The sequence below is a fragment of the Triticum aestivum genome, chromosome 5A (genome assembly GCF_018294505.1).
Source record: "Triticum aestivum cultivar Chinese Spring chromosome 5A, IWGSC CS RefSeq v2.1, whole genome shotgun sequence".
Lineage (NCBI taxonomy): Eukaryota > Viridiplantae > Streptophyta > Magnoliopsida > Poales > Poaceae > Triticum > Triticum aestivum.
In genome coordinates, this window is record NC_057806.1 from 570819161 (window position 1) to 570891249 (window position 72089).

General features: G+C 45.0%; 1 protein-coding gene and 2 non-coding genes across 3 annotated transcripts; all 3 read left to right on the forward strand.

Moving 5' to 3' along the window:
- Positions 1–18174: 18174 nt before the first annotated feature.
- On the forward strand, positions 18175–19205 carry LOC123107749 (acyl-coenzyme A thioesterase 13). Its single transcript, XM_044529674.1, has 3 exons — positions 18175–18462; positions 18566–18709; positions 18806–19205. Exons 1-3 carry the CDS (start codon positions 18289–18291, stop codon positions 18950–18952), a joined length of 465 nt encoding a protein of 154 aa, XP_044385609.1. The 5' UTR covers positions 18175–18288; the 3' UTR covers positions 18953–19205.
- Positions 19206–41180: 21975 nt separating this feature from the next.
- Positions 41181–41314, forward strand: LOC123109367 (small nucleolar RNA snoR80). Its single transcript, XR_006452601.1, has one exon. It is a non-coding gene; the product is annotated as a small nucleolar RNA snoR80 (small nucleolar RNA).
- Positions 41315–60120: 18806 nt separating this feature from the next.
- LOC123109370 (small nucleolar RNA snoR80) lies at positions 60121–60254 on the forward strand. Its single transcript, XR_006452604.1, has one exon. It is a non-coding gene; the product is annotated as a small nucleolar RNA snoR80 (small nucleolar RNA).
- The last annotated feature ends 11835 nt before the right edge of the window (positions 60255–72089 follow it).

The window sequence follows — 72089 nt, forward strand, 5'->3', positions numbered from 1 at the left end:
TCCCACTTTAGTCGGAACGGATTCGATGAAAAGGGTCCTTATGAAGGGTAAATAGCAATTGGCATATCACGTTGTGGTTTTGCGTAGGTAAGAAACGTTCTTGCTAGAAACCCATAGCAGCCACGTAAAACATGCAAACAACAATTAGAGGACGTCTAACTTGTTTTTGCAGGGTATGCTATGTGATGTGATATGGCCAAAAGGATGTGATGAATGATATATGTGATGTATGAGATTGATCATGTTCTTGTAATAGGATTCACGACTTGCATGTCGATGAGTATGACAACCGGCAGGAGCCATAGGAGTTGTCTTTATTTTTTGTATGACCTGCGTGTCATTGAAGAACGCCATGTAACTTACTTTACTTTATTGCTAAACGCGTTAGCCATAGAAGTAGAAGTAGTCGTTGGCGTGACAACTTCATGAAGACACGATGATGGAGATCATGATGATGGAGATCATGGTGTCATGCCGGTGACAAGATGATCATGGAGCCCCGAAGATGAAGATCAAAAGGAGCAAAATGATATTGGCCATATCATGTCACTACTCTATTGATTGCATGTGATGTTTATCATGTTTATGCATCTTGTTTACTTAGGACGACGGTAGTAAATAAGATGATCCCTTACAAAATTTCAAGAAGTGTTCTCCCCTAACTGTGCACCGTTGCTACAGTTCGTCGCTTCTAAGCACCACGTGATGATCGGGTGTGATGGATTCTTACGTTCACATACAACGGGTGTAAGACAGTTTTACACAGCGAAAACACTTAGGGTTAACTTGACGAGCCTAGCATGTGCAGACATGGCCTCGGAACACGGAGACCGAAAGGTCGAGCATGAGTCGTATAGTAGATACGATCAACATGAAGATGTTCACCGATGATGACTAGTCCGTCTCACGTGATGATCGGACACAGCCTAGTTGACTCGGATCATGTGATCACTTAGATGACCAGAGGGATGTCTATCTGAGTGGGAGTTCATAAGATGAACTTAATTATCCTGAACATAGTCAAAAGACCTTTTGCAAATTATGTCGTAGTTCACGCTATAGTTCTACTGTTTTAGATATGTTCCTAGAGAAAATATAGTTGAAAGTTGAAAGTAGCGATTATGCGAACGGTAGAAAGCTTATGTCCTTAATGCACTGCTCAGTGTGCTGAACCCCAAACGTCGTTTGTGGATGTTTCGAACATCGAACATACACGTTTTGATAACTACGTGATAGTTCAGTTAAACGGTTTAGAGTTGAGGCACCAAAGACGTTTTCGAAACATCGCGGAACATATGAGATGTTTCGAGGGCTGAAATTGGGATTTCAGGCTCGTGCCCACGTCAAGAGGTATAAGACCTCCGACGATTTTCTTAGCCTGCAAACTAAGGGAGAAAAGCTCAATCGTTGAGCTTGTGCTCAGATTGTCTGAGTGCAACAATCACTTGAATCGAGTGGGAGTTGATCTTCCAGATGAGATAGTGATGTTTCTCCAAAGTCATTGCCACCAAGCTGCTAGAGCTTCGTGATGAACTATAACATATCAGGGATAGATATGATGATCCTTGAGATATTCGCGATGTTTGACACCGCGAAAGTAGAAATCAAGAAGGAGCATCAATTGTTGATGGTTGGTGAAACCACTAGTTTCAAGAAGGGCAAGGGAAAGAAGGGATACTTCATGAAACGGCAATTCAGCTGCTGCTCTAGTGAAGAAACCCAAGGTTGAACCCAAACCCGAGACTAAGTGCTTCTGTAATAAGGGGAACAGCCACTGGAGCAGAATTACCCTAGATACTTGGTAGATGAGAAGGCTGGCAAGGTCGATAGAAGTATATTGGATATACATTGTGTTAATGTGTACTTTACTAGTACTCCTAGTAGCACCAGGGTATTAGATACCGGTTCGGTTGCTAAGTGTTAGTAACTCGAAATAAAAGCTACGGAATAAACGGAGACTAGCTAAAGGAGAGCTGACGATATGTGTTGGAAGTGTTTCCAAGTTTGATATAATCAAACATCGCACGCTCCCTCTACCATCAAGATTAGTATTAAACCTGAATGGTTTATTGAATCTCGATCGTAGTGATACACATTTTCATACCAAAAGATATAAGATAGTAATGATAGTACCACTTACTTGTGGCACTGCCATGTAAGTCATATTGGTATAAAACGCATGAAGAAGCTCCATGTTGATGGATCTTTGGACTCACTCATTTTTGAAAAGTTTGAGACATGCGAACCATGTCTATTGGTGTATACGCATGAAGAAACTCCATGCAAATGGACCGTTTGGACTCAATTGATTTTGAATCACTTGAGATATGCAAATCATACCACATAGGCAAGATGACTGAAAAGCCTCGGTTTCAATAAGATGGAACAAGATAGCAACTTGTTGGAAGTAACACATTTTGATGTGTGCAGTCCAATGAGTGCTGAGGCATGCAGTGAATATCGTTATGTTCTTACTTCACAGATGATTCGAGTAGATGTTGAGAATATTTACTTGATGAAACACAAGTCTGAATTATTGAATGGTTCAAGTAATTTCAGAGTGAAGTAGAAGATCATTGTGACAAGAGGATAAAATGTCTATGATATGATCATAGAGATGAATATCTGAGTTACGAGTTTTGGCACACAATTAAGACATTGTGGAAATTGTTTCACAATTAATACCGCCTGGAACACCATAGTGTGATGGTGTGTCCGAACATCATAGTTGCACCCTATTGGATATGGTGCGTACCATGATGTCTCTTATCGAATTACCACTATCGTTCATGGGTTAGGCATTAGAGACAACCACATTCACTTTAAATAGGGCACCACGTAATTCCGATGAGATGACACCGTATGAATTATGGTTTAGAGAAACCTAAGTTGTCGTTTCTTAAAAGTTTGGGGCTGCGACGCTTATATGAAAAAGTTTCAGGTTGATAAGCTCGAACCCAAAGCGGATAAAATGCATCTTCATAGGAAACCCAAAACAGTTGGGTATACCTCCTAATTCAGATCCGAAAGCAATATGGATTGTTTCTTGAATCGGGTCCTTTCTCGAGGAAAAGTTTCTCTCGAAAGAATTGAGTGGGAGGATGGTGGAAACTTGATGAGGTTATTGAACCGTCTCTTCAACTAGTGTGTGACAGGGCACAGGGAGTTGTTCCTGTGGCACCTACACCAATTGAAGTGGAAGCTTATGATATTGATCATGAAACTTCGGATCAAGTCACTACCAAACCTCGTGGGGTGACAAGGATACGTACTACTTCAGAGTGGTACGGTAATCCTGTCTTGAAAGTCATGTTGCTGGACAACAATGAACCTACGAGCTATGGAGAAGCGATGGTGGGCCCGGATTCCGATAAATGGCTCGAGGCCATAAAATCCGAGAACGGATCCATGGACTTTGGTGGACTTGCCCGATGGACGGCAAGCCATTGAGATAAATGGATCTTTAAGAAGAAGACGGACGTGGATGGTAATGTCACCATCTATGAAGCTCGACTTGTGGCGAAAAGTTTTTTCACAAGTTCAAGGAGTTGACTACGATGAGATTTTCTCATCCGTAGCGATGCTTAAGTCCGTCGGAATCATGTTAGCATTAGCTGCATTTATGAAATCTGGCAGACGGATGTCAAAACAAGTTTCCTTACCAGTTTTCGTAAGGAAAGGTTGTATGTAATACAATCAGAAAGTTTTTGTCGATCCTAAGGATGCTAAAAGGTATGCTAGCTCCAGCGATCCTTCTAAGGACTGGAGTGAGCATCTCGGAGTTGGAATGTATGCTTTGATGATGATCAAAGATTTTGGGTTTGTACAAAGTTTATGAGAAACTTGTATTTCCAAAGAAGTGAGTGGGAGCACTATAGAATTTCTGATGAGTATATGTTGTTGACATATTGTTGATCAGAAATGACGTAGAATTTCTGGAAAGCATATAGGGTTATTTTGAAAGTGTTTTTCAATGGAAAACCTGGATTAAGCTACTTGAACATTGAGCATCGAGATCTATAAGGATAGATCAAAATGCTTAATAATACTTTCAAATGAGCACATACCTTGACATGATCTTGAAGGTGTTCAAGATGGATCAGTCAAAGAAGAAGTTCTTGCCTGAGTTGTAAGGTACGAAGTTAAGACTTAAAGCTCGACCACGGCAGAATAGAGAGAAAGGACGAAGGTCGTCTCCTATGCTTAAGACATAGGCTCTACAGTATGCTATGCTATGTACCGCACCAGAAGTGTGCCTTGCCATGAGTCAGTCAAGGGGTACAAGAGTGATCCAAGAATGGATCACAGGACAGCGGTCAAAGTTATCCTTAGTAACTAGTGGACTAAGGAATTTTCTCGATTATGGAGGTGGTAAAAGAGTTCGTCGTAAAGGTTACGACGATGCAAGCTTGACACCTATCCGGATAGCTCTGAGTAGAGAGACCGGATACATATAATGGAGCAATAATTTAGAATAGCTCCAACTAGAACAGTTGTTTGGAATAGCTCCAAATAGAGCGTGGTAGCTGCATCTAGGAGATGACATAGAGATTTGTAAAGCACACACGGATCTGAAAGGTTCAGACCCGTTGACTAAAACCTCTCTCACAAGCAACATGATCAAACATAAAACTCATTGAGTGTTAATCACATAGTGATGTGAACTAGACTACTGACTCTAGTAAACTCTTGGGTATTAGTCACATGGCGATGTGACCTGTGAGTGTTAATCACATGGCGATGTGAACTAGATTATTGACTCTAGTGCAAGTGGGAGACTGTTGGAAATATGCCCTAGAGGCAATAATAAAAGTATTATTATTATATTTCCTTGTTCATGATAATTGTCTTTTATTCATGCTATAACTGTATTATCCGGAAATCGTAATACACGTGTGAATACATAGACCACAATATGTCCCTAGTGAGCCTCTAGTTGACTAGCTCGTTGTGATCAACAGATAGTCATGGTTTCCTGGCTATGGACATTGGATGTCGTTGATAACGGGATCACATCATTAGGAGAATGATGTGATGGACAAGACCCAATCCTAAGCATAGCACAAAGATCGTGTAGTTCGTTTGCTAGAGCTTTGCCAATGTCAAGTATCTCTTCCTTTGACCATGAGATCGTGTAACTCCTGGATACCGTAGGAGTGCTTTGGGTGTATCAAACGTCACAACGTAACTGGGTGACTATAAAGGTGCACTACAGGTATCTCCGAAAGTATCTATTGTTTTATGCGGATCGAGACTGGGATTTGTCACTCCGTGTAAACGGAGAGGTATCTCTGGGCCCACTCGGTAGGACATCATCATATGCGCAATGTGACCAAGGAGTTGATCACGGGATGATGTGTTACGGAACGAGTAAAGTGACTTGCCGGTAACGAGATTGAACAAGGTATCGGTATACCGACGATCGAATCTCGGGCAAGTAACATACCGATAGACAAAGGGAATTGAATACGGGATCGATTGAGTCCTTGACATCGTGGTTCATCCGATGAGATCATCGTGGAACATGTGGGAGCCAACATGGGTATCCAGATCCCGCTGTTGGTTATTGACTGGAGAACGTCTCGGTCATGTCTGCATGTCTCCCGAACCCGTAGGGTCTACACACTTAAGGTTCGATGACGCTAGGGTTATAAAGGAAGCTTGTATGTGGTTACCGAATGTTGTTCGGAGTCCCGGATGAGATCCCGGACGTCACGAGGAGTTCCGGAATGGTCCGGAGGTAAAGATTTATATATAGGAAGTCCTGTTTCGGCCATCGGGACAAGTTTCGGGGTCATCGGTATTGTACCGGGACCACCGGAAGGGTCCCGGGGGCCCACCGGGTGGGGCCACCTGCCCCGGGGGGCCACATGGGCTGTAGGGGGTGCGCCTTGGCCTACATGGGCCAAGGGCACCAGCCCCAAGAGGCCCATGCGCCTAGGGAACCCTAGAGGGAAGAGTCCTCAAGGGGAAGGCACCTCCGAGGTGCCTTGGGGAGGATGGACTCCTCCCTCCCCTCTTGGCCGCCGCACCAGATGCCATCTGGAGGCTGGCCGCCGCCCCTTGGGGTGGGAAACCCTAAAGGGGGCGCAGCCCTCCCCTTCCCCTATATATATGAGGCCTAGGGGCTGCCCATAACACGCGATTTGATCTCTCGTTGGTGCAGCCCTGCCCCTCTCCCTCCTCCTCTTCTCCCATGGTGCTTGGCGAAGCCCTGCGGGATTGCCACGCTCCTCCACCACCACCACACCGTTGTGCTGCTGTTGGATGGAGTCTTCCTCAACCTCTCCCTCTCTCCTTGCTGGATCAAGGCGTGGGAGACGTCACCGGGCTGTACGTGTGTTGAACGCGGAGGTGCCGTCCGTTCGGCACTTGATCATCGGTGATCTGAATCACGACGAGTACGACTCCATCAACCCCGTTCACTTGAACGCTTCCGCTTAGCGATCTACAAGGGTATGTAGATGCACTCCCCTTTCTACTCATTGCTGGTCTCTCCATAGATAGATCTTGGTGTTACGTAGGAAAATTTTTGAATTTCTGCTACGTTCCCCAACAAAGGAGGCATGCTTCTCGAACTGCTTGCTGAGACCAACGAGGAGGATGTTGATGAGCTGGCGATCGTCGATCGGATCACCAAGTTCGCGGAGTTCATCCGCGATTGCCTTGAGGCGTTGGCAGTAGACGCCGACTGGTGAATCACCTTGCACCGTATTCCGAAGCTCGGTGTGGAGATTGTTGGCGCGAGCATTGACGTTGTCCTGGAAGAGCTGACAAAGGGCTGCCCATAGATCGGCAGCGGAAGCACCGTCGCAGTGGACGAGATTGAAGATCTCTGTGGAGACTCGCATGTAGATCCATTGAATAATGGTGAGATCATCCTTGACGCATTGCGGATCATGAAGTTGAGGAAGAGAGTCGTCAGCAACGTGAGAGCAGAGATTGCATCGCCCAAGGTGGACGTCGAAGAGGTGACACCAATGGTAGTAGTTGTGAGCAGCGAGGTCTAGGGTTACGGGGATGTAGGGGCTAATATCGGAGATAGTGTCCGTTAAGGAGATGGAAGGGGGTATTGGTGGGGGTAGAGCTAGAGTGGAGTTAGAGGAGGCCATGGCCGCGGCGACCTTGACAGCGACGATGGCGGCGTGCCGCTCGAAGTAGCCGGGCGGTGGCGGGGTTGGCCGGTTAGCCATACCCTAGGATCGAAAGGCTGATTCCATGACTCCTCTGTTGTATTCTAACAGTTGCCATGCCACACCCGCAGTGGGGCGCGAAACCGTCCAAGTTCTGATGGCCAGCAACAAGTTTGCCGGAGTCTACGAGGATGAAGTCATCGCATTCTGCCGCGAGAGCATTGCCGTGCTTCGTGGTTCCCATGAAGGCGGTGGTCGTCGACGCCCCCCCTCCCCCTCCCCCCCAATAAATGCACTGAGAAAGGATGACAAGGTGAAGCTACGGGATGCAGTCCGGAGTCCCGTGTCCCCCACGACCAAGTCATGACTATAGGGTCATCACCCATCATAGTGATAAGAGGGTCAAAATATTGGTAAAAGTAAAGTGTATATGCATGCCAATGTTGCATAAGTAAGCATGGCATCGTTAAAGAAGGTTTGGACTATCTATTGACATTAAATGGGCGCATTACAGGGCACCCGATTCCATTGTTTTGTTTGTGAAATTGTTGCTATAAACTTACAATGCAAACATCTAGGAAAAGTGGATGGGAATGTGCAGTTGTTCACCTGTTTGCTGCCGATGCCCGATGGGTACAATTGCGATCAATGTGGATGCTGCACTTTTTCAGGCATATAGGTGAACGGTAATGGGAGTAGTAATCTAGAATCACAATGATGATTGGTTGCTGCGAGCGCATTGAGACTAGCACGCCAGAACTAGCCAGAACTAGCAGAAGCACTGGCTCTACGGTGTGCAGCCGCTCTCACTCGTCAAGAATGTTTCCAGAAGATCTAATTTATCTCAGATTGTCTTTCAATCATATAGAAAGTTAATTCTCCGACCATGGATCGATCAACCATTGGGCTGGTTGCTGACACTAAGAGCTTGGCGGAGAGCTTCTGGTTACGGCACATATTGTAGCCCCATCCCGTGAGTCTTCTAGTGATTCTATCGTTCATCATGTAACCCTGGATTGTATCCGTGAGCACTCAGCCTTATTCATCTAGATAGGTGGTCGGCATGAGGCTAGATGCTCAGATCTCGAGATCCGCCATCTAGTTCCGGCTGCGAGTTGGGAAGACATAGTTGCCGGTGAAAACCGAGCCGTTGGCGGTGTTCTGCGTCGTTATCTTGATAAAGGCATCGTCGTGTAATTACCGTCGACCCACTTGTGTTGCTCCGGGAAAAACCCTAGGATCTGGTCTTGCCATGCCTCACCCGCAGTGGGGGAGAAACCGTCCAAGTTCTCATGGCCAGCAACAAGGCTGCCGGAGTCTGCGAGGATGAAATCATCGCCTCCTGCTGCGAGAGTATTCCCGTGCTTCGTGGTTCCCATAAAGGCGGTGGTCGTCAACGCCTTCCTATTGAATGCACTGGGAAAGGTTGACAAGGTGAAGATACGGGATGCAGCCCAGGTCGTGGCCCTGGTGTCCAAGGTTCACGCGACCTCCCAACCCGCCGCCCAGTGATAGGCCACCGGCGCCTCGCCGTCCAGCGCCACTGGAGCCCTTCTGTCCGCGTCCTCATTGTGGAGAGGTGTGCGATCGACTAGGCTAGCTGAAGCCAACGTGAGGAGGGCCCCCTCCGCCTCGACGTGAACGAGTGCCTCCCACCCATCTAGGCCTGATTTACGCCCCGACATCACGCCTCCTGTCCCCAAGCTGCTTCGCCATTGGCGGGCCCGAGTTTGTCCTGCCGCCGGGCATATAGACTACTTCTGCCAAGACGCGCCCGAGTTCCTCTCCGCCACCGGCGCGGTTGAAGTCCACTCGGCGCGTCGGCTTCCGCCGGTTATGCTGCCACGGCCGATGCTGCCGAATCGTGGACTGACAATGACACGTGCATCACCACTGTTGTCGCCGACGTGGCCGTCCTCGTGGACCGCCGCTTCGGCGGTGACGAGCAGGTCATGCAAGGCATGTCCGTCGTGTTCCTCGATGGGTCGGACGACTGGGAGTCCCTCGAGCTTGCCGGGACAATGGCCAAGTACCCCAGCATGTAGGTCACACTCGATGGGAAGGCCAACAGCGAAGAGCACGGGTGCAGGCGTAGCCTTCCGCGTACATCCAGAAGAAGGGGAGGAGGAGCGAGGCCACGCCATGCGCAGAATGGCAGAAGGTCGCCCCGCGCCTTGAGGATGCACAGCCGGCTCGTGGCCGCAGGCCATGGCCAGGCCTTGCCGTTTCGCTGCCGCTGCCGTCGGCAGTCATGTGGCGGCTAGAAGTGCCCAAGCGCACTGCTTCAACTCCCGTTGGGGAGTGCAACATCGTTGCTGTCGGTCGCGTTTCATGCAGAGGAGACCAATGTAGACTGTGGCCCGTGGGGGTGCCTCTGTTGTGTCCATCGCACACTGGTTGTGTGCTGCGGGAGCACCGTTGAGGCCGGGGGTCGCCGTGCCTTTCGTGCCGTAGAACCTCGGCATCACGGCCGTGCTAGGCTGATGACCATGGACGCAGGTGTCGTCGATCTCTCCCCTTCTCTATTGGGATGGGTTGTGCTTCAGCGACCACACGGCTGAGGAGGACGGGGTGTGCTCCAGCAACTCTGTTCTGGAGGACGAGGGAGGAGTGACCCGTACGGTGGGAGGTAGGGGGTGTGGGATGCCGCGCAAGCCTCGTGGGGTGGTGCCGACGAGCTGCCACCGAGGATCGAGCAACGTTGGCCGGTGGATGGGTTCTGCCGCGGCCGCGCGCGGACAAACCAGTCAATCCAAAGGCCAAAAGCCAGCTTACTATAAGGTATGATAAATTCCGGAAGCACCATCTAAATGTTCTTCATTCTACACAGCCTTTCTGCTTGCAGCAATTAGTGCAGATATGTCACGTGAACTGTGATACTTATTTGAGAATGTAGGTGTGCCAACACTTCCACTTTCATCAACACAGGTCTAGAATCCTAATAAGGTCTGTCAACAGAGGTCTAGAATCCTAATAAGGTCTGTCAACCGTTGCATTTAAGTAGAGAGTCCACTTTGATGGAAAACATGTTTGTTCTTCAAGTGGACTAGCAGCCATGTGAATGCCTGATGCCTGTGAATGTTTGCACCTTATTCAATGTCAAACAATTAGTTTGTTCTTCTACCTTGCAGTGACATGTACTATAGACTGGACATGTGGGTTCTAGACATACAATGATGCAAGTAGGGGACCTCTCTCCCTCCCTTGGCATCTCTACAAACATATTTTGTCCCTCTCATGTAATATTTATATATAGTTTGAGTATAAATTGTACATGTTTCAGACAGATTTGTTTTTATGAAACTTGGCCTCTCATATCATAATCCATAACTGAAATGCTACTAATGTTGGCAGAATCTTTGTTAACATGCAATAGGAATAGCTCTGTATGTTAATATAGTGATGCATATTAACTAAGTAGAACTGTGCCGTTCTGTTAGAGATGGGATTTAGCTTGGGTTTTGTTTTTGGACTTTTGTTGCCTTTCCGAAGCACAAAACTTGCACAATTGTTTCTTCTTCTGTATTCAAAACTGTACCTAGCTGGCTTGGTTATTTTCATCCTTTCTGTCTCCCAGGTGATGAAATTTGAATAAATCAAGACTTCTGGTATGCATTACTATGATTTCCAATAGATAGCTTCACCATGATTTCCAGTTGTTTTACTAATTAATGATTCTATCTTAATTAGATATTTGCTTACTAGGAGGTTTATGGTATTTGGTAGTGACTTTTGGTTTGTTATGTTTGTTTGTTCCGATGACAATAAAATATAGAACAAGAATTGTCTAAGAAGGCAAAGATAGACATGTACATGTTTGAGCCAAATATTTAAAATTACACACAATGTACTATGTAGCTGTCATTGAAGTGTGTGTTTTTGTCGTTCTTCTTTTCTCTTGAAAGTTAAGATTTATTACTTTATATGCTTTGCAAAATTCACATGTCTTGATTATCTTTGCATGGCACTTGTTTGACTGTAACATTGCAGATCTACATGGAGGAATGTGTCATCAATGAGGCCGGTTGCCCATGTCATGAGAGGAAGACAAGATTACATGGCTGATAACTATCATTGTAGATAGAGCACACTTTGTGTTAAAATTAGTGATGCTCTATGTAATTTTTGATATCTTCATGGCGAGTCTCAAATTTAGATTGTATATGCTAATACTTGAGATATGTTTTTTCTAGACTTAATAATTGATGTTGAAATGGAGTACACATTTTCGATAAACATGGTGTTGAATTTTCAGAGATATTGATTCAGTTCATGGCCATCAAATTTGATATCCAGTTATTCACTTTCCTTTCCGAATGGTGTAAGCCTGGAATAAAACTAGAATGATGTAGACCAGAAATAAATATATCATGTTTAGTCTTATTAGAAAAGTGTAGATGTGTATTTTCTGTCATCGAAGATGCACCACACATGGTGACAACAAATGTGTGTTTTTCAGTTTGCTTCTATGCATTACTTCGGTTTTATGTGAATACAACCTTATCCATATAGTTCTGTTAATTTAATTTGAATGTTTTTACCTCTAGAAAAAGCAGTGTGGTGTTTTTCCTTTTGTTTGTTCGACAAGATGAGTAGATGATATGCATAAGCACCGCATCTTTTACTGGGGCTTCTCTCTCAGGCCTACAAAGATTTTCACTTGTAGCTACTCATTCAAATATACTTATGGTGCATGCACAGCGAAGATCCTATTATCACATATACAAGAGCAAAACCTCCCGTGGGACGTGCCCAAGAATGCAAAAGCTTTGTATCACTTTATTATGGGAACTAATCCTGCAGGAGGCTATACAAGAATGACCTAATTCAGGGAAAATCAGTTGCATGCAGTTTCTTATTCCAGTACGGTCATGTCACCGTATACAACCCACTGTGTAGGGTGGACTCTATATAGTCTTAATAAGTACCTTTTACCAGTTTTTATCATTCTATTTATCAGCATGTATCATGCATGGTTGTATAAATGTACTTCTTTGCCATCTTGAACTTTCATACTCCAGCAGAGTATATATTGATATGCTCTTCTTTACCTAATAATAAAAGATACACATAAAGATACAGTGTATATTCTATTGAACTCATAATTGTTTATAGTTATATCATTTAACTACGGTCTACATAGTTGTGATTTACCCATATGCGCGGCGTGCCGCCGCGCGGGTAAAGCTAGTAATTCCTAACACACAATCATATACGGTGTCACATGTTATCACACACGTATTTACATAAAAAACAGTATGCGTAACTTTCAAATCATCACACAAGCACACGCTTTTTTGACAGTGCACCGTGCATGCTTGTTATTACATTGTGTGCATGTTAGAGCACACAATTCCAAGCACACAATTGTATGTGGTTTCACGTGTTTGCATAAAAACGGTATATATGTGTAACTTTCAAATTATCACATGAGTACTCGCACCACACATTGTATGCGATGCTCCTAGCTGTTGCAAACAATTCTTCTGAGTGACCTGTATATTGTCTACCACAGATATCTGGATTTGGGTAGCCGTTTGCATTATTTTTTCTTATCACAAACACTTTGTATGGATCAACTATATGCCACATATCGCACATGTAACTCTTTTCTTAATCGTATTTGATGGATCAGCCAACATACACGGTTCATTTTATTGGTGACGGTTTTTACCATACTGTTTGTGATTCATGCATCGCACACAGTTCGGTCGAATGGTCTTCTATACATGTGTCGTCTTAGGACATTTCCAAATTGCATTATAACTATATCAGTGAATCTGATAGTTGTTCCTGAACAATATTGTGTGTAAATGATTTAATATACCATTAAAAATTAATGAACGTCGATGTACAACAATAAATGGTCGGCTTTACCTGAAAAGATAATTGGCAGTAGCCCTTAGAGGAAAGGACAACACAAAAGGACACATAGTGGACCTCCTTTTATTGATGGTTCTACCAGTAGGGGCACATGGTCGTATTTAACAACAATCGGTAGAGTTGATGTGCTAGCTGGCAGCAACCCACAAAAAAATTATTTTTTGGAAAAGAACAAGGTTTAGGCTTGAATGAAGCGTTTGTATTGGGTTTTTTTTAAGTTTTATTAAACCGGGACCGCTGTAACGACTTCAATTTTTATGTTATTCCATAACAACGGTAAGCTTTTCGTTTGGAATTATTTTTTCTTCAATACTAGCAGCCTACCCATGCCATTCTAAGGAACAATAACAACAGAGAAAATGGGTTGCATCACAGCATGGTCATGTCATACAATTGAGAAATGGTTATTTCTCAATCATATGAGCTCTAACCCTTAACTTTAAATATATATATATATATATACCTTACAAACGTTGCAATACTAATTATTCAGGTGCTAGCATTTTCAAGCTATACACTATTGGTAACGTCATTTCAAGAAATACAGCACTCCCACCGTCTCATAATATAAAAACGTTTTTGACACTACGCTAGTGTCAAAAACGCTCTTATATTATGGGACGGAGAGAGTAATTGTTGTGGAACAATAACAGCGACTGAGAGGCATTGCTCAAATAGGATTTCAGCATGAATTTTAGACTTTTAGTAACTGCAGAATTTGAAGCCACTGTGGCCCTCAAAATTATAGATGTGAATGGATCAGAAGATTCAGCATGATTTTTTCTTAAATTTGATATCTGGAGGGGAAAAATAAATGCAAAATCTATTTAGCAACCCTGATCACTATTGTCTTAGCCTGCAGTGCAGGTTTGAGTGTCCTATCTACGAAATGTTCATGGGGCCAGCAAAATAAGTGGTGCAGGGGAGAAGAATCTAACAGTAGGCTGAATAGTGTTTGCGACGTTGACTATGCACCATACATTTCGTCTGCATTGTCTGCGACGTTGACTATGCACCGTACATTTCGTCTGCATTGTCGCTAGAACAGCTTCTATTAGGCTAGTCATAATGAGGAGTAACTTAAAATAGTAACATACATAAGTTACTAGTCTATGTTACTATCTCTATAGTGGAAGTGTCAGGTGTAGTAACATACATATATACATTTATTGCTTTATAGACTCATTTATATTGGAAAGCGCTATGTGATGTCTATTTGCCTCTCTCCTCTTTAATTATATGACGCATCATATTTTTTGCTTATGTGACATGTATGTTACTACTTAGGTTACTCCTATTATGACTAGCTTTATGAAAATTTCTATAGCATTTATTTACCATAAAATTTTTCAAAATAATACTTTTCACGTGTGAATAATACCAACATATTTTCATATCAATTATTTATACATTTGCAAGACAACGTTTAAATATATTTTATAGTAGTTGCACTACAACCTTGTACATTAAGAGGCGGTCATCAATTGTTCTTTCGAACAACTAGTATTTTTTGGTAATCGTGGCACACCATGGATGCACAAAGAGACCCATAATGATTTTTTTAATTTGAGTTCCACGGAAAAATAATAATTAGTTAACCATACCGGTGAATCTTGGAGCAGTTTCTAAACACTCTAGCCCTAAACACTGATAACTATACCTGTGAATCTTGGAGCAGTTTCTAAACAATATTAGTTCTATATTTTTAATACTTCCTCCGTCCGGAAATACATCTCTTTTTATCCATTTTGATAACAAGTATTTCCAGACGAAGGCAATATATCATTAGACAATAACGTACATCATGGTACCACTAAAATATGCCGACTTCAGTTGACACGGTAGTGCGCAGTGGCCCATGGAAGAAAAGACGTTACATATGGACAGATAGCAGGTTGTCTTTTCTTGATCATAGTACCAACAAGGAGACCATAATTTCGTTAAACAACAATCGAGTAGAGTTCATACGCTAGTACATCACAGTCGCCCACAGAAAAGGATATCGGGAATGCACATGATGTGGAGGAAAGGAAGCTAACAATAGGCTGAAAAGTCTTTGCTACACTACACGGACTGTGCAACATGCATGTCGTTTGCACTATCGTTCTCCAGCCACTCCCTCTAAATATATAGTTTACAAATATTGCACTACTACCTTATACATTATGGCGTTAGTACTTCAAAGTTATATATTATTGGTAACAATATTTCGAGAAATACAGTAATTGTTTGGAAAAAAAATTCTGCTAGTCATTTCTAAATAACATGGTGACTCCATCGGTGAATGTTGGAGCTGTTTCTAAACAATATTGATTGTATAATTTTTTGATATGTCATTAGACAATTATAGGCATTACGGTGACACTAAAAATGGTTGGCTTGAGTTGAGATGAGTACACAACAACCCACGTGAAAAAAGACAACACAAATGGACACAATATGGGGTTTTCTTTATCATAGTACCATTAGGGACACCATAGTACCAAGTATCTCCCAAGGTGACTTGGGAAAGCCTTCCTCCCCTCGATCTCTGTCGGCGAGCCCGTCGATTTGCCTCCCCTCCGCCCGCTGCTCTGCCGGCCGGTGGCGGGAAGGAGAATCCTGATGTCTCGACTCCCGCTAGTAGATAGGTAGGGTTTTAGTCCTCGCATGTGAGGTGTTTGGACGGATGGTTGCGCTCCTTCTTCGAGTCAGTGTTCTGGGCTCCAATCCGCCTCAAGTTTGTCCGCTGGGACGGATTAGACAGAGCTCCGACGTAGATTCCTGCCATCTCCTTGGCGCGGCGAGGTTAGGTTTTCTTGCCATGCGTACAAAACATCGATATTTGGTGTCAGGTTCTTCAGATCGATTCAAGGATTCAATGGCGACACCATAGTACCTCAGGGCGGCCCTAAGGTCTGAAGATAGTACCTTCGCAAAAAAAAAGGGACACCATAGTACCTTTAAAACAATAATTGAATAGAATTGATAAGATAGCTTGCAGCAGTCACAAAAAAGTCATAAGGAAAACAACAAAATCATTCTAAAACCTATTCAGTGGACATACCCACCATTGTCTTAGTCTGGGGCATGTTCATGTGGTCCGTCAATACACGCGATCCACGGGAAGGAAACGAACAATAGGCTGAATTTTCTTTGCTACACTGACACTGCACAATGCATATTTCGTTTGCACCATTGCTACATTTGCCATGATATTTTCAACAACATTTACTTACTATACTACCACCTCTCTATCCATATAAAATTATAAAATAACATTTTGTGCATCTAGCATTTTATGTATTAACATGTATGAATAAGACCTACATGGTTTCATGTTCGAAAGGTGTTGTCTTTTTATTTAATTACGCACAAGACTTCCCCTTACAGTAATTACTACTTTAGTATATATTTTACAAATGTTGCACTACATTAAGACGGTCGTATTTTGAAGCTATATATTGTTGGTTGCACTATTTTGAGAAGTATGGTAATTGCTATGGAACAATAACAAAGATTGAGATGCATTGCTCAAGCGTTCTTTCAAAATATTTGAATCCACAGTGACCGTATAACTGTGGACATGAATGGCTGCAAAAGATCCAACGCAAAAGTATTTTAGTTTTGAGTTTTGAAAGGTAGAAACGGAATATAGAACCTATTGAAGAGACGTACCCACCGTTATCTTGGCTTGCTGCATGTTCATGTCGTCCATCAATTCGTGGGGAAAGGAAGTCCAAGATTGGCTGATTAGTGTTTGCTACACTTGCTCTGCATCATGCATGCCGTGTGCACTTGTCGATCATCATGCGGTTTGCACTTGCCTCTACATCATATTTTGCTACAATATTTACATCATTACTTACCTGACTATACCACCTCTCTAGCCATATAATATTTTAAGATAATGATTTCTTGATGTAGCATGTTATTTATTAGGATGTACTCACTTTGTCTCATATTAATTGTCGCTCAACCGGATGTATCTAGACATATTTCTGTGTTAGATACCTCTATTTGAGGGACAATTAATATGGAACAGAGAGAGCATATATTAATAAGACCAACATGTTTTCGTGTCAATTTTTCACTTTTCGTACGATTTCATACGACAAGACACAGTCACGTTTCCCGAGGTTTGGGCCCACACCACCAGATGAGTCTGATCGTACAAAAATCGTATGGATTTTTGTCGTACGTATAGCATCTCTCTGCTTACATCCTCACATGCACGACTTCTTCTTATAGTAATTATTGTTTAACATGTATCTTTTATAAATGTTGCACTACTACCTTAAATATTAAGGCGGTAATATTTTGAAGCTATATAACGTTATTTTGAAGCTACAAATGTTGGCACCGATCTAGCGGTCGTGCACTCCTGATCTAGGTCCGGTTGCGCTCTGTGTGGGGGTGCATTGGTGAGGGATTTGCCTTTCATGCTCCAGTTACGGCCATGTAAGCCCCTTGGCCATTGGACTTGGCAGGGCTCTCTCCGGTGAGGTTGTAGTCAGTGCTGGTGTGCTCCACTAGCGGTGTTGGTCTTTGTGGTGACCATTCCGGCCTGTTGCGGCGGCCTCGATGCGGATTGCAGTGGCCACCGAAGAGTCTTTTTGAGGGTTGTCTCTGCAGATTCGATGGTTGACTTCAGCAGCCAAATGCAAACTATGGATGATGACTTGAGGTAGAGGGATTGTGCAGCGGCGGTGCCGGAGATCGCATGTAGCTGTTGGGATCACGTAAATGTGTTGACAACAAAATTTGAGTGACTTCGATGATGGTGTTACTTGAACACCCGGTCTCGATCTTCGAGGTGAAAGCCTTGGTCTGATCTGAATTTGTTTTTCTTAGAAATGGAGATGTTTTTACGTTATTACTTTGTACGGACTGGTTCCTCAGGTGAAGACAGCGCTTGAGCACCACCTTGTTTTTAAAGGTGTTGTTGTTGAAAAAACTCTTCGTTGTAGTCTGTTGATTGGGGATAATCGCTTTGGATTTATTTTCTTTTTTGTCGCCTTGGCATAGCTTTGGTTTTTATATCCACGTATATATGCATGGTATACGAGGATAGACCGAGAGAGCCTGCAGATGGCGAAGCTCGAAGGCGGCAGGAAGAGCAAGGTTGTCGACGAAGCCATGGAGAGGTGGCACAACCGTTCCTGACGCTCGGCCTCTACTGGCATTTTTCCTATTACGGTGTCCCTATTGTGAAAATTGCCAATGGAGACGGAGCACTTAAAGGCCTCTTATATATGCAGGGTAGACCAGGAAAGACCGAGAGGGCCTGCAGATGGCGAAGCTCGAAGGCGGCAGCAAGGATGTTGACGAAGCCATGGAGAGGTGGCACAACCGTTCCTTGGGCCACCGGCTGTACGACGCCTTCACCGTAGCCGGCCTCCGCGTGGAGACCATCGAACCCGGCCGCCTCCTCTGCTCCTTCATGGTCCCTCCTCGCCTCACGTCGGTACGTAGTCCTAGCCAGGGCCGTGCTCGCGGGAGTAGTGTATGTAGGAGCTTTGAACTGAAAATCGTGTATGCCTGTGTGCGCATGTCCCGCGCAACCGAAGAGCGCCAGCAACCGCATGCATGGAGGCGCGGTGGCGTCGCTGGTGGACCTGGTGGGGTCTGCTGTGTTCTTCGCCGGCGGCTCGCCGGTGACGGGGGTCTCACTGGATATCACCGTCTCCTACCTGGGCGCCGCCCGTGCAAACGTACTATACGAGTATATGTCTTCCCGCGTACTATATAATCCTTCTTGTGAGTTGGGACTTGGGACTAACAAACGGAGGCATGCTGCATCCATGTAGGAGGAGATCGAGATCGAGGCTCGGGTGCTCGGCATTGGCGACAAGACGGGGTGCGTGACCGTGGAGGTGAGGAGGAAGGACACCGGCCAGGTGCTCGCGCACGGCCGCCACACCAAGTATCTCGCCAACGTCTCCAGTAAACTGTGAGGGTCCTTCCTATCATGGAAGGGCCACAGTGTAGACGCGTAAAACGGTTGTCTTTGCTAGCCAACTATGTTGATGAGAGTCCGAGCACGGGATATTCCATGCATGGATTCATCGCTCGTCATTGCTGTGATAATTGTGCCGGTTGTTGTCAAAATTTATCTCGTTTCAAAATGTTTCATTTGGCTTTTTTCTCGACATGTATCATCATGTTTCGTTACGTATTAATAAAAAAGAATGGACTTATTTTGGATCAGCTTCGCTGATGCACGATGACACGGTGAAACATTAAGACACATTTTGGAACGAGAAAAAGAACGCCAATGTAACGCTTTGAAATAGGATAAATTCTAAAAAGAGTGAAAAATATGTAGCACAAATCCTCTCAAGTGCGCATGACCAATCCTTGACCATCAGCGAACCAATATATGGTTGAATGGTTAGAGAGACTGTGGTATCCCCAGCCCATCAGGATTCAAATCCTCGTGGTTGCATTTATTTCTGGATTTATTTTAGGATTTCCGGCAATGCGCATTCAGTGGGAGGAGACGTTCCCGTCGACGACGAGGTGCCTAAGGTGACTTTGTAAAGTTCAAGATGATATGACGGCTGAGTCTTTTGGAGGTGCTCATAGAGGTAGGGTGTGTGTGCGCGCGTTCATAGGGGTGAGTGTCTGCGCATATATATGAGCGCTTGCGTCTGTATTGATGTTCAAAAAAAAAATCCTCGACCATCAGGTGCCGTTGTGATCCACCTCAGCATGGAATCTGGCCAGGCGGTGAGCAGCGCGTCGCGTGGAAAACTGTTTTCCTGGTATACGCGCTATACAATTTCTGTAATTAAATGGAGTGATGTGTAAAAACAGTACTAGTATATGGCATGCTGACCTACTCATCCATATGAAAACTTGATTTACCTTAGCATGAATGTGTGTCTTAATGTTGTCTGTTGAGAACACTTACACTTAAAGCAAAACAAGAACCTCGAGGTCCTTAAGACCTTAAGGGTCCTTATAAGTGAGAACTCGGCCTTGGCACAGCGATAGACAGCAAAAAGGTTTCATGTCGCCGGCCTGGATTCAAAGTCGGTTTCTCCTACATGAAAATAAGGCAGGGTGGCTTTTAATTTCCCTCTGTTCAAATCCTTTTTTAAGCGTTCTTAAGTATGAGCCGGTATGAGCCGGCGTGGAGATCCCCCTCCTCGTCAGATCTGAGGTTCGACTCCCCTCCCCTTCAGCTCCCTCATCCTCGCCGGTTCCAGCAGCTTCGGTCGCCGGATTGGTGTAAATGGGTGCCTGGTGGTGCGGTTTTGGGACCGTGGGAAACCACTGGTCGACTGGTCCGGCCCGGCAGCAGCGACGCCCTTGGGCGCCGCCCTTCCTCCTTGGAGGTGCAGCTGAGATCCCAACCCTATCCACCCCCGCTCCCCTCCCGGGTGAAAGCCCAAAATCCTTCTTGGATTGGGCGGTGACCGTGCGCTGCGCGTCGTGCCCTCCTTGGAGGCGCCGCCTGGGGAGTGTGCGTTCGGGTGAGGGGCGACAAAGGTGGAGTTTTTGGGCGGCCCTGGTTATCAGGTGGCAGTGGTTGATCTGGCTCGCAGGGAAGTCTGTCCCCGCTCCCCTCAAGTGCGGTGCTCCTTTGCGGTGGCGTGTCTAGCTCAGCTCCGGCGGTACGGCGTCTGCGATCCGACGGTAGGGGATAGGGTTCCTCTTCCCGGCAGTAGCAGCACATCCCTGGCCGTGGACGCCCGGTGTTTCTCTTCAGCGGCCGACGACTCCTGCTCCTCGTCGTTCTGCGGCCTCTCCTGATATCCTTGCTGCTCGTCCTTCAGTGGCTCCTCCCGGTGGCTTTCCCGCTGTTTTTCAGGTGTTCTAGGTTGCTTCGGTGTGTCAGATGAGGTGTGCTCATGTCCTAGGAGGATGTGCTCTGTGACTGTTCCAGGACTCGAGGACGGCATCTCTCCTGCTCTAGGGTGAGCGTCTCTCATGTCCGTCGGCGGCGCCTTTCGATCCAAGGCGAGAGGGAAGGGTCCCTCTACGACGAGAGCAAAGGAAGATGCTTGATTTCCTCCAACCTTGGACTCGATCATGTCCACAACTCCACTCTGTTTCTGCAGGTCCTCGTTGTGCTCATGCTGCTCGCAATTCTCGGTTCTTGTTTGCTGCGGTCGGCGGCGTGTACTAGCTTGTGCTTCTCTTTTTGTTTTGAGCTAGTATTCGGCGTTGAGTTGTAAGCTTCCTAGGGTGCTCCCTTGTATCGTTCGGCCGTTGTGCTTGTTCCTGTGTTGTAATTCCTGGCCGGTTGATGGCTTTGTTAATTCAAAACCGGGCTCATCGCGAGCCTTCGTTCTAAAAAAAAAATTGCTTTCCAGAAAAAACAAGACATGATGTCAAAAAAATACTACTGCACATTAATCTTCTTTAATTTAATATATACTATACATGTGTTTACTATTCTTGAGGCGCCTAAAAATTTACAGGTGTTAGTCAATTCCCAGGCGCACAGTACCGAGCCGACAACGGAGACAACAATAGTATTCCAATCAGCCGGTCTCCAGCTCGTTCCAGGCAACGTTTGGTAGTTCCTTGCAGCCAAAGGCAAGCTTCGGGCAATAAGCTTTGTAAAAGCAAACACTTCGTTTCAATTATTTTGGAGAGAAAAAACTTTTTTTGCGGGTAATTGAAGAGAGCCAGATTTCTGTCTCTCTTTGGAGAGAAAAATCTGGCTCACAACACAACCCTTTATAGACATATATACTGCCAAGTGCCACCAGTACTTCAACAACAAAACCAGGAAAATTATATATTCACCTAATTTTTATAGTAATTAATGTTTATATATATTTTTTAAAGTAGTTGCACTATTAAAAGAATCTGGTTGTTGTTTCCAAATAACATGATACCTGTATTGGTGAATCTGGGAGCTGTATCTAAATAGTGGTGCTTGTACATTTTTTGATATACCATCAAACAATAATGGATACGTAGTACCAACAAGAAAGTAGTCAGCTTGATTTGACAGATAATCGACAGCAGCCCATTGAATAGACAACAAAATTGGGCACATGGGGACCCGCCTTTCTTTCTCATGGTACCAACAAGACACCATAATAACATTAAAGAACAATACAATAGAGTTCACATGAAAGCGACTGTAGCAGACCCCGCAAAAACTCGACCCGTAAAACGCGTTTGCAGTTTCACGAAGATCTCGTTTGCGGGTCGAAAACAAGCGCGGCCGAACAGAAACCGTATCTAAAACTGCATAATTTGAAGGAAAAAAACAGTTTCGTAAGAGAAATTGCACCTTGTTGACGCGAGTAGTTCATCACATACTACATAGATTCTACATGATCAAAGACTACAAACATAATTCATACTACATACTACATTAATACTAGTACTAGAGGGGTGGGGATATGACAGCGGCGAGGTCGCGGCCACGGACGACTTCGTGGAGGAGAAGGACGCTCAATCCTCCTCGCCAGAGCTGCAGAGGTCGATGTACTTCATCCTCTGCTCCTCGCGGATGCGGCACCACTCCTCGTCCTTCTCCTTGACTGCGAGTTTGGCGGCGACCGCCTGCCGCCATTGGAGGTCTTCGAGGTCCTCCGCGTGGCGCCGGCGCTCCGCCTCCTCGCGCATGCTCCGGTCGGCAATGGCGGCCGCAACCGCGTCGACATCGAAGACGAAGTCTTCCGGCCCGATGACTCCACGGCGGACGAGCGGAGCGGGCTCCTCGGGCTCCTCCTTGACGGGGACGAACTCGAAGTCGTCCGGCTCCTCCAACCACTCCCTCTTCACGGGGAGAAGACCCGTGCCGGAAGAGGAGGAGCTCCCAGCATACGAAGATCTCACCGTGGAAGAGAAGGACGCGCGCCGGCGGTCGTACTCCTCCATCTCGCGGACGCGGAAGCTCGCCGGCGGCGACATGCCGCGGTTGGTTCACTTTCAGGCCCCACGCTTCCTCGTGCCGTCCGACCGGACGCGCCGCTCGCGCTCGGGCTCGCTTCCGCCGCCGGATCTGCTGCCGGAGCCGCATCCGAAGCTCCACATGCGGCCCCATATGGCAGCTGGAGGCGGGGGAGGTGGTCGCCGGCAGCGAGAAATGTGAAGAAGGGGGTGGTGAATCTCGTGGCTCGGCGGCGGCGGGGGATAGGGTTTCGACCCGCAAACGAGCCGCAGAACCGTAGATATAGCGGTCGGGGCGTGCGGTTTGTGGGCCGCGGCAAATTTTTTTTATGGGTCGGACGAGTATGCGGGCTCTGTTCTGGCCAAAAAATTAGGCTAAGCCCGCATACTCGCCAGAATTTTATGGGTCTGCGTGTTTTGCGGGGTCTGCTAGAGTTGCTCTGATAGCTGGCGGGAACCCTCAAAAAAGATGTCAGAAAATCAACACAAATTGGGCTAAAACTGAGCGGTACGAGCTGCACCACATTTGTATATTAATTCTGGTATGAATCTGTTATTCATATTGGGTCATTCATTTTATGAAAGTTTTACTGAACTGGAGACACGACAATGATTTCATTTTTTTACATTACTCCATAAAAGCAGCAAGCTTTTAGTATTTTGGTATTATTTTTTTCTTTCAAGACTAGCAGGCTACCTATGACATGCCATGCTACAAAATAATAACAATGACTGCATCACAGTGTTATCATATCAATCGCACTACTACCATATACATCAGATCTTTCGGTCGTTCCCTCGTCTCCCTCCCCCCCCTCCCCCGCGTCGTCTCCTCCGAGGCGACTCGGGGGCCAACCCTAGCCGCCGCCACCTAGTCCCCCCGTCTCCCTCCCTCCGTCTGCCGCCGCCAGAGGTGGCCAGCGGCGCGGCCGCTCGGCACCCATGAAGGTGGCGGCGGGGACCTCGGTGGATCCACCCTTCGTGGAGAGCCTCAGCATCCGAGGCGGCGGCCAGCGGCGTGGCCTGTGCGGCGGGCGGCGTCGCAGGGTGCAGGTGGGCCGCCTTCACGGCCGCGCGGGCGGCGTGGAGGCGGCGGGCGTCGGCAGCTGCAACAGCTTCCCGTAGGCCGGCTGAACCTTGGAGAATCGGCGTCCACAACCTCGATCTGCTCCGATCCGCGCCGCCCTGTTCCTGGTGGTTCCGTCACCATTTTCTAGATGGTGGGTGTGCGTATCTGGTGGTTGGGTGCGGATCCGGGGGAAACCCCTGGCCGGCGCGGCGGCCACACTGAAGATGTCGCCTTTGGGCGTCGTTTTCCTTGCTGAAGGCTTCGGTGGGCTTCCTGCACCTCCCACCCCACCCAGCAGCTCAGGTGAAAGCCTCAGTTCCTCGTTTCATGGCGATGACGGCACCTTGGTGGCGTGATCCTTCCTGAAGGCGTCGTCAGGGAAGTGCTCAAGTGGTGGTGGAGTTGGTGGTGGTTCGACGACGGATTGTATTGGTCTGATCTTCATCTTCGGCAACTTGCTCGGGTCCATGGAGGGCTTCAACCGCTGGTGCGAGGGGATCGGGGTCCCTCTCTCGTGCCATGGGCTATGGAGACTCCTATCCTTGACCGATGCGTGGTGTTGCATACTCTTGGCCTTCTCCGGGGGTTTTCAGCGCCTTCGTTTCGACAACTCGCGTTCGGTGCTCTGCCTTGCTGCTGCCGGCAATGGTGACTGGGTGTTCGGCTCCCCGTTTCGTGTGGGTGTGTTCCTGGTGCCTCCTTTGGCTGCATGGGAATTCTGACCTGGGTTCTAGGGTGAACCACTCTGCAGGCCGCCGGTGCGGCATCCGTCGAGCCCGTGTGAAAGGGTAGGGGCCCTTTGCGGAGGCGGAGTCGGGTCATGTGTTGCCCCTGTTTTCCCTCTGGTGACAGTCAGTGACACAAAACATGCACGGTGGTGCTTTCCTCCCATAGCCTTAGTAGGTTAGCTGGTTTCGGCATAGCGGCGTTTGATGACATTGTTCTATGCCTTCGAGTTGTTCTACCGAGCACAATGTATCTTCTTTTCCGCTCTTTGTTTTCTTGTTGTAAGTGGCAGTCATGTAATCCTGGCCGGTTGATGGCTTTGTTAATTCAAAGCCGGGCTCTTCTTGAGCCTTCGTTCTAAAAAAAAACTACCTTATACATTAAGGCGGTACTAGTTTGAAGCTGTATTACTCTGGATATTTTCCATCCTTGTGTGGTGATATAAATGCCTACAATGAGTATATAATTTTACAGGCTCATACTTGAGGTACTATTGTCAAGCACCCAGGGAGCATATATGTCCATAAGGGTTGTGTTGCGAACCTGATTTTTCTCTCCATAATATGAAACCAAATGGTTGCCTTTTGCTAAGAAGCATGCTTTTGGCTGCATGGAAATTACCTAAAGTTACCTCGAACGAGCTGTCCGGAAAAAGGATCGATTGGAATACTATCGTTCTCTGTTTGTCGGTTCAGTGTTGTGCACCTCTCGAAATAGGCTGTCGCATCACTTTATAGATAAAGCAGAAAGCAAAGTATATGGCCGAAGGATACAAGATAGTGCCAAAGCCCACACTGGGGTTGAACGGTACCCAGCTGTGGCCAACGCAGTGATGGTTGCATGCCTCACCCGCAGTGAGGCGAGAAACCGTCCAAGCTCCGATGGCTAGCAACAAGGCTGCCGGAGTCTACGAGAATGAAATCATCGCATTCTGCCGCGAGAGCATTGCCGTGCGTCGTGGTTCCTATGAAAGTGGTGGTCGTCGACGCCCTCCCAATAAATGCATTGGGAAAAGTTGACAAGGTGAAGCTACGGGAGGCAGTCTAGATTCACAATGATGATAGCTTGCTGCAGGTGCATTGAGGAGACTATGTTAAGTATATTGATTAATAGAAAAGATGAGATAGACTAGGATTTGGTCCTGCTTTATCTTGTATTTCAAGTTGATCATTGTATTTCTATATAGGGTGTGTCTAGGAATCAGTCGACTTAGACTTCGTGAAGTCTAAGTCGAATGATGTCACCTAGAGATGATTTGTCCCGTTTTGCCACCCTGGCTAGTGGGTTCTAATTTCCCCCATTATGGGCTTCAGTTCTGGGCTTTTCTTTGTCTTTTTTATTGGTTTGGGCTGTTTGTTTGTTTGTCTTTTTTGCTAAAAAAACTACAACCCAGAAAGAGGCAGCTAAAAACGCCATCTGTACCTAAATGGCGGGAATTCCTTCCTTTCCCTGTTTGTTTGTTTGTCTTGTTTGCATGCATAAGCCAGCTTGGTCTGTGTGTGTGCGCACTTTTGTTAGAGTCGGGTACAATTAGTGAAAACAACCAGCTCCGTTCATCAGTTATAACAAAAATAGAGGTGCTCGGAACCTGACGGGGCTACTTCAAAATGTGATCACAAGCTACTTTGAAATTTTTCATCCACTTCATTACTTATTAGACACATTGACAACTGCCCCAAGAAAAAAGGGAATCCTCCATTTCGGAGCAAAAACACAACGCAGGCAGAACAAAAAAAATCATCGGCACCTTAGTCGCTACTTTGACTTTGGGGCTACTCTCTTGCGCTGGGATATCTTTATGAATGGTAATTTTGTCAAACATAGGTGAACCCTAGAGAGAAAATTGAGGTAGGGGTGCTGAATTTTGGCGCGCAGACACAACTGCGGGGATTGATTTACTGGGGCGGGTAGGTAGATTACATGCTCTTCAGGGCGCGAGTAGGCTGGAGTTGCACCGGTGTGCCCGTGGATCTCGACTTCGACGACATGCGTCGCAGACACCTGATGTGAAAAGACATGCAGTTGCAGTCGGGGGGTGACACTTGCAGTTGCATGCTCAGGCACTACAAGAAATATGTCAACTTATGACCTTCTGTCAGTGACCCTCGAAGAATTGGTCATAAATTTATGACCATTTTAGACCAATTGGTCAAAACTGTTCAGGGGGCTCCAAACCCTAAACCATTGCGACCATTTTGGTCAGAAAGGTCGTAATTTCCTTACACGAAATGGTCACAAAGCAAACAGTGCTAGTGCGCTGCCTTATTTCTAGTTGTTAATGACCAATATAGATGGTCATAGCCTTGTAGATTGTGGTGGGTTGTGATGACTAGGCGCCATCTCATCAGTTTTGCCTATGTGTCATGTCCATGTGGCAGTTTTTGCCCTAGGTTATGAAGCAACCTATATTTCTATAATTCCCAAAATTCCCAAAAAAATATCATAAATTCTTTGGGGCATATCTTCATCAAATATGTAAAAATCCTTCCTTGCCTAGTTCAAAACTAATTCAACAATATTCATTTTCCTATTCTGTTCACAACAACACTTTATGAAGGAAGTGCTATTTATATATTCTTGATTGCCCTCGGAATTTTTGGGCATTCTTTCCTGTCCAAATCATTACCGCATGACAAAATTCAGCTCCATTTGCCTAGCAAATCTTCCTCGGCAAATTTCCAAAGTTTTTTCCACCTAGAAGCATTGTGAAGGAAGTACCTTTTTTATATCTCCAAATGACATGAAATTTATAAAGTTCCTTCATATGCCCAAATTATCACCCTCCTCCAAATTGCAGCTCAGTCAAATCATCTATGTGAGCCCAGGTTCAATTTATATTTTATGGCCAAATTGGCACGTTGCAAAGCAAGTGTTATATAGACCCCTCCTATTACCCTCAAACTTTTCGGGCACTCTTCCATACCCAAATCATTGCCACATGATAATATTCAGCTCAATTTTCCTAGTAAATCTTTCTCGGGAAATTTCCAAAGTTTCTACCTCGAGAGAAGCTTTGTGAAGTAAGTACTAGCTAGGCTTACCCAAATGATCTGAAAATTTACCAGCGCATGACCATACCAAAGTAACTTACCTACACCAATTTTGAGCTCATTTCATTCATCCAATCTCTCTCACTAGTTTTCCCAAGTTTTTGTCCATAGAAGAGCATTGTGAAGGAAGTACTACTTTGGCATGTCCAAATGGTATCAATTTTCTACAATGCTTTCCTATGCCCAAATAACCGTCCTCCACAAAATTTCAGCTCACTCCATTCATTATTTTGAGCCTAGCTTCAACATTCTTTTTTTGTCCAGCGTGGTACTTTGCAAAGCAAGTACCACCTAGGATCCTCCTTTTGAGCTAAAAATTTGTGAAGCCATTCTCCTTAGTAGATGATCATCCTCAGCCAAAACTCACGCCCATTGGCCATGTGCATTTCCCGTACCGCTAATCAAACACTTGGCTGCTAATTCATGTTTGAGCATCGATCGGTCTCCTCGTGAGAATCTTATGTTGTAATTTTCTTCCTAGCACCAACCTGGAGAGTGCCCAACCCACTAGACATGCCTAGGCCGCCTAGAACACATGGCAACATTACGGTCACGCGGTGACCACGCGACGGGCATGCGAGTTTACGCGCTCTAGAGTTGGGGCCCTCGGCCACCGCCCAAACCTCGACGTATCACCACCAAACCATGTATTTATGATTAAATAGGTCCTTATGTAACTAGAAATGATTTTTGTAAAAAAATAAAGAGCAAACTATGAGGCAACCGCAGTTCAAATTTGACCCGCTTCCAACTAAATTGGCAGAAATTTGTCTTTTTCACGAGAGGTGGATCAAAAAATTTTACACCCAACCATTTTGTCAATTGTGCATTAAATATGGCCTAGTATTTTATAAAAATGATTTGGTCCAATTTTGCAACAATTATTTGGTAGTTCCTTCACAAAAAAACCTCCTTTCGGGCACTCGAAAAATGGAAAATGGTTTTTTCGTCCAACGAAAATGAAACCTTCCTTAGGCAACATTGTTTGCCATTCCAATATGCACCCTTGTGCATAATATGAGATCATTTGAACAAACTATGACATGAATGTGGCCATAAGATTGATCATTAGGCTTGAAAGCCATTGATCTCTACACGTGATAGCTCGTTTCTGGGAACACTTTTTTAAAATAATTGCCATATTACAAGTTTGTTATTTTTCTTGGGAACTTGGCCACAAATAATGACACAATGCGAAGGTTTCCCAATTTTTTGATTTTTTTTGAATTTTTTATGACCGTTTCAAAATGCGGTCAAAACGGCGAGAATGACCGTTCCTAGCTAGTGGTTGAATCTTGGGATTTTTTTGGCGTTTGTCTGATTAAATACGTACTTATGTAACTAGAAATGATTTTTGGAAAAAATAAATAGCAAACTATGAGGCAGCTGCATTTCAAATTTGACCCGCTTCCTTCTGAATCAACGGAAATTTGTCTTTTTCACGAGAGGAGGATCAAAACTTTTTACGCCCAACCATTTTGTCAATTGTGCATTAAATATGTCCTAGTATTTTAGAAAATCGATTTGGTCCAATTTTGCAACAAATATATGGTAGGTCCTTCACAAAAAACTCATTTCGGGCACTCGAAAAATGGAAAATGTATTTTCCGTGCAAAGAAAATGAAAACTCCCTTAGGCAACATTGTTTAGAATTCCAAGATGCACCATTGTGCACAATATGAGATCATTTGAACAAACTATGCCATGAATGTAGCCATAAGATTGATCACTTGGCTTGAAAGCCATGAATCTTCACACTAGATAGCTTGTTTCCGAGAACAATTTTTTAAAATAATTGCCGTATTACAAGTTTATTATTTTTCCTGCTAACTTGGTCACATGTAATGACGCAATGCGAAGGTTTTCCAATTTTTTGATTTTTTTGAATTTTTTATGCCCGTTTCAAAATGCGGTCAAAACGGCGGGCTTGACCGTTCCTAGCTAGTGTTTGAATCTTGGAATTTTTTTGGTGTTTATATGATTAAATAGATACTTATGTACCTAGAAATGATTTTCGGAAAAAATAAAGAGCAAACTACGAGGCAGCTAGAGTTCAAATTTGACCCGCTTCCAGCTGAATCGGCGGAAATTTGTCTTTTTCACCAGAGGTGAATCAAGGCTTTTTACACCCAACCATTGTGTCAATTGTGCATTAAACATGTCCTAGTATTTTATAAAATCAATTTGGTCCATTTTTGCAACAATTATTTGGTAGGTTATTCACAAAAAACCTCATTTTGGGCACTCGAAAAATGGAAAATGACTTTTTCGTCCAAAGAAAATGAAAATTTCCTTAGGCAACATTGTTTGTCATTCCAATATGCACCCTTTTTGCACAATATGAGATCATTTTAACAAACTATGCCATGAATGTGGCCATAAGATTGATCATTTGGCTTGAAAGCCATGAATCTTCACACTTATAGCTCATTTCAGAGAAAACTTTTTTAAACAAATTGTCGTATTACAAGTTTATTATTTTTATCGATAACTTGATCACATATGATGACACAATGCGAAGGTTTTCTAATTTTTTGATTTTTTTTAATTTTTTATGCCCGTTTCAAAATGCAGTCGAAACGGCGGGCTTGACCGTTCCTAGCTAGTTGTTGAATCTTGGAAACCTTTTGATGTCTCTGATTAAATAGATATTTATGTACCTAGAAATGATTTTTGGAAAAAGTGAATAGCAAACTATGAGGCAGCTACAGTTCAAATTTGACCCGCTTCCTGCTGAATCGGCGAAAATTTGTCTTTTTCACCAGAGCTGGATCAAGGCTTTTGACACCCAACCATTTGGTCAATTGTGCATTAAACATGGCCTAGTATTTTAGAAAACTTATTTGGTGCAATTTTACAACAAATATATGGTAGGTCATTCTCACAAAAAACTTATTTTGGCCACTCGAAAAATGGAAAATGAATTTGGCATGTTGCATCCTTGGTAGTGAGCAATTTGCGGGGGAGGCTCTGGAAGTGGTGAAGTAATTTGCTGGAACCGACAATATGGATTGCTAGAACTGTTGATTCAGGATGCTTCATCCCGGCGGTGAGCAGCCTCAGGGAGGTGCTAGAACTGGCGAATGCTACAACTAGAGAACGTCGGGGTGATGCCGACTGTGAGGCGCCAGACTGCGCTTGTGCGCGACGGCGCAACAACGGGAGGGTCAATGATGTGTTCTATCTAATAAGAATGAGCAAGATAGGAAAGAAAATATAATTTCGGGGGTGAATCAAATGGTTACATACGAAAACATCGTAGGGGCGCCAGGCGACCCAAATTTAGACTGATTGACCGGCGCCTAACAGCCGCCTTTTGGAAAATGGTGTGGTTAAATTTTGCAACACCGATTTGTAGGCATTTAAAAAAATCAAAGATTTGGGTCCAAATTTTGGATACTTGAGCGCGAGCCAGCCAACCAATGAGAAGCGAGGAACCACATCCACGCGGATCACCAAGTTGGACATGATCTGAGCCATCCATCACGCGCCCATCCAACGGTGGATATTGTCCTGAAAGACCAAAACCCTAACCCACCTACCCACCCACCCTTTCCTTCTCCAGATCCGATCGAGGCTACCGCGCCTTCCTCTCCCTCGCCGCCATCCCCACCCACCACCGCCGCCCCCACCCACCGCCGACCTCATCTCCGCCATCCTCCTCCCCTCGCCTTCATCCCTCATATCCACTAGTCTTGATCCGGCGTGCGGGCGTGCCTCGATTCGATCTAGTGCCTTCCTCCCTCCCTCCCACGACCACGCCTTCCTCCCCCCATCCCTTGGCGTGTGTGCCGGCACGGGTGCCATGTGGGCAGCTCCAACACGACCACGACCACGAGCGGCGGCGGCGGCGGAGGGAAGGACAAGGCGAAGGGCTCTGCGGTCTCCTTCACGGAGGGCGAGGAGGTGCTCGCCTACCATGGCCCGCTCCTCTACGAGGCCAAGGTTCCCCTCCCCTTCCCTTCCCCCTCTCTCTCCACCTCCCATTCCGTTCTAGGGTTCGCCTGCCGCCGCGTCGGCTCCCCGGAGCTTTTCCGTTACATTTTTTTTTGGCCGCGGCTAGGGTTTCGAGCAGGGCCGTCGGAGCAGGCGAGGGTTCATGGAGTTGTAATCCGAGGGTGTATCACATCGGATGGCACAACACTCTTTTTTTCTTCAGAGAAGAAATAAACACAGCGCCGTTCCTCCTCTGCACCTCCCAGATTTTTACTTTTAGGGCATAATTTTTAAATTTAGAGTGCACATGAGGACACTAGTTTGTGCGTATCCCAGTATCAGACCATGATTAGCACCAGGTGAATTGTTCTCTTCGACTATGGGTACTTCATGTAGTAAGTAACAAGGAGTGGGAGATGGGACTATGATTAGCACCTGAAGGCTTTATGACATTTACCAGTTGCACACCTGCAATTCTTCCTTTAGTAATACCGACTTTGTTCTGTCTGCAGCCTGTCGTCTTCCTCCACGGGGGTCCTGGGATGGCACTTCACCCGACAACTATGGGTTCTTCGATCCGGAGTTCTACATGATCGTGCTGTTCGACCAGGTTGGTTTCGTTTTGATCCCCTCGTGTGTCTGTTCACCGGTGTTCCTAGGAGATCGCGGTGCTTAATCTGCTTGTGTTTGATTGCAGAAAGGCGCTGGAAGAGCACTCCCCATGCTTTGTCTAGAGGAGAACACCACCTGGGACTTGGTGGCTGACATTGAGAAGGTCAGGCAGCACATCGACATTCCAGAGTGACAGGCAACTGCAAATACATCTTCTTTTGTCAACTGCAACATATACCCTGCTGTAAAGAAACCACTTGAAGAAAATATTTAAGAGAGCAGGGCAGTTCGTGTAGATTTTCTTACATTTGTACATAGCTATTGATCATGAATGTTGCAATGCAAGTTATTAAAAGAATGATGATACCTCTTAATGCCTTCTATTTTCAGAAACTAGCTAGCTAGTCAAGCATTTCTTTTCAAGTTTGATACTAGTGTTATTGTTGGAGATATATAGTGGAAAACAACATCCACAGTGGTATAGATTGTTCCAGTCCATGACATTCGGGTGCAAATTGGCACATAGCATAAATCTTCAGAGATTTGAGCATACTGTTGGGCAACGTAGCAATAATTCAAAATTTTCCTACGTGTCACCAAGATCAATCTATGGAGTCATCTAGCAACGAGGGAGGAGTGGATCTACATACCCTTGTAGATCGCGCGTGGAAGCGTTCAAGAGAACGGGGTTGATGGAGTCGTACTCATCGTGATCCAAATCACCGATGATCCTAGCGCCGAACGGACGGCACCTCCGCGTTCAACACATGTACGGAGCAGCGATGTCTCCTCCTTCTTGATCCAGCAAGGGGGGAGGAGAGGTTGATGGAGATCCAACAGCACGACGGCGTGGTGGTGGAAGTAGCGGGATTCCAACAGGGCTTCGCCAAGCGCTGCGGGAGGAGGGAGATGTGTCATGGGAGGGAGAGGGAGGCACCAGGGCTTGGGTATAGTTGCCCTCCCTTCCCCCCACTATATATAGGGCCAAGGGAGAGGGGGAGGGCGCAGCCTTGCCCCTTCCTCCAAGGAAGGGTGCGGCCAAGGGGGGAGGAGTCCATCCTCCCCAAGGCACCTCGGAGGTGCCTTCCCCCTTTAGGACTCTCCCCTCCTCTTGTCCCTTTGGCGCATGGGCCTCTAGGGGCTGGTGCCCTTGGCCCATATAGGCCAAGGCGCACCCCCTACAGCCCATGTGCCCCCCCGGGGCAGGTGGCCCCACCCGGTGGACCCCCGGGACCCTTCCGGTGGTCCCGGTACAATAGCGGTGACCCCGAAACTTGTCCCGATGGCCGAAATAGTCTCCCACTTGCACTAGAGTCAATAATCTAGTTCACATCGATATGTGATTAACACTCAAGGTCACATCCCCATGTGACTAACACCCAAAGAGTTTACTAGAGTCAATAATCTAGTTCACATTTACCATGTGATTAACACTCGATGAGTTCTGGGTTTGATCATGTTATGCTTGTGAGAGAGGTTATAGTCAACGGGTCTGAACCTTTCAGATCCGTGTGCGCTTTACAAATCTCTATGTCATCTCGTAGATGCAACTACTACGCTACATTTGGAGCCATTCCAAATAACTGTTCTACTTGGAGCTATTCTAAATTGTTGCTCCATTATACGTATCCGGTATCTCTACTCAGAGCTATCCGGATAGGTGTTAAGCTTGCATCGACGTAACCCTTTACGACGAATTCTTTTACCACCTCCATAATCGAGAAAATTCCTTAGTCCACTAGTTACTAAGGATAACTTTGACCGCTGTCTTGTGATCCATTCTTGGATCACTCTTGTACCCCTTGACAGACTCATGGCAAGGCACATTTCAGGTGCAGTACACAGCATAGCATACTGTAAAGCCTACGTCTTAAGCATAGGGGACGACCTTCGTCCTTTCTCTTCATTCTGCCGTGGTCGAGCTTTAAGTCTTAACTTCATACCTTACAACTCAGGCAAGAACTCCTTCTTTGACTGATCCATCTTGAACACCTTCAAGATCATGTCAAGGTATGTGCTCATTTGGAAGTACCATTAAGCGTTTTGATCTATCCTTATAGATCTTGATGCTCAATGTTCAAGTAGCTTAATCCAGGCTTTCCATTGAAAAACACTTTCCAAATAACCCTATATGCTTTCCAGAAATTCTACATCATTTCTGATCCATAATATGTCAACAACATATTCTCATCAGAAATTCTATAGTGATCCCACTCACTTCTTTGAAAATACAAGTTTCTCATAAACTTTGTATAAATCCAAAATCTTTGATCATCATCAAAGCATACATTCCAACTCCGAGATGCTTACTCCAGTCCTTAGAAGGATTGCTGGAGCTTTGCATACTTATTAGCATCTTTCAGGATTTACAAAACCTTCTATTGTATCACATACAACTTTTCTTACGAAAACTTGGTAAGAAAACCTGTTTTGACATCCTATCTGCAAGATTTCATAAATAATGCAGTAATCGCTAATATAATTCCAACAGACTTTTAGCATCGCTACGTGTGAGAAAGTTTCATCATAGTCAACTCCTTGAACTTGTCGGAAAACATCTTAACGACAAGTCGAGCTTTCTTAATGGTGACATTTACCTTCATTGTCCGTCTTCCTTATAAAACCCATCTGCACTCAACAGCCTTACGACCATCAAGTAGCTCTTCTAAAGTCTACACTTTGTTTTCATACATGGATCCTCTCTCGGATTATATGGCCTCGAGCCATTTTGGAATTCAGGCCCACCATCGCTTCTCCATAGCTCGTAGGTTCATTGTTGTCTAGCAACATGACTTCCAAGACAGGATTACGTACCACTCTGAAGTAGTACGCATCCTTGTCATCCTACGAGGTTTGGTAGTGACTTGATCTGAAGTTTCATGATCACTATCATAAGCTTCCACTTCAATTGGTGTAGGTGCCACAGGAACAACTTCCTGTGCCCTGCCACACACTAGTTGAAGAGACGGTTCAACAACCTTATCAAGTCTCCACCATCCTCCCACTCAATTCTTTCGAGAGAAACTTTTCCTCAAGAGAGGACCCGATTCTAGAAACAATCCCTTATTGCTTTCGGATCTGAGACAGGAGGTATACCCAACTGTTTTGGGTGTCCTATGAAGATGCATTTATCCGCTTTGGGTTCGAGCTTATCAGCCTGAAACTTTTTCACATAACCGTTGCAGCCCCAAACTTCTAAGAAATGACATCTTAGGTTTCTCCAAACCATAGTTCATACGGTGTCATCTCATCGGAATTATGTGGTGCCCTATTTAAAGTGAATGTGGTTGTCTTTAATGCCTAACCCATAAACTATCGTGGCAATTCGATAAGAGACATCATGGTATGCATCATATCCAATAGGGTGCAGTTATGATGTTCGGATACACCATCACACTATGGTGTTCCAGGCTGTATTAGTTGTGAAACAATTTCCACAATGTCTTAATTCTGTGCCAAACTCGTAATTCAGATATTCATCTCTATGATCATATCATAGATATTTTATCCTCTTGTCACGACGATCTTCCAACTTCATCCTGAAATTACTTGAACCTTTCAATAATTCAGACTCGTGATTCATCAAGTAAATATACTCAACATCTACTCAAATCATCTGTGAAGTAAGAACATAACGATATCCACTACATGCCTCAGCACTCATTGGACTGCACACATCAAAATGTATTACTTCCAACAAGTTGCTTTCTAGTTCCATTTTACTGAAAACGAGGCTTTCAGTCATCTTGCCCATGTGGTATGATTTGCATGTCTCAAGTGATTCAAAATCAAGTGAGTCCAAATGGTCCATTTGCATGGAGTTTCTTCATGCATATACACCAAAAAACATGGTTCGCATGTCTCAATCCTTTCAAAAATGAGTGAGCCCAAAGATCCATCAACATGGAGCTTCTTCATGCGTTTTATATCGATATGACTTACGTGGCAGTGCCACAAGTAGGTGGTACTATCATTACTATCTTTTGGCATGAACATGTGTATCACTACGATCGAGATTCAATAAACCATTCATTTTAGGTGCAAGACCATTGAAGGTATTATTCAAATAAATAGAGTAACCATTATTCTCCTTAAATGAATAACCGTATTGCGATAGACGTAATCCAATCATGTCTATGCTCAACACAAACACCAAATAACAATTATTTAGGTTTAACACCAATATCGATGGTAGAGGGAGCGTGCGATGCTTGATCATATCAACATTGGAAACACTTCCAACACGTATCGTCAGCTCACCTTTAGCTAGTCTCCGTTTATTCCGTAGCCTTTTGTTTCGAGTTACTAACACTTAGCAACCGAACCGGTATCTAATACCCTGGTGCTACTAGGAGTACTAGTAAAGTACACATCAACACAATGTATATCCAATATAGTTCTATCGACCTTGCCAGCCTTCTAATCTACCAAGTATCTAGGGTAATTCTGCTCCAGTGGTTGTTCCCCTTATTACAGAAGCACTTAGTCTCGGGTTTGGGTTCAACCTTGGGTTACTTCACTAGAGCAGCAGCTGAATTGCCGTTTCATGAAGTATCCCTTCTTGCCCTTGCCCTTCTTGAAACTAGTGGTTTCACCAACCATCAACAATTGATGCTCCTTCTTGATTTCTACTTTTGTGGTGTCAAACATCGCGAATATCTCAAAGATCATCATATATGTCCCTGATATATTATAGTTCATCACGAAGCTCTAGTAGCTTGGTGGTAATGACTTCGGAGAACTATCACTATTTCATCTGGAAGATCAACTCCCACTCAATTCAAGCGATTGTTGTACTCAGACAATCTGAGCACAAGTTCAACAATTGAGCTTTTCTCCTTAGTTTGTAGGCTAAGAAAATCGTCGGAGGTCTTATACCTCTTGACGTGGGCACGAGCCTGAAATCCCAATTTCAGCCCTCGAAACATCTCATATGTTCCGCGACGTTTCAAAAAAAACATCTTTGGTGCCTCAATTCTAAACCATTTAGCATTACGCACTGAACTATCATGTAGTCATCAAAACGTGTATGTCAGATGTTCGCTACATCCACAGACAACGTTCGAGGTTCAGCACACTGAGCGGTGCATTAAGGACATAAGCCTTCTATGAAGCAATGAGGACAATCCTCAGTTTGCGGACCTAGTCCGCATAATTTCTACTATCAACTTTCAACTAAATTTTTCTCTAGGAACATATCTAAACAGTAGAACTGAAGTGCGAGCTACGACATAATTTGCAAAATCCTTTTGACTATGTTCAAGATAAACAAGTTCATCTTATGAACTCCCACTCAGATAGACATCCCTCTAGTCATCTAAGTGATTACATGATGCGAGTCAACTAGGCCGTGTCCGATCATCATGTGAGACGGACTAGTCAACATCGGTGAACATCTTCATGTTGATCGTATCTTCTATACGACTCATGCTCGACCTTTCGGTCTTCTGTGTTCCGAGGCCATGTCTGTACATGCTAGGCTCATCAAGTCAACCTAAGTGTTTGCATGTGTAAATCTGTCTTACACCCGTTGTATGTGAACGTTGGAATCTATCACACCCGATCATCACGTGGTGCTTAGAAACGAACGAACTGTCGCAATGGTGCACAGTTAGGGGGAACACTTTCTTGAAATTATTATGAGGGATCATCTTATTTACTACCGTCATTCTAAGTAAACAAGATGCAAAAACATGATAAACATCACATGCAATCAAATAATAGTGACATGATATGGCCAATATCATATAGCTCCTTTGATCTCCATCTCGGGGCTCCATGATCATCTTGTCACCGGCATGACACCATGATCTCCATCATCATGATCTCCATCATCGTGTCTTCTTGAAGTTGTCTCGCCAACTATTACTTCTACTACTATAGCTAACGGTTAGCAATAAAGTAAAGTAATTACATGACATTTAAGTTGACACGCAGGTCATAAATAAATTAAGACAACTCCTATGGCTCCTGCCGGTTGTCATACTCATTTACATGCAAGTCGTGATTCCTATTACAAGAACATGATCAATCTCATACATCACATATATCATTCATCACATCCTTTGGCCATATCACATCACATAGCATACCCTGCAAAAACAAGTTAGACGTCCTCTAATTGTTGTTTGCATGTTTTACGTGGCTGCTATGGGTTTCTAGCAAGAACGTTTCTTACCTACGCAAAGACCACAACGTGATATGCCAATTGCTATTTACCCTTCATAAGGACCCTTTTCATCGAATCTGATCCGACTAAAGTGGGAGAGACAGACACCCGCTAGCCACCTTATGCAACTAGTGCATGTCAGTCGGTGGAACCAGTCTCGCATAAGAATACGTGTAAGAACGGTCCGGGCCGCTTCATCCCACGATGCCGCCGAATCAAGATAAGACTAGTAACGGCAAGCATATTGAACAAAATCAACGCCCACAACTACTTTGTGTTCTACTCGTGCATAGAAACTACGCATAGACCTAGCTCTGATACCACTGTTGGGGAACGTAGCAATAATTCAAAATTTTCCTACGTGTCACCAAGATCAATCTATGGAGTCATCTAGCAACGAGGGAGGAGTGGATCTACATACCCTTGTAGATCGCGCGTGGAAGCGTTCAAGAGAACGGGGTTGATGGAGTCGTACTCGTCGTGATCCAAATCACCGATGATCCTAGCGCCGAACGGACGGCACCTCCGCGTTCAACACACGTATGGAGCAGCGACGTCTCCTCCTTCTTGATCCATCAAGGGGGGAGGAGAGGTTGATGGAGATCCAACAGCACGACGGCGTGGTGGTGGAAGTAGCGGGATTCCAACAGGGCTTCGCCAAGCGCTGCGGGAGGAGGGAGATGTGTCATGGGAGGGACAGGGAGGCACCAGGGCTTGGGTATAGTTGCCTTCCCTTCCCCCCACTATATATAGGGCCAAGGGAGAGGGGGAGGGCGCAGCCTTGCCCCTTCCTCCAAGGAAGGGTGCGGCCAAGGGGGGGAGGAGTCCATCCTCCCCAAGGCACCTCGGAGGTGCCTTCCCCCTTTAGGACTCTCCCCTCCTCTTGTCCCTTTGGCGCATGGGCCTCTAGGGGCTGGTTCCCTTGGCCTATATAGGCCAAGGCGCACCCCGTACAGCCCATGTGGCCCCCCCGGGGCAGGTGGCCCCACCCGGTGGACCCCCGGGACCCTTCCGGTGGTCCGGGTACAATACCGGTGACCCCGAAACTTGTCCCGATGGCCGAAATAGCACTTCCTATATATAATTCTTTACCTCCGGACCATTTCGGAACTCCTTGTGACGTCCGGGATCTCATCCGGGACTCCGAACAACTTTCGGGTTACCGCATACTAATATCTCTATAACCCTAGCGTCACCGAACCTTAAGTGTGTAGACACTACGGGTTCGGGAGACATGCACACATGACCGAGATGACTCTCCGGTCAATAACCAACAGCAGGATCTGGATACCCATGTTGGCTCCCACATGTTCCACGATGATCTCATCGGATGAACCACGATGTCAAGGACTTAATCAATCCCGTATACAATTCCCTTTGTCTAGCGGTACGATACTTGCCCGAGATTCGATCGTCGGTATCCCGATACCTTGTTCAATCTCGTTACCGGCAAGTCTCTTTACTCGTTTCGTAACACATCATCCCATGATAAACTCCTTGATCACATTGTGCACATTATGATGATGTCCTATCGAGTGGGCCCAGAGATACCTCTCCGTTTACACGGAGTGACAAATCCCAGTCTCGATTCGTGCCAACCCAACAGACACTTTTGGAGATACCCGTAGTGTACCATTATAGCCACCCAGTTACTTGTGATGTTTGGCACACCCAAAGCACTCCTACGGTATCCTGGAGTTGCACAATCTCATGGTCTAAGGAAATGATACTTGACATTAGAAAAGCTTTAGCATACGAACTACACGATCTAGTGCTATGCTTAGGATTGGGTCTTGTCCATCACATCATTCTCCTAATGATGTGATCCCGTTATCAACAACATCCAATGTCCATGGTTAGGAAACCGTAACCATCTATTGATCAACGAGCTAGTCAACTAGAGGCTTACTAGGGACATGGTGTTGTCTATGTATCCACACATGTATCTGAGTTTCCTATCAATACAATTCTAGCATGGATAATAAACGACTATCATGAACAAGGAAATATAATAATAATCAATTTATTATTGCCTCTAGGGCATATTTCCAACACATACTCCTACCAAATCTTGTACTATATGGCATATCATTAATGTAGGTTTAATATAGTTCTAGAAAATTTAGGCAAGTAGTAGTATATCTTATCTAACTGGACTGGGTGCTCTCTTTTATATATGGAATGATATCAATGTAGGTTCAATTGGGTTATCTGTAGATTTTCCATCTTCTGCATTATTCAGATTATTTTACCTTACCTTGTTTGAACCAAGAATCTGAGAAAAATAGGTAACTGTCAACTCAAGGATTTGAATCTATTTTGGCAGGCATCAATTGGCCAATGAGATGAAGGAGCTGAAGGAGATCCGCATGGAGGACACCAAAGAGGAGGAAATGCATGACATCGATAGCTGCGACTTTGGCAACTCCCTTGCGGTTGTTGAATATGTGGATGAAATTTACAGCTTCTACAGAAGGACCGAGGTAATTATCTGCTTGGAACCCCGATCAAGTTATCTAGTACAGAGTTGTGTGTCTGACCTGACCTGGCGAACTCACCCAATGCAGGTCCACTATAAGTTTGAGCTACTGGGTGAAATTTTATTCCTTATTGTCAACATCATTGATAGATACCTGGCCCGGGAAAATGTCGCTTGGAAGAAGCTGCTGCTGTTGCTGTTGCGGGTTTATGGCACTTGCCGGGACAACACAAATTCCATCTGTTTTTTTGTTCTTTGTTTTGATTGATGTGCGTTCATTACCAATTCCTGAGGATGATTTGTGTTCCTCATGGAGATTAGTCTCGGACGCTACAAGCTATTCTCTGTTGTGTGGTATATCCTGATTGGTGGCATTCTATGTGCCAACTTATCCTGGAAACGACACATACATTCATATGCAGTCCTCTTTTATTTTTCTTTTCTCTGTGTTAAATGATCTAAATGTGTGGACCAAATGATCTCATAGTTTAAATGCACCATAATTTTGCATAACCTCAATACATTTACATGCACATGCATACACATTTGATTGCTGAGTATTTGAATTATTGGAATGTGGGGGTTGGTCTGTTTATTCCCATGTTCTTAAGTTTTGTGTATTTAGACTGTAACTCTTAAGATATCATTGTAGCTGTAAGTAGACTGCAAGTTACCAGCACATTGTAATGGCAGTCTAATTATCACTTTAATTTTCTCCCAAATGACTGTAAGTGGACTGTACATTGTGACACCACTAATGCCAGACCTACAAACAGTAGTTTGATGGATTTGTAGGGTTTTTTTTCGGCTGTGGTATTACGATAGTTGTAGCTCACATGTTTGAAACCAGGTCCAGTTCCAACCCGATTAGGATTGGCCTTTTAGCAGCATGGATTTACCAAGTTGGGATGTTGGGATAGTTGGATTCCTATTGTCCCTTGTAGCACCAAATGCTAGTATGTGTTTTACTAAAGTCATCAGATAGTTAACTCACTGTGAGATGTCCACACTTGTTTTGTTAACAAACATGAACTGTTGAGTCATCTATTCCTGGCTGTTGCTTTTGTTCAGTATATATGTGTGCTTTCTGTTCTTTTGTTCTATTCACCGTGTGAGTACAGTTTCTTGTTGGCACCAAGGTGTTTGAGATGGTCTTCCTGTTGGTGCATGAGGAAGAGGAAGTGAAGTCATTGATTTGTCCACCGAGGAAGAGGAAGCGTGAAGTCTTTGGTTTGTCCAGAGGGTAAGTCCTCGGTCTGTCCCACTCTTCCTTTGCTATGTGATTATGACCTCCATGTGTTATCTACTTATCTGGACACTTTGGTTCATATACTATTCTTGTGATTTTCCAATGCTATGTCAAAAAATGAATCTGTAACCTTTAATGAATTCAATGTATGATCGTGATGAGAACGAATGAATGAATGATATCATACCAACTTGTTTTTGCCCTTGATCAGTATCATTTGTGGTAGCTCCTAAGTAACATGATCTTTTTCTTGCTCCGAGATCCCAAGTGTGGTGTTGTACTTTTGTTGTGCTTGATTGATGTCCTGCTAGCTGCTACTATTAATTGTTACTGTGATGATGTTAACACTGCTTAGAATATGTTATGCACCTTAATTCTAGTAGTATTTGTTGTCAAAACCATGATTGTATTGTGAGCCATCAATTTCTTGGAGTCTTCTTAGAGATTGCTGGTATTTACTTTTTTCCACCAATATAATATTTGCTAATATTTACTCATGGTTGCTACTGTTATCCGTGCCCTCATGCATTAGGATCAACCCCTAGCTGCTTGTGTATTTGTTTATTATTCTGTTCAATATTCTTTTCCTAGTTGTTGTATGTTTGAGGATATTGCTTTCATTCTGAATTCACAGCCATGATAATGATCATTTCCTGTCTTTTACAGGAGCTCCAAGCTCAAGAAGTTGGAAAAAGGGAACGCTTCATCTTTGGAGCTAATTATATGTTCCTGGATGATGTGAATGGCTGTTATAGTATTTCATAGCAGCACTTTTGTAGTTGTTCTAAATTCCTGGATGATGTGAACTATGGCATGATTGTAATATATATAATATACTCATTTTGGTCGCCATTTATGAAAATTTGTGTGATTGGGGCTCTCTGGACCAAAATACTGGTTACTTTATTGTTGATATGTCGGAAATGAAACATATACTATTTGGGCCCTAAAAAGGCCACAAATCAAACAATGAACAAAAGGCGATGGCCAAGTAAATAAAAAGGCTTAGGCCCAAAAACGAAATAGATCACAAAAAGGCCATGATCCATGAAATAAAAAGGCCAAATTGTTGGGCCAGGCCCATGTAGCTAGAGAAAATTAATAGAGAAAATATATAGTAAAAAGGCTGAATTATTGGGCTAGGCCCATGAAGAAAATCGAATTGGACCGGGTTGAATCTTGTGCCACGTCAGATTGCCACGCTGGATGCCTACGTGGCCTGGGGAGGTTGCTAGTGACCAAAACGCCACAGTAGACGTATTTTGGTCATAAACGTCTACGACCATTCCATAAGAAAGGTCGCTATAGTCAGTTTATGACGGCCAGCTTTTGACCACAGTAGACGGCACCCGACTGCAATTCATGTCCACCTCACTACAAGAAATATGTCAACTTGTGACCACCACTATTGGTCACAAAAAGGTCACAAATGGAAATTTGTGACCATTCAGTGACCAATAGTGGTGGTCACAAGTTGACATATTTCTTGTAGTGAGGTGGACATGAATTGCAGTCGGGTGCCGACACTCACAATTGCAAGTCTTGTGGCAGACATGCAATTGCAGTCGACATGGCCCACATGAAGTTGCAACTCAGGGAATGAGCATGCAATTGGCACCCAAAAAATACAATACTGCATCCTTGTCGTCACTCCGGCGGCGGCACACAAGACAAGCTATAACACATATGAAAATGCAACTCAGGGGTGAACATGAATTACAGTTGGGTGCCAACACTTGCAGTTGTGAGTCTATAGGCAGGCATGCAATTGCAGGCGACATGGCTCACATGCAGTTGCAACTCAGGGAATGGGCATGCAACTGGCACCCAAAAAACAAAAACAAAAATAATAATGCATCCTTATCGTCACCCCGGCGGCGGCACACAAGATAAGCTATAACCCATATGAAAAATGAAGCTAAGGGGTCGACATGAATTGCAGTCGAGTGTCGACACTTGCAGTTGCGTGTCTAGTGGCAAACATGCAATTGCAATTGACAAGGCCCGCATGTAGTTGCAACTCAGGGAATGGGCATACAACTGGATCCCAAAAAATAACTAAAAAAACATCCTAGTCGTCACTCCGGTGGCGGCGGCACACAAGACAATCTATAACCCATGTGAAAATGCAACCCAGGGGTGGACATGAATTGCAGTCCCGTGTCGACACTTGCAATTGTGAGTCAAGTGATAGACATGCAATTGTAGTAGACATGACCCGCATGCAATTGCAACTTAGGAAATGGGCATGCAACTGGCACCCAAAAATATTATAAAAAAAGCATCACTGTCGTCACTCCGAAGGCGGCACACAAGACAAGCTATAACCACATGAAAATGCAGCACAGGGGTGGACATGAATTGCAGTCGGGTGCCGCCCCTTGCAGTTACGAGTCTAGTGGCAGATATGCAATTGTAGTCGACATGGCCCGCATGTAGTTGCAACTCAAGGAATGGGAAATGAAACTGGCACCCAAAAAATAAAAATAAAAATTTATCCTTGTCGTCACTCCGACGTCGACGGCACACACAAGACAAGCTATAGCCCATATGAACGCATTGCGACCCTTTCAATTGCAGTCGGCATGATTACGTGATGTTGTGCAACAATTTTTTTTATCAAAAATGGTGAAAAATGAATATGCTCATTTTTAGACTACTACAACAACAAAAACACAGACTTTTAGTCTTCCACGTCTAGTTAAAAAAACTTGCATGTGGCCATGTGAGAGATGAACGAACTTGCATGTGGCTATGTGAGATAGATGAACGGCCAGTGCGAGAAAATGGGATCATATTGCTCGCTCCTGTCCCCAGGCAAATACTAGCACCGAAAAAAATCAGCCTAGAATATAGACAAAGAAAAAGCACACAACACCAGTCATGGTCAGTCCATGGCGTATCCCTGTCCAACACAGACGAAAAAACAAAAAAGAAGAAAAAAAGATAACGGGCCGGTCGCACCACTAGAACAGGCTGATACTCCAATACAAGAAATCAGCGATCGTAAACCTTAAAGCTGGAAATGATCCAACTTACGGGGACATCGACTGAGACTTCGCTAAAACTCAGTCCACTGAGTTTTAGCAGTCCCCTTCTATATATATGCCCATGAGGCTCAAGCAATACAATAAACTATTCCATCAATTCCTCTCTCCCTTCTAACATAGTATCCGCCTAATATCGATTCTAGCCACCGCCGCTTCCGCACCGCGCCGCCCCCGGGGCGGTCGATCTCCATGATCACCGTCGGGGGCCACGTCGCCCGTACTTATGGTCCGTCTGCTGGTTGTGTTGACCGGCTGCTCTAGAGGGTCGTTTTTTTCCGATCCTTTGATCCGGATTTTTCTCTTCGCCGGTCGTCTTGATCGATGTTTCTTTTGGTTTTTTCGATCTACGATCGGTTTGCGCCGCCCGCCGCCGTTGTCAACCTCGTGTGCATCTACTCCAACTTCGACATTGACTACAGGGTCTGCTTCGTGAGGCACCGCCCTGTCCGCCTCCACCCGGATCGGTTGCTGCACCGTGCGCCAAGCTGCAATGCGTCAATGCGTTGGTGTGGTACCACTCGTGCGGTCCTATGCTGGCCATCGTCCGGCGCCGGGTGCCCAGGCCTGAAGCCAGCCGCGCGTACTGGCTGGTTGCTCGCGGACCGACGCTGGCGGCGACCGCTAGCATTGGGCCACCAGGCCACGCTGATACACGTCCGCAGGCCCGGATGACACATATGTGTGTGCAGGTCTTGGCTGACCGTGCATATAGCATCAAATGCCGGTTTGTCGAGTGTTCGTGCTACATCCGGCCGCGTGATGATATCCGTCCTCGTCGTCCGTCATTGAGTCTACACACCACTTCACTGATCAAGCAATGGACTGCAGTTGTGTTGTCCTTCGGACCGCAGCATCGTCGTTTTATGGTTCTTTTCGTGGCTGCATCAATCCACGCGCTACCGCTGCATCGCTCCTTCGGGTCGTAGTGCCGCTGCCTGCGGTCCGTCATCGTCATAGGTCGTTAGTTTCAAGCCGTTTCCATGGCTGCACTGACTCTCGCGCTGCCACTGTGTCGCCCCGTCAGGCTGTAGCGAGCGTGAGGCGTGATCCCTGCCACCGCCCCGTGGTTCTTTCCACGGCTGCACCGACCCGCCTGCTGCCGCTACGTCGCCCCTTCGGGCCGTAGTGTTGCGGCCCGCGGTCTACCGCCGTCCCGAGGCCGCCCGCTTGAGGCCGTCTCTGTGGCTGCAACGACTCTCGCGCTACCGCTGCATCGTCCCATCGGGCCGTAGCGAGCGTGGCAAGTGGTCAACGCCACCGTTCTGAGGTCTTCCCCGCTGTTTCCCCGACCCGTGCGTTGCCGCTGCGTCCCCCTTCGTGTCGTCGCGCCGCGGTGCGCGGTCTACTTTGTCGTCCCTGTGCGTCGACTTCTATGTGGTATGTGTCGCGCCAGCTCCCTAGGCGTGGGAACGCCACCGTCTGCGTCGGTCTTTGTCATGCTGTCTGGTTCGTCCTCGCCTACTTTGAGCACCGTCGCCGCGCTTCTGACCTAGCATTCGCTGCCGCTTTTCTTTCTGGTCCACGACAACTACCTCGACACCGGCCACCCCGACTCGACATCGACCACGGCATTCTTCGCACGTCTACCTCGACTACGGCTACACCATCCACGCTTTCGGCTACATTAACAAACGGCACAAAGGGCTACCGCCTGCTTGAGCAACATTGTCGGTTTTTACTCCAGCCACGAATTCCGCGTTGCGTCGACCGTTACGACTGTGGGGGGTGTTCATTGGCTTGCCTTCGGATTCTTCTCCAGTCTCACCGTTTGCGTCGCTACCGTTGTGACTGCCGGGGGGGGGGGGGGGTGTTGAGTATATTGATTAATAGGAAAGATGAGACAGGCTAGGATTCGGTCCTGCGTTGTCTTGTACTCCAAACTGATCATTATACTCCTATATATATGCCCATGAGCCTCAAGCAATACAATGAACTACTCCACCAATTTCTCTCCCCCTTCTAACAGACTAGTATGCCAGAACTAGCAGAAGCACTGGCGCTACCGTGTGCAGCCGCTCTCACTCGTCGAGAAGGTTTCCAGAAGGTCCAATTTATCTCAGATTGTCTTTCCATCATATAGAAAATTAATTCTCCAACCATGGATCGATCAACCATTGGACTGGTTGTTGACACCAAGAGCTTGGCGGAGAGCTTCTGGTCTATGGTTTTAGTCAATGTAAACCATGTGTCGAATGTTGCGGCACATATTGTAGCCCCGTCCTGTGAGTTTTCTAGTGAATTTATCCTTCATCATGTAACCCTAGATTGTATCCGTGAGCACTCGGCCTTATTCATCTTGATCAATAAAGCGAGGATATAACCCGCAAAAAAAAGCGAGGATATTCTCTAAAGAAATTGCCAGGAAAATTTGCGCATGGACCCGCGGGAGTGTGACCCTCCTGTACCGTTGCATATGGCAGCAAGGCCTTTGGGTGTGTGGTCGCTCGCTCGTGAGCGCACCCACTCAGCCAATCTCTGGACAATTCGCAAAAAAGAAAAAAGAAAAACCTCTGGACGGAAAGGAAACTCGGCGCTGCGTATCCGGCCACAAGTGAATTGAGTTGAATTGACATGGGACACGGTTCAGTGCACCAACTCTCCTCGCTGGAACTGGACGATTCATCCTTTTATTGTTTGTGGAGTGAAATTTTGGATTTTTCGTTACTGGTGATGCACGTACAGACCATGCAAATAGTCAAGTACCTCTGGCTGGGGTTGGAGTAGACACGAGATCAGTGCACACCACGAGTAGGGCGTTCTGAAAATTATTCAAGTATACAAGGATGTGATGTGTATGTATGCAAAATTTCAGGATGAAATATCTTGAAATGTGGGATGTGCAAAAAAAAAAAATCATGGACTTTGAGGATGGATAGTGCATGTACTAAAAAGACGTAGATTTTTTATGTAGCACTTATTTTAACGTATTTCGTCCTAAAAATTTACACACTGTACATTGTGTATCTAAGTATATGTGTAATGGTACTATGGCATACCTATTGGGTACCACGAGCAAGAAAGGCAGTCTGCAATTTTCTATTTTTGTTCTCTTTCTTTCCATGGGCTGTTGCCGACCATCGTGTCTACTAAAGCTGGCGATTTTTTAGTGGTACTGTGATATCCATTATTGTTCATTGATATATCAAAAATATACAAGTAAAATTGTTTAGAAACAACTCCAAGATTCACCAATATAGTTATCATATTGTTTTGAAACAGCTTCCAATTATTTTTCAAACCATTACTATTTTCTTGAAATACCGTTACCAACGATATATGGCTTCAAATACTACCACCATGAGGAGAGGCACAACTACTGTGAAAATATATTTCAACAATAATTACTATAAGGAGAGGCCTTGCACATGAGGATGCAGAAAGAAAAGGAAATTGTTGACATGAAAACATGTTGGCCTTATTCGTAGAAGTCAATAAATAAATTTTTACATGCAAAAGGTTATTTTGAAAATTTATATGGAAGGAGAGGTGATAGACTGATAAGTAAATGATGCAGAACATGTCATAGCAAGAGTTGTTGTCGCGACATTTCAAAGGTAGAATGGTGGCCAACCGGCTATGCCACATGTCGCATTGCCAGTTGGTCATGGTGAGAGTGTTCTTGATTTCTTTTTAGAGTCTTTTTAAATGACAGTGAGACTTTTTCCTTTTCTTTTTGATAAAAAATTTTCTACACATTTTTATTTTTCGTTTTGAGATGGATGTAATGTCCATGTGACGTGAGAATGCTTTTTAAAAAAAATTGAGATGACGGTAAGGCGTGCATAGCTTCCTCTCAAGTGGCCCGCGATGGCGGGCCCCAACCGCTAGTGTCTTAAATAGGACACTCGAACCTGCACCACAGGCTAGGACAAAACGTTGTTATGTTTTTTAAATAGGCTGTATGTTTATCCCCCCCCCCACCCGCCCTTATGAAAATCTTTTTTAAATCGCTATGTACCTTTTGATGCCGCGCTCACGAAAAGAGATTCTTGGTGAAATGTGCATTTGATCAATTCCTCACAATCTGTGTTATTGTTCCATATTAATTACTATATTTCTCAAAATATTGTTACCAATAATATATAGCTTGGAAACACTACCACCTTAATATATATATATATATATATATATATATATATATATATATATATATATATATATATATATATATGGAGTCATTGAGCTCCGACGACTGACAAATATCCATTTCACAATCGACTGATGTGATCATGCTATGATGCCCCCCGTCTTCTAATTAAGTTGCTGTTATTGTTTTGTAGCATGACACATGACATAGGCATGAAACACAAAATAATTCCAAAAGAAAATCTTACCAAAGTTATGGAATAATGAACATAATAAAATCATTATAGTGGCTCAATATTAGTAAAAAATTAAAAAAAATGAACAAATACAATTAACCATCACAAATTAGAATTAATATAAAACCATGGCATATAGAGCGTATTGCTTAGTTTTAGCAGGATTTGTGTTGTTTTCCCGATGTCTTTCTTTGGATACTACTAGCTATCATACCAAATCTATTCAGTTTTTGTTTAACCGTACTATGGTGTCCCTATTGGTACCATCGGCAAGAAAAGGCGACCACTCTGTATCCATTTGTGTTGTCTTTTTCCCCATGGGATCCTGCCGACTATCGTGTCAACTGATACCACCATTTTTCAGTGGTATTTTCATGTTTGTCATTGGTTAGTGGTATATAAAAGCATACAAGATACATTATTTGGAAGGCCAGTGATGGGCGCCGGCGCACCGGCCCAAATTTGGGCCGGTCCTAATCCCACCGTACGATCAGATTCCCTATAACCGTCTGATGCGCTTATTCCTCGTCCCCATTATCTGCAACCAGAAAAAAAAACAAAGCGATCACATCTCCGCGCAAAAAAGAGGGTCGAGGTCAACGCCCGCGTCAGATCATCCTCCCCCGCCCCCGTCAGATCGTCCTCCCCTGGCCACCGCTCTAACTGCATCACGGAGCTCGTCGCCGCCGCCGTAGCCGTCGCAACTCGCCGTCATCACCGTTGAAGCTCCTCGCCGTAGTTGTTCCCTGCCTCGCCGTCGTGGGTTGCAACCTTGTCCGTCGCTGTTGTGGCCATGTTCGTCGAGCTCTGGCAGGGTACTGCCCATGGCTGTCGGGTCTGTGCCGTGGTCGGTTGAAGCAATCGTCAAACACGGTTGTAGCACCCCTCCATAACGGTTGTAGCACCCACTCGGACAGTGCTCTGTTCGTTGAGCTCCGGCGAGGGTAACCGCCCTTGGCCGCTTGGACGGTGCCGTGGCAGGTTGAAGCAATCGCCGACCACGGTTGTAGCATCAACCATAATGGTTGTAGCACCCCATTCAATCATAGCTCCAGCAAAAATAAGATGGTTCTAGCAAAAACATGGTTACAACAAACAAAGGTACGGTTCCAGCAAAAACAGAGTATGGTTCCAGCAAAAAACATGGTTTCGCATAGCATTGGCAATGACCAAGAAAACAAAAAAAATACATGGTTCCAGCAAAAACAAAGTATGGTTCCAGCAAAAACAAAAAAAAATGGTTTCGCATAGCATTGGCAATGACCGACAAAACAAAAAAAATACATGGTTCCAGCAAACAAAAAACATGGTTCCAGCAAAAACAAAGTGTGGTTCTAGCAAAAACAAACAGATTGCCGTCGCTGGATCGCAGCAAAAAAATTGGTCCGTTCCAGCAAAAAAACTGGGTCGCCGCCGATCCGTAGTTGCCGGCCCCAGCAGCACGCACCACCGGTTGCAACATCCCGGCGGGCTGCTCCCAGCGCGCACCACCGGTGCTGGCGTGTGGGTCTTGTAGCTCTCATCCAATCCATCCATGGTGATGTTTGCTAGATGAAGAAGATGGGGGAAGCAGGAGGGTTGTGGAGAAGAGAGCGATGGCGGAGGAGCAGCACCGGAGACCAAAGCGTGTGGGGGAGGAGCAGCATCGGAGACCAAAGTTTGGGGCGATGGAGCGATGGAGCAGCGTGAGAAGAGATAGATGAGAGGAGGAAGACGCACGGGAAGAGAAATGAGTGGACGAGAGAAGTCCTGGTGAAGATAAGAACGAAAGAAACAAAAGCGGTTGTGGGCCAATAGAGAAAACGCGTGGCGCAACACAAGGGACCGACGCAGTGTTCGGCCGGTCGACCGGCACGCAACGTTTCCCTATTTGGAAGCAGCTCCTGGATTCACTGGTATAGTTATCCTGTTATTTAGAATCGACTACAAGATTGTTTTTCAAACAATTACTATATTTCTCTAAACACTTACCAACAATATATAGCTTCAAAGTAGTACCACCTTCATGTATAAGGTAGTAGTGCAACAACTGTAAAAAGAAATACATGAAACACTAATTACTATAAGGAGAAGTCTTGCGCATGAGCATGTAGGAAGAAAACAAAAATATTGGCATGAAAACAATTTTATCCCATTCATACATGTCAATTAATAACCTACTACCTACAAAACACGTTATTTGAAAATCTAAATGGATCGAGAGGTGGTAGTCTTGTAAATGATGTAGAATCATAGCAATAGTTGTCGAAGCGTCGGTGCAAACAACATGCATGGTGCACATTCAACATCGCAAACACTCTTCATCCTATTGTTAGCTTCCTTAGAGCATCTACAACCGGGCAACCCAAATCTGCCGCAAACGCCCGGGCAGTCGACCCGGTCACTAACCGGCCCCGAAAATGCGACTTAGAATTGGGATCCTCAAACGGTCCTCAAACACCCGGGCTGACAGTCACCTCTCATATCCAGCTCAAATATGGGGGATATGGGGGCGCCTGGGTGCGTCCGCCACGGTGGACTAGCATTGGGGTCCCACAAGAAAACAGTCTGAAACCTGGCAGTCCGAAGCTCATCTCCTCCATCGGACTGATGGTGCAGCGTGGTGACGCTTCGGTGGTCTGCGTAATGCCTAGCCCGGCTATTTAAGCTGACTGCTGGCACCGAAACCCTACCCGTCCATATTTCCCCCTCCTGCCCGCCGCCGCCACCACTGGTAGCCATGCCCCCATGCCGCCGGGTAGGAAGCTACCCATATCTAACGCCTGAGCGCCGGTTGCAGCTCCTTGAGTAGATCCGGGCAATGCACGAAGCCTGAATTGCTGTGGGGCTACGTCTGGATGAAGTGGATCCGGAGGAGGCGGAGGAGGAGGAGGAGGGGGAGGAGGAGGAGGTTGAGGAGGAGGAGGATGTGGGGGGCGCAGGGGACGCGGATCTGCCGCAGAGCAGCAGGCCATCCTCGATTCCCTTCGCTTAGAGTCGGATGCAGAGGCTAGACACCGTCTCGGTGGGGGATGGAGGTGGATGATGCCATGTAAGAGGAGGAGATGCTCGCGTACATGGATGATGTCGAGGAGGAGGAGCAGCCAGAGTCCTCCTACGCGCCCATCCACCGACGCCCGACACCAACGTCGTGGACATCTACGACAACGAATCGTAGCTAGGGTGTCGTAGTATGTAGGTTTATTTTGCATGGTTTGTATGGATTTACGGGATGAAATATGAAAGACTCAGATGCAGAGAAGCAAATTTGGCGTGTTACCGGTTTTAGAATATGAAGTATGGGGTGTGCAAACATAATGCATTGATCGGTGCACCAGGCACGTATATATGAGTACAAAGGGGGGCCGCAACCTCGACTATACAGAGGAAACATGAGGTGGGCCCAATACACAATATACTCAACACCACCCCCCCCCCTCGCAGTCGAAGCGGCACCAGTGATGCAGAGACTGGAACGAAACTCCTCGAAGGTGGAAGACGACAGTCCCTTCGTCATCACATCGGCGAACTGTTGTGTAGTCAGATCGTGGAGGACCCGAATACGTCCAAGGGCCACCTGCTCACGCACAAAGTGAATGTCCAGCTCAATGTGCTTAGTCCGGCGATGATGAACGGGGCTAGCGGAGAGGTACACCGCAGAGACGTTGTCGCAGTAGATAACCGTAGCCTGGGAGACATCATGATGCAGCTCTTGAAGTAACTGTCGTAGCCAGGTGCACTCGGCAACAGTGTTAGCCACAGCTCGGTACTCAGCCTCCGCGCTAGAGCGCGATACACTACAAGGAAAACGCTTATATAGAGTAGCATAATAGTAGCGCTGGAAAGAAGTAAATGCTGCTGCTATTTAGCACTAGCATTTTTTCAGGAAAGTGCTACTAGTAACTCCATAGTAGTAGCGTTGTAAAGCAGAAAAGCGCTACTACTATGTGGGACCAGACGAGGCCACCGACTGTTTTCGTAGTTGTAGCGGTGTACAAAAAAAAAGCGCTACTACAAACAGTTTAGTAGCAGCGCTTTTTTATGCGCCGCTACTACTAGTGGGCCCCACTTAGTAGTAGCGCTTTTTCTGGAAAGCGCTACTACTAAGTCCAATAGCAGCAGCACTTTTTTCAAAGCAGCGCTACTGCTAGTTGCGGCTGGTGCCACCTTTTCCACCCCCTTCCCCTCCTCTCCCCCACTTTGCCCTCTCTCCCCCTCCTTTCCCCTCTCCACTCTAGCTCCACCAATGTTTCTCTTCTTCTCTCTTCCTCCTACCTCTCTTCTCTCCTCATTAATGGCACCCTCCTCCATAAATGACATCTCTCTTTCTCCTACACCTCTCTTCTCTCCCCCATTAATGCCCCATCCACCATAACCCCTCTCCATTAGTTAGCTAGCTAGATTCACCTCTCCTCCCAACAACTAGATCTATCTAGCTATTTAGCCAACCACACGTGCTCCGTCGATCGTTCTCTCTCATCATCTAATTAACTGCGTGCTCTCGGTCTCTCTCGGGAGATATATAATATATATATATATATACATGTGAGGAAAAAGTTGTTCATTTAAAGAATGAGAATATGTGTGTGAATGAGAATATATGTGTTTGGGATATATATTTTATGGCCAAATTGGCACGTTGCAAAGCAAGTGTTATATAGACCCCTCCTATTACCCTCAAACTTTTCGGGCACTCTTCCATACCCAAATCATTGCCACATGATAATATTCAGCTCAATTTTCCTAGTAAATCTTTCTCGGGAAATTTCCAAAGTTTCTACCTCGAGAGAAGCTTTGTGAAGTAAGTACTAGCTAGGCTTACCCAAATGATCTGAAAATTTACCAGCGCATGACCATACCAAAGTAACTTACCTACACCAATTTTGAGCTCATTTCATTCATCCAATCTCTCTCACTAGTTTTCCCATGTTTTTGTCCATAGAAGAGCATTGTGAAGGAAGTACTACTTTGGCATGTCCAAATGGTATCAATTTTCTACAATGCTTTCCTATGCCCAAATAACCATCCTCCACAAAATTTCAGCTCACTCCATTCATTATTTTGAGCCTAGCTTCAACATTCATATTTTTGTCCAGCGTGGTACTTTGCAAAGCAAGTACCACCTAGGATCCTCCTTTTGAGCTAAAAATTTGTGAAGACATTCTCCTTAGTAGATGATCATCCTCAGCCAAAACTCACGCCATTGGCCATGTGTATTTCCCGTACCGCTAATCAAACACTTGGCTGCTAATTCATGTTTGAGCATCGATCGGTCTCCTCGTGAGAATATTATGTTGTAGTTTTCTTCCTAGCACCAACCTGGGGAGTGCCCAACCCACTAGACATGCCTAGGCCGCCCAGAACACATGGCAACATTAGGGTCACGCGGTGACCACGCGACGGGCATGCGAGTTTACGCGCTCTAGAGTTGGGGCCCTCGGCCACCGCCCAAACCTCGACGTATCGCCACCAAACCATGTATTTATGATTAAATAGGTCCTTATGTACTAGAAATGATTTTTGGAAAAAATAAATAGCAAACTATGAGGCAGCTGCAGTTCAAATTTGACCCGCTTCCAACTGAATCGGCGGAAATTTGTCTTTTTCACGAGAGGTGGATCAAATTTTTTTACACCCAACCATTTTGTCAATTGTGCATTAAATATGGCCTAGTATTTTATAAAAATGATTTGGTCCAATTTTGCAACAATTATTTGGTAGTTCCTTCACAAAAAAAACCTCCTTTCGGGCACTCGAAAAATGGAAAATAGTTTTTTCGTCCAACGAAAATGAAACCTTCCTTAGGCAACATTGTTTGCCATTCCAATATGCACCCTTGTGCATAATATGAGATCATTTGAACAAACTATGCCATGAATGTGGTCATAAGATTAATCATTTGGCTTGAAAGCCATTGATCTCTACAGGTGATAGCTCGTTTCTGAGAACACTTTTTTAAAATAATTGCCATATTACAAGTTTGTTATTTTTTCGGGAACTTGGCCACAAATATCACAATGCGAAGGTTTCCTAATATTTTGAATTTTTTGAATTTTTTATGCCCGTTTCAAAATGCGGTCAAAACGGCGAGAATGACCGTTCCTAGCTAGTGGTTGAATCTTGGGATTTTTTTGGTGTTTCTCTGATTAAATACGTATTTATGTAACTAGAAATGATTTTTGGAAAAAATTAATAGCAAACTATGAGGCAGCTGCAGTTCAAATTTGACCCGCTTCCTACTGAATCGATGGAAATTTGTCTTTTTCATGAGAGGACGATCAAAACTTTTTACACCCAACCATTTTGTCAATTGTGCATTAAATATGTCCTAGTATTTTAGAAAATCGATTTGGTCCAATTTTGCAACAAATATATGGTAGGTCCTTCACAAAAAACTCATTTCGGGCACTCAAAAAATGGAAAATGTATTTTCCGTGCAAAGAAAATGAAAACTCCCTTAGGCAACATTGTTTAGAATTCCAAGATGCACCATTGTGCACAATATGAGATCATTTGAACAAACTATGCCATGAATGTAGCCATAAGATTGATCACTTGGCTTGAAAGCCATGAATCTTCACACTAGATAGCTTGTTTCCGAGAACACTTTTTTAAAATAATTGCCGTATTACAATTTTATTATTTTTCCTGGTAACTTGCTCACATATAATGACGCAATGCGAAGGTTTTCCAATTTTTTGATTTTTTTGAATTTTTTATGCCCGTTTCAAAATGCGGTCAAAACGGCGGGCTTGACCGTTCCTAGCTAGTGGTTGAATCTTGGAATTTTTTTGGTGTTTCTATGATTAAATAGATACTTATGTACCTAGAAATGATTTTCGGAAAAAGTAAAGAGCAAACTACGAGGCAGCTACAGTTCAAATTTGACCCGCTTCCAGCTGAATCGGCGAAAATTTGTCTTTTTCACCAGAGGTGAATCAAGGCTTTTTACACCCAACCATTGTGTCAATTGTGCATTCAACATGTCCTAGTATTTTATAAAATCAATTTGGTCCATTTTTGGAACAATTATTTGGTAGGTTATTCGCAAAAAAACCTCATTTTGGGCACTCGAAAAATGGAAAATGACTTTTTCGTCCAAAGAAAATGAAAATTTCCTTAGGCAACATTGTTTGCCATTCCAATATGCACCCTTTTTGCACAATATGAGATCATTTTAACAAACTATGCCATGAGTGTGGCCATAAGATTGATCATTTGGCTTGAAAGCCATGAATCTTCACACTTATAGCTCATTTTTGAGAAAACTTTTTTAAACAAATTGTCGTATTACAAGTTTATTATCTTTCTCGATAACTTGATCACATATGATGACACAATGCGAAGGTTTTCCAATTTTTTGATTTTTTTTGAATTTTTTATGCCCGTTTCAAAATGCAGTCAAAACGGCGGGCTTGACCGTTCCTAGCTAGTTGTTGAATCTTGGAAACCTTTTGATGTCTCTGATTAAATAGATATTTATGTACCTAGAAATGATTTTTGGAAAAAATAAAGAGCAAACTATGAGGCAGCTACAGTTCAAATTTGACCCGCTTCCTGCTGAATCGGCGGAAATTTGTCTTTTTCACCAGAGCTGGATCAAGGCTTTTAACACCCAACCATTTGGTCAATTGTGCATTAAACATGGCCTAGTATTTTAGAAAACTGATTTGGTGCAATTTTACAACAAATATATGGTAGGTCATTCACACAAAAAACTTATTTTGGGCACTCGAAAAATGGAAAATGAATTTGGCATGTTGCATCCTTGGTAGTGAGCAATTTGCGGGGGAGGCTCTGGAAGTGGTGAAGTAATTTGCTGGAACCGACTATATGGATTGCTAGAACTGTTGATTCAGGATGCTTCATCCCGGCGGTGAGCAGCCTCAGGGAGGTGCTAGAACTGGCGAATGCTACAACTAGAGAACGTCGGGGTGATGCCGACTGTGAGGCGCCAGACTGCGCTTGTGCGCGATGGCGCAACAGCGGGAGGGTCAACGATGTGTTCTATCTAATAAGAACGAGCAAGATAGGAAAGAAAATATAACTTCGGGGGTGAATCAAATGGTTACATACGAAAACATTGTAGGGGCGCCAGGCGACCCAAATTTAGACCGATTGACCGGCGCCTAACAGCCGCCTTTTGGAAAATGATGTGGTTAAATTTTGCAACACCGATTTGTAGGCATTAAAAATAATCAGAGATTTGGGTCCAAATTTTGGATACTTGAGCACGAGCCAGCCAACCAATGAGAAGCGAGGAACCACATCCACGCGGATCACCAAGTTGGACATGATCTGAGCCATCAATCACGCGCCCATCCAACGGTGGATATTGTCCTGAAAGATCAAAACCCTAACCCACCTACCCACCCACCCTTTCATTCTCTAGATCCGATTGAGGCTACCGCGCCTTCCTCTCCCTCGCCGCCATCCCCACCCACCACCGCCGCCCCCACCCACCGCCGACCTCGTCTCCGCCATCCCCCTCCCCTCGCCTTCATCCCCCATATCCACTAGTCTCGATCCGGCGTGCGTGCATGCCGGCGCGGGCGTGCCTCGATTCGATCCAGTGCCTTCCTCCCTCCCTCCCACGACCACACCTTCCTCCCTCCATCCCTTGGCATGTGTGCCGGCGCGGGTGCCATGTGGGCAGCTCCAACACGACCACGACCACGAGCGGCGGCGGCGGCGGAGGGAAGGACAAGGCGAAGGGCTCTGCAGTCTCCTTCACGGAGGGCGAGGAGGTGCTCGCCTACCATGGCCCGCTCCTCTACGAGGCCAAGGTTCCCCTTCCCTTCCCTTCCCCCTCTCTCCCCACCTCCCATTCCGTTCTAGGGTTCGCCCGCCGCCGCGTCGGCTCCCCGGAGCTTCTCCGTTACATTTTTTTCGGTCGCGGCTAGGGTTTCGAGCAGGGCCGTCGGAGCAGGCGAGGGTTCATGGAGTTGTAATCCGAGGGTGTATCACATCAGATGGCACAACACTCTTTTTTTCTTTAGAGAAGAAAGAAACACAGCGCCGTTCCTCCTCTGCACCTCCCAGATTTTTACATTTAGGGCATAATTTTTAAATTTAGAGTGCACATGAGGACACTGGTTTGTGCGTATCCCAGTATCAGACCATGATTAGCACCAGGTGAATTGTTCTCTTCGACTATGGGTACTTCATGTAGTAAGTAACAAGGAGTGGGAGATGGGACTATGATTAGCACTTGAAGGCTTTATGACATTTACTAGTTGCACACTGCAATTCTTCCTTTAGTAATATCGACTTTGTTCTGTCTGCAGCCTGTCGTCTTCCTCCACGGGGGTCCTGGGATGGCACTTCGCCCGACAACTGTGGGTTCTTCGATCCGGAGTTCTACATGATCGTGCTGTTCGACCAGGTTGGTTTCGTTTTGATCCCCTCGTGTGTCTGTTCACCGGTGTTCCTAGGAGATCGCGGTGCTTAATCTGCTTGTGTTTGGTTGCAGAAAGGCGCTGGAAGAGCACTCCCCATGCTTTGTCTAGAGGAGAACACCACCTGGGACTTGGTGGCTGACATTGAGAAGGTCAAGCAGCACATCGACATTCCACAGTGACAGGCAACTGCAAATACATCTTCTTTTGTCAACTGCAACATATACCCTGCTGTAAAGAAACCACTTGAAGAAAATATTTAAGAGAGCAGGGCAGTTCGTGTAGATTTTCTTGCATTTGTACATAGCTATTGATCATGAATGTTGCAATGCAAGTTATTAAAAAAATGATGATACCTCTAGCTAGCTAGCTAGTCAAGCATTTCTTTTCAAGTTTGATACTAGTGTTATTGTTGGAGATATATAGTGGAAAACAACATCCACAGTGGTATAGATTGTTCCAGTCCATGACATTTGGGTGCAAATTGGCACATAGCACAAATCTTCAGAGATTTGAGCATACTCCTACCAAATCTTGTACTATATGGCATATCATTAATGTAGGTTTAATATAGTTCTAGCAGATTTAGGCGAGTAGTAGTATATCTTATCTAACTGGACTGGGTGCTCTCTTTTATATATGGAATGATATCAATGTAGGTTCAATTGGGTTATCTGTAGATTTTCCATCTTCTGCATTATTCAGATTATTTTACCTTACCTTGTTTGAACCAAGAATATGAGAAAAATAGGTAACTGTCAACTCAAGGATTTGAATTTATTTTGGCAGGCACCAATTGGCCAATGAGATGAAGGATCTGAAGGAGATCCACATGGAGGACACCGAAGAGGAGGAAATGCATGACATCGATAGCTGCGACTTCGGCAACTCCCTTGCGGTTGTTGAATATGTGGATGAAATTTACAGCTTCTACAGAAGGACCGAGTTAATTATCTGCTTGGAACCCCGGTCAAGTTATCTAGTACAGAGTTGTGTGTCTGACCTGACCTGGCGAACTCACCCAATGCAGGTCCACTATAAGTTTGAGCTACTGGGTGAAATTTTATTCCTTACTGTCAACATCATTGATAGATACCTGGCCCGGGAAAATGTCGCTAGGAAGAAGCTGCTGCTGTTGCTGTTGCAGGTTTATGGCACTTGCAAGGACAACACAAATTCCATCTGTTTTTTTGTTCTTTGTTTTGATTGATGTGCGTTCATTACCAATTCCTGAGGATGATTTGTGTTCCTCATGGAGATTAGTCTCGGACGCTACAAGCTATTCTCTGTTGTGTGGTATATCGTGATTGGTGGCATTCTATGTGCCAACTTATCCTGGAAACAACACATGCATTCATATGCAGTCCTCTGTTATTTTTCTTTTCTCTGTGTTAAATGATCTAAATGTGTGGACCAAATGATCTCATAGTTTAAATGCACCATAGTTTTGCATAACCTCAATACATTTACATGCACATGCATACACATTTGACTGCTAAGTATTTGAATTATTGGAATGTGGGGGTTGGTCTATTTATTCCCATGTTCTTAAGTTTTGTGTATTTAGACTGTAACTCTTAAGATATCATTGTAGCTGTAAGTAGACTGCAAGTTACCAGCAGATTGTAATGGCAGTCTAATTATCACTTTAATTTTCTCCCAAATGACTGTAAGTGGACTGTACGTTGTGACACCACTGATGCCAGACCTACAAACAGTAGTTTGATGGATTTGTAGGGTTTTTTTTGGGCTGTGGTATTACGATAGTTGTAGCTCACATGTTTGAAACCAGGTCCAGTTCCAACCCGATTAGGATTGGCCTTTTAGCAGCATGGATTTACCAAGTTGGGATGTTGGGATAGTTGGATTCCTATTGTCTCTTGTAGCACCAAATGCTAGTATGTGTTTTACTAAAGTCATCAGATAGTTAACTCACTATGAGATGTCCACACTTGTTTTGTTAACAAACATGAACTGTTGAGTCATCTATTCCTGGCTGTTGCTTTTGTTCAGTATATACGTGTGCTTTCTGTTCTTTTGTTCTATTCACCATGTGAGTACAGTTTCTTGTTGGCACCAAGGTGTTTGAGATGGTCTTCCTGTTGGTGCATGAGGAAGAGGAAGTGAAGTCATTGATTTGCCCACCGAGGAAGAGGAAGCGTGAAGTCTTTGGTTTGTCTAGAGGGTAAGTCCTCGGTCTGTCCCACTCTTCCTTTGCTATGTGATTATGACCTCCATGTGTTATCTACTTATCTGGACACTTTGGTTCATATACTATTCTTGTGATTTTCCAATGCTATGTCAAAAAATGAATTTGTAACCTTTAATGAATTCAATGTATGATCGTGATGAGAACGAATGAATGAATGATATCATACCAACTTGTTTTTGCCCTTGATCAGTATCATTTGTGGTAGCTCCTAAGTAACATGATCTTTTTCTTGCTCCGAGATCCCAGGTGTGGTGTTGTACTTTTGTTGTGCTTGATTGATGTCCTGCTAGCTGCTACTATTAATTGTTATTGTCATGATGTTAACACTGCTTAGAATATGTTATGCACCTTAATTCTAGTAGTATTTGTTGTCAAAAGCATGATTGTATTGTGAGCCATCAATTTCTTGGAGTCTTCTTAGAGATTGCTGGTATTTACTTTTTTCCACCAATATAATATTTGCTAATATTTACTCATGGTTGCTACTATTATCCGTGCCCTCATGCATTAGGATCGACCCCTAGCTGCTTGTGTATTTGTTTATTATTCTCTTCAATATTCTTTTCCTAGCTGTTGTATGTTTGAGGATATTGCTTTCATTCTGAATTCACAGCCATGATAATGATCGCTTCCTGTCTTTTACAGGAGCTCCAGGCTCAAGAAGTTGGAAAAAGGGAACGCTTCATCTTTGTAGCTAATTATATGTTCCTGGATGATGTGAATGGTTGTTATAGTATTTCATAGCAGCACTTTTGTAGTTGTTCTAAATTCCTGGATGATGTGAACTATGGCATGATTGTAATATATATAATATACTCATTTTGGTCGCCATTTATGAAAATTTGTGTGATTGGGGCTCTCTGGACCAAAATACTGGTTACTTTATTGTTGATATGTCGGAAATGAAACATATACTATTTGGGCCCTAAAAAGGCCACAAATCAAACAATGAACAAAAGGCGATGGCCAAGTAAATAAAAAGGCTTAGGCCCAAAAACGAAATAGATCACAAAAAGGCCATGATCCATGAAATAAAAAGGCCAAATTGTTGGGCCAGGCCCATGTAGCTAGAGAAAATTAATAGAGAAAATATATGGTAAAAAGGCTGAATTATTGGGCTAGGCCCATGTAGAAAATCAAATTGGACCGGGTTGAATCTTGTGCCACGTCAGATTGCCACGCTGGATGCCTACGTGGCCTGGGGAGGTTGCTAGTGACCAAAACGCCACAATAGACGTATTTTAGTCATAAACATCTACGACCATTCCAGAAAAAAGGTCGCTATATTCAGTTTATGACGGCCAGCTTTTGACCTTATGTTTTTGGTCACAAAAAAGTCACAAATGGAAATTTGTGACCATTCAGTGACCAATAGTGGTGGTCACAAGTTGACATATTTCTTGTAGTGAGGTGGACATGAATTGCAGTCGGGTGCCGACACTCACAATTGCAAGTCTTGTGGCAGACATGCAATTGCAGTCGACATGGCCCACATGAAGTTGCAACTCAGGGAATGAGCATGCAATTGGCACCCAAAAAATACAATACTGCATCCTTGTCGTCACTCCGGCGGCGGCACACAAGACAAGCTATAACACATATGAAAATGCAACTCAGGGGTGAACATGAATTACAGTTGGGTGCCAACACTTGCAGTTGCGAGTCTATAGGCAGGCATGCAATTGCAGTCGACATGGCTCACATGCAGTTGCAACTCAGGGAATGGGCATGCAACTGGCACCCAAAAAAGAAAAACAAAAATAATAATGCATCCTTATCGTCACCCCGGCGGCGGCACACAAGATAAGCTATAACCCATATGAAAAATGAAGCTAAGGGGTCGACATGAATTGCAGTCGAGTGTCGACACTTGCAGTTGCGTGTCTAGTGGCAAACATGCAATTGCAATTGACAAGGCCCGCATGTAGTTGCAACTCAGGGAATGGGCATACAACTGGATCCCAAAAAATAACTAAAAAAACATCCTAGTCGTCACTCCGGTGGCAGCGGCACACAAGACAATCTATAACCCATGTGAAAATGCAACCTAGGGGTGGACATGAATTGCAGTCCCGTGTCGACACTTGCAATTGTGAGTCAAGTGATAGACATGCAATTGTAGTAGACATGACCCGCAAGCAATTGCATCTTAGGAAATGGGCATGCAATTGGCACCCGAAAATAAAATAAAAAAAGCATCATTGTCGTCACTCCGAAGGCGGCACACAAGACAAGCTATAACCACATGTGACGCCCGGATAATCAAGCTACAGTAAACCTTTGCTAATGATGCCACGTCACCTTGATTACTGATGCTAATCTTGCGTTAGTTCGAAACCGATTCTAATTCAAATTCAAAATCAGGCAAACATCAAAAGTTTTCAAATATTAAAAACCAAAATGTCCGGGTTGTGTCAGTTATTGCACAGATGACTATGATGAATAATCCACATTTTTATATAATGTATAAATGCACTAAAATGATTTAAACGGTAGCAAAAACATTTTTTAAATGCCTTTGGTATTTTATAAAACACAAAACTAATTTATTTTGGGTTAAAACCTTTTGTGGCTGAGGGTTATTTTGAAACGTTATTTTAGGAGTTGTTGTCATATTTTGCTAAGTAAAATAATGTGGGTCTAAAATTTAAAACAGAAAAGGTAAAATAAATAAGAAAAACAAAAGTGAAAACAAAACAAAACAAATGAACCCCCATCCCCATGGGCCTCGGCCCCTCCCATCCAATCGGCCTACTTGGCCCAACCGGCCCCCTCCTTGGCCTATACCTGGTCAACCCCGACCGAAACCCTAACCCACTCGCCCCCACTCCCCCCCACGTCGCCACTCCCCCCCCTCCCGATCCGATCTGGATCGGGATCGATCTCGCGCTCCCGACGCCTCCCATCGCCACACCCACCGCGCCTCCATCCTCCTCCGCGACGCCACCTCGCCGGCCCAGCACCTCCCGGCCTCCTCCTCCCTCTCTCGGTTGGATCTGGACCGGGGCAAACCCCCCGACCCCGTCGCCCCTCGCCGCGACGACCTCGCCCTTCCCCCCCCCCGGGCCACTGACTAGGGGGCCCCGCCCCAGAACGGTTTCAAAAAAAAGGAAAAGTTTAATTAAATTAAAAATATAAATAAGTAAATAAGTAAATAGATAGATAAACTTAAATATTAATTAATTAATTAACTAAATAATTAACTTAATTAATTCTTTTTAAAGTAACTAATGAAGATTAATTAACCTAATTAACTGATTAACTTAATTAACTAAAATAGTCAATGACATGCGGGACCCACACGTCAGCTTGACCCAGTCAACACCTCTGTTGACTGCTGACGTCATGCTGACATCAGCAAGCACTATTCTGGATAATGTTGAATTAAAATATTTAAATTAATCCTAAAAATGATTCAAAAACTTTAAAAATTAATATAAAATAAATCGTAGCTCAGATGGAAAAACTTTCTACATGAAAGTTGCTCAGAACGACGAGACGAAACCGGATACGCGGTCCGTTCATCCGCCACACACCCCTAACCTATCGAACCCGCAACTTTCCCCCTCCGGCTCCTCTGCCCGAAAACACGAAACACCGGGAATACTTTCCCGGGGGTTTCCCCCCCTTCACCGGTATCACCTACTACCGCGTTAGGGCACACCGAACACCGCGTATTGCCTTGATATATTTTGTGGTGCTTTGTTTGCTCTGTATTCATTATTTCTTCCCCCTCTTCTCTCCGGTAGACTACGAGACCGACGCTGCTGCTGACCAGTTCGACTACGGAGTTGACGACCCCTCCCTCTTGCCAGAGCAACCAGGCAAGCCCCCCCTTTGATCACCAGATATCGCCTACTCTTCTCTATACTGCTTGCATTAGAGTAGTGTAGCATGTTACTGCTTTCCGTTAATCCTATTCTGATGCATAGCCTGTCATTGCTGCTACAGTCATTGATACCTTACCCGCAATCCTAAATGCTTAGTATAGGATGCTAGTGTTCCATCAGTGGTCCTACACTCTTGTCCGTCTGCCATGCTATACTACTGGGCTGTGATCACTTCGGGAGGTGATCACGGGCATATACTATATACTTTACACAGTTACATTACCTGTGATACTGTTTGGAGATGGGGGCTGAAGGGGCAGGTGGCTCCATCCAGGTAGTGGTGGGCCTGAGTTCCCGACGGCCCCCGACTGTTACTTTGTGGCGGAGCGACAGGGCAGGTTGAGACCACCTAGGAGACAGGTGGACCTGGCCTTGTTCGGCATTCACGGATACTTAACACGCTTAACGAGATCTTGGTATTTGATCTGAGTCTGGCTACTGGCCTATACGCACTAACCATCTACGCGGGAGTAGTTATGGGTATCGCGGCGTCGTGGTATCAGCCGAAGCACTTCAGACGTCAGCGACGGAGCGGCGCGCGCCGGATTGGAACGTAAGCCTGCTCTTGTATTAAGGGGGCTAGTTCTGCTTCCGGCCGCCCTCGCAACGTGCAGGTGTGCTATGGGCGATGGGCCCAGACCCCTGTGCGCTTAGGTTTAGACCGGCGTGCTGGCCTCTCTATTTTGCCTAGGTGGGGCTGCGACGTGTTGATCTTCCGAGGCCGGGCATGACCCAGGAAAGTGTGTCCGGCCAAATGGGATCGAGCGTGTTGGGCTATGTGGTGCACCCCTGCAGGGAAGTTAATCTATTCGAATAGCCGTGATCTTCGGTAACAGGACGACTTGGAGTTGTACCTTGACCTTATGACAACTAGAACCGGATACTTAATAAAACACACCCTTCCAAGTTCCACAGACAACCCGGTGATCGCTTTTCTACAGGGCGACGAGGAGAGGATCGCCGGGTAGGATTATGCTATGCGATGCTACTTGGAGTTGCTACTTGGAGTTGCTACTTGGAGATGCTACTTGGAGGACTTCAATCTACTCTCTTCTACATGCTGCAAGACGGAGGCTGCCAGAAGCGTAGTCTTCGACAGGATTAGCTATCCCCCTTTTATTCTGGCATTCTACAGTTCAGTCCACCGATATGGCCCTTTACACATATCCCCATGCATATGTAGTGTAGCTCCTTGCTTGCGAGTACTTTGGATGAGTACTCACGGTTGCTTTTCTCCCTCTTTTCCCCCTTTCCCTTCTACCTGGTTGTCGCAACCAGATGCTGGAGCCCTGGAGCCAGACGCCACCGTCGACGACGACTACTACCCCGGAGGTGCCTACTACTACGTGCAGCCCGCTGACGACGACCAGGAGTAGTTTAGGAGGATCCCAGGCAGGAGGCCTGCGCCTCTTTCGATCTGTATCCCAGTTTGTGCTAGCCTTCTTAAGGCAAACTTGTTTAACTTATGTCTGTACTCAGATATTGTTGCTTCCGCTGACTCGTCTATGATCGAGCACTTGTATTCGAGCCCTCGAGGCCCCTGGCTTGTATTATGATGCTTGTATGACGTATTTATGTTTTTAGAGTTGTGTTGTGATATCTTTCCGTGAGTCCCTGATCTTGATCGTACATGTTTGCGTGCATGATTAGTGTACGATTGAATCGGGGGCGTCACAAGTTGGTATCAGAGCCGACTGCCTGTAGGAATCCCCTTTTCCAACTCCTTGGCCGAAGTCGAGTCTAGTCGTTGAAAAACTTTTACTAACATGGCTATGTGGCCCATGGGCCCACGTCGCCATCGGGAGGTATTAGGATCTTTTATTCCTCGACCTTTACTCTGGGATTCTGAACCCTCTTCTATTCGGGTTAAACGATTTTTACTAAAAACTAACTTTAGGTTCTCGAAAATACTTTCTCCCGGAGAGCCCCTTCAGTCCAGATGGTCACCGACTGCATCAGAAGATTTCGGAGATACTCTTTGATATTCTCTCGAGACTTTGTGCCCATCACTTTTGCTATTCCCGACCACCGATAAATCCTTATGGATAACTACTTACACTTGCCATTCTTACGATCATTCGCCATTGTTCTTGTTATTACAAGATACCCGAAGTTTTCTCTATTGTTCCGAGAATACTTCGTGCCTACTGCCTAGCAGTTCTTTGCCACATGAATACCCCTTCAAATAAATCCCCGCACTTGTCAAGTATCCGCTCATCCCCAGTTGTTCATGAGTTTCACAAAAGTCTTCAAAATACTATTCGATCTTCCGAAAATCCTCTGGAGCCTTTGGCTCTTAAAATTCTTGCTTGCTCGCATTATGGTTAATCCCATAAGTCTCGTAGTCTTAATGACATTCCTTGTCATTATCATTTTGAGTCTGCTGACTCAATATGTTTGCGAATGCACGCAATCATCATTGATCCTTATAAATTACTTCTCCGGCTAAGCTGCCATTCTTTTAACTGGAATTGGTTCTCGACCAATCCAATTGTCATTGATTGTACCGTAAGGTTATTCAACTTATCCATCCCTACTCAGAGCATTGCTTCTGATCCCTTGATTTGGAAATCATAATTCCTTTGCATTTGACAATTGAGTTAGTCAGTTGTTTCTATAATCTGATCTCCTTGCAATCTTCTTCCTCTAGTTGAGTACCGATGCTCACGTCAGATCCCTTGTGGACCACCAGATCCTTTGTTGGATTTTATCTGACAACGCCCTTCATATTCAATAACCTTGTGAGCCTTCCCTTGGATACATAATGCCTTTGGTAAATTGTATCATCTACCTTCTCAACCTTGCTCTGCTTTCGAGCTTGTGATATTTACTCTCGAAACTTGTGGTATATGTTTCTAAGAAGCCCCATTGGGTTGAACCTATACCTTCCTTAAAAATTGTATGAACCGAAAGGTTTTGACAAGTCAACCCTTCTAGTGTTTAGCAGATAATTTTCTACCATACAACTTCTTTGAGAATGAGAAGTGAATGATAGGGTATGCATTGGAGAAGTGGGAGTCGACCTTGAACCTTGTGCTCATGCCCATGGACGCGATATATATCCTATCATGAAAGCTTCTTGTAACAATAACTATTTCCTTGATAACTAACCTATGGTATCTGTGAATTGATCCCTTGCAACCGTGGTTCCGACCATGATTGTTCTTCTTTGATCTCATTTCTCGGACAAGTTAAAACAATTGTCTCCTATGGATCAATACACCAGTCCAACCCTTACTTTGATCTTGTGTCGAGTATTACCCCCCTGGTATCTCGAGATTATCATGGAACTGCATAACTTCTTATGAGTTCTTCATCAAGTACTACCTTCCCACTGATTCCAATTTTTCACGGGCTCTGAGTTATTAAACACTCAAAGACACCGATAACTGAACCGAGTCCGCTCTATGGTTCAACAACTCTTCAGTAAGCTTCTATAAGTACGAGTTTGTACCCGATCACGCCATTCCTAGCCTGTTTGGCTATATCATTGTCGTGACGATTCTAACGGTGCTACCTGGTCCTTATTCTCGGAGCACCAATTTTCGACGATGAACTAACCTTACGTCGATTTTTCCTCGTCATACCCTTTCACCTTAAACAACAAGCTTGAGTTCGAGTTTGTGTCGTAACTGTGGTTCCAATAACCTCTTGCTTCATCATTCCTTTGACTTGATGTCGTCGCTGATTGACTACATCTGCATGAAATCTCTCGACAATTGTGTCGTGATCATCATCAACCTTATGAGCTCTTCCAGAAATTCAATTGAATTCATGATGGGTAATACCATCCTTGCCCCTCGATGATTCCTGTTCTCATCGACCACTTTATTGCCTTCCGTTCAACACAACTTGTTCGCGTTTTGTGTAAACCTTGAGATCACTGCTACCCAGCAGTTGATGTTCCTTACCTCGGAAGTATTACCATCACTTTTTGTCAAGAATGTGGTGAGAATTTCACCACCTCTTAATAATTCTTGATATCTTAATACTTCTTGCCATCTTCGTTCATTCCTTGGTCCCCGTATTGTTTTCAACCGGAATACCGACAATGGAGCTATGACGTGTGAATTCAAAACTTCTAGCAACCCTATTGCTTTGAAGTGAATGGGCGATAGTTCATTCTAAGTCCTTCGCTAATTGAATCACTATTCTAACATTGGTCGTGCAACCCAACCCGTACTTCGGGCGCACCCTTCAACCAATGTTTAATTGTGTATGTTTTCCTCGAGCATACTTCCTTATATCATTTGATCTGACAAATGTTATCTCCTTGTTCACTTAATGGTGGAAATCCATCTTTTGGGAATCTAGGTGAATTGCCGTTGAGTTCACCAGACACCTCCTTGTCCTCTCCTTGGTTTAATGGGGAACTATTGCTTCAGAAACCCGCTCCCATAGTTCATTTCTCGAGAATCTTGCAATGTCATTTCGTCAATTTTTGTTGCACCTTTTCCTCTCGGACCCCCTGAGTCTGAGGTATCATGACACCAGTTGGATATGAATCTCGGTCAGTTATGATGGTTGGGACAACTCTCCAAGGGTCATGATGTTGATCCTTTGATGACCCGGTAACATGATGTCATGCCTAGCACCCCCCCGGCTGGAGGACCTATCATTATAATTTCTTTTGCAAGATAACCATTCTTCCTGGAGGAAATTGTAAGACTTATCCTACAAGTTGTTCCTAATGGATCTTTCCTATATCCAAAGTCTGGCCCTTGATTGAAACAAACACCATGTCAATGCTATCTCGAAGCATGTCTGTGGTACTCCGATTTTCAACAAGAACATTTGAAGCCCAATGCTAAATGTTTCTTGCTCAATTATCCAAACACCGATGTATGGGTAATGTCATGAAAATTCTCTCCCCTACCTAAAGAGTTTTCTACATTATATCCTGTCATGGATATCATGCTCTGCTTATCCTTGGGAAGGATATACCCCTGAAATATGTGTTTAAACACATTCTCCTTTCCATTGTTCTGTTTAACCTGATGATCACATTTTCCTTTCCATTGGTTTGTTTGACCTTTCTTGTGATCTATATAACCTAAGCAGTAATAATTTACTTCTTATGTAAACACCTCGGTGTACAACTCTGCCAGTGAGACCCTGTTACTTTTGTTGATGACATTTTGGTAACCACCGATGGACGAGAACTTTGCCTAATGGTCCGCCTCGTTCAACGAGCAGGAAAACGGTTCTCTTCGTCCCTCGCCCTTGGTATCGATGTTGTTGCCGACATATCTGACAGGCTACCCTTTGACACGCCTTACTATCATGACCGTGCAAAATGTCGGCCCCCTTCCTACTTTCAACCACATGGTGGGCCAATAACCCACAGTTCCACAGGATCGAAACCTGACTCTCCTGCACCCCCTCTTCCCAAGGTTGTTCCTCGCGTGCAGCCTCGTATGTAATTCACGGGCCATCGTCCCAAGTGATCTATTTTGGTAGCAGACGCAATACTCAATCTCATTGCTCTGGACCCCTTTCGCATGTTGTTTCAGACATCGAACAATGGCCTATCCGTTTGAAACTTCTCATGGTACCTTCTTACTTTACTCTTGATATTTTCTTAAGTTCAATTCGAGAGTTACTTCCTACCCCATTCCCTGAGTTATGTACCAGATAGTCAACCTGGTAAGGCCCGCCCTTCCCGAGTCTTCCCCCCATATCCTTTTCGTAAGTACGATGAAGATCCCGAAGAAAGGATGGCGACTTCATCATTTTGACCTGAAGCAGAAGTATGAAGGCATCAATATATTGGATTGACCTCTTCGAGAAGAGCAAGCCAGGATGAGAAGACCCGCTATATTCGTTACCAAACCTTCCCCCCCTTACTCCCCTCTTAAATCTCGGGACGAGATTTCTTGTAGTGGAGGAGAATTGTGACGCCCGGATAATCAAGCTACAGTAAACCTTTGCTAATGATGCCATGTCACCTTGATTACTGATGCTAATCTTGCGTTAGTTCGAAACCGATTCTAATTCAAATTCAAAATCAGGCAAACATCAAAAGTTTTCAAATATTAAAAACCAAAATGTCCGGGTTGTGTCAGTTATTGCACAGATGACTATGATGAATAATCCACATTTTTATATAATGTATAAATGCACTAAAATGATTTAAACGGTAGCAAAAACATTTTTTAAATGCCTTTGGTATTTTATAAAACACAAAACTAATTTATTTTGGGTTAAAACCTTTTGTGGCTGAGGGTTATTTTGAAACGTTATTTTAGGAGTTGTTGTCATATTTTGCTAAGTAAAATAATGTGGGTCTAAAATTTAAAACAGAAAAGGTAAAATAAATAAGAAAAACAAAAGTGAAAACAAAACAAAACAAATGAACCCCCCTCCCCATGGGCCTCGGCCCCTCCCATCCAATCGGCCTACTTGGCCCAACCGGCCCCCTCCTTGGCCTATACCTGGTCAACCCCGACCGAAACCCTAACCCACTCGCCCCCACTCCCCCCCACGTCGCCACTCCCCCCCTCCCGATCCGATCTGGATCGGGATCGATCCCGCGCTCCCGACGCCTCCCATCGCCACACCCACCGCGCCTCCATCCTCCTCCGCGACGCCACCTCGCCGGCCCAGCACCTCCCGGCCTCCTCCTCCCTCTCTCGGTTGGATCTGGACCGGGGCAAACCCCCCGACCCCGTCGCCCGTCGCCGCGACGACCTCGCCCTTCTCCCTCGCACGCCCGTTGCCGCCTAGACGCGCCGGCGACCGGAGCTCCCTCGCCGGCCTGCTTCCCCTTCCCCACCGGACTGCTCCTCTCCGCCGCTCATCCCCGTCGACCTCCCCGACCTCCACCGAGCACGTTGCCCCGTCCCTACTCCGCCCCGTGAGCTTCCCCCTCTCCTCCCCTGTCTTCGACAGCGCGCGCTCGCGCCCACGCCCCTCTGACCAAGCCCGGCCATGGACGGTCCCCGCTCCCCCTTGCTGCTGCACGCCCGCCGCCGCCGAACCTCGTCACCGGCCTTGTTTTCGGCCACCTCCAGCACCAACCACTAGCCCAACTCGATGCGTGCCAACGCGTTCGTCCTTCTGATGCTCGTGGGTGACCAAGTGGTCACC

Coding starts and splice junctions, on each gene's coding strand:
- LOC123107749 (XM_044529674.1), top strand. CDS start 18,289: ATGGCGAAGCTCGAAGGCGGCAGCAAGGATGTTGACGAAGCCATGGAG. Junction 18,463..18,565: donor TCCCTCCTCGCCTCACGTCG/GTACGTAGTCCT, acceptor GCGCAACCGAAG/AGCGCCAGCAACCGCATGCA. Junction 18,710..18,805: donor TGGGCGCCGCCCGTGCAAAC/GTACTATACGAG, acceptor GCATCCATGTAG/GAGGAGATCGAGATCGAGGC.